This window comes from Salvelinus namaycush, chromosome 20 (genome assembly GCF_016432855.1).
Source record: "Salvelinus namaycush isolate Seneca chromosome 20, SaNama_1.0, whole genome shotgun sequence".
Lineage (NCBI taxonomy): Eukaryota > Metazoa > Chordata > Actinopteri > Salmoniformes > Salmonidae > Salvelinus > Salvelinus namaycush.
This window is the reverse complement of record NC_052326.1, coordinates 52,042,156-52,113,774: the sequence shown is the minus strand read 5'-3', so window position 1 is coordinate 52,113,774 and position 71,619 is coordinate 52,042,156. Positions and strand designations below refer to the sequence as shown.

At 44.1% G+C, this 71,619-nt stretch overlaps 3 protein-coding genes across 3 annotated transcripts in view; 2 read left to right on the top strand and 1 right to left on the bottom strand.

Annotated features, from left to right (window-relative positions):
* The window catches only part of LOC120064666 (protein SSUH2 homolog), a 16,691-nt gene extending 3,315 nt beyond the window's left edge, over positions 1 to 13,376 (bottom strand). Inside the window, exons 1-6 of the mRNA XM_039015290.1 lie at positions 13,261 to 13,376; positions 3,607 to 3,708; positions 3,205 to 3,280; positions 1,230 to 1,359; positions 919 to 979; positions 167 to 288 (exon numbers count right to left, since the gene is read on the bottom strand). Of these exons, the coding sequence (XP_038871218.1) occupies positions 167 to 288; positions 919 to 979; positions 1,230 to 1,359; positions 3,205 to 3,280; positions 3,607 to 3,708; positions 13,261 to 13,285 (516 nt within the window). The 5' untranslated portion in view covers positions 13,286 to 13,376. The remainder of the gene's footprint in view (positions 1 to 166; positions 289 to 918; positions 980 to 1,229; positions 1,360 to 3,204; positions 3,281 to 3,606; positions 3,709 to 13,260) is intronic.
* A 7,719-nt stretch (positions 13,377 to 21,095) lies between these two features.
* LOC120065498 (60S ribosomal protein L32-like) lies at positions 21,096 to 28,448 on the top strand. Its single transcript, XM_039016550.1, has 4 exons — positions 21,096 to 21,167; positions 23,979 to 24,079; positions 24,383 to 24,564; positions 28,256 to 28,448. The coding sequence occupies exons 2-4, from the start codon at positions 23,984 to 23,986 to the stop codon at positions 28,383 to 28,385; spliced, it is 408 nt and encodes a 135-aa protein (XP_038872478.1). The 5' UTR covers positions 21,096 to 21,167; positions 23,979 to 23,983; the 3' UTR covers positions 28,386 to 28,448.
* A 7,048-nt stretch (positions 28,449 to 35,496) lies between these two features.
* sec13 (SEC13 homolog, nuclear pore and COPII coat complex component) lies at positions 35,497 to 44,123 on the top strand. The gene is made up of 9 exons (XM_039016549.1): positions 35,497 to 35,664; positions 36,036 to 36,080; positions 36,343 to 36,458; positions 36,684 to 36,835; positions 37,172 to 37,305; positions 37,528 to 37,661; positions 39,198 to 39,318; positions 43,170 to 43,316; positions 43,571 to 44,123. Exons 1-9 carry the CDS (start codon positions 35,662 to 35,664, stop codon positions 43,679 to 43,681), a joined length of 963 nt encoding a protein of 320 aa, XP_038872477.1. The 5' UTR covers positions 35,497 to 35,661; the 3' UTR covers positions 43,682 to 44,123.
* Positions 44,124 to 71,619: the final 27,496 nt, after the last annotated feature.

The following is a 71,619-nucleotide window of genomic DNA, read 5'->3' as shown; positions in this document are numbered from 1 at the left end:
ATACATCTTACCTTCTCTTGTAGCTTACTTGTTGATCTATTCTTAGACCTAAGTCCGAAAATAAAGTATGACTAATCTGTCCTTTCCTGGCCAATTATAGTCAAACCTGGAATACAGCCACAATAGAAAATAACCATTTGTGATTCAAACACAGACAGACAAACACCTTGTTAGATGATGTGTAAGGGACTTTTATGTTCTCCTCGTGGTTTTGGAACAGGGAGGGACCTGTCACTGGGATTTCCCACGGCCGGGGGGCAGTCTGCGTGTAGAAGTCTGCTGGTTCACCTGTCAGGTACAGGAAACACAAGTTATGGTTAGATCCATAAGGACTGCTGAGATCCTGAATGGATCCATAAGGACTGCTGAGATCCTGAATGGATCCATAAGGACTGCTGAGATCCTGAATGGATCCATAAGGACTGCTGAGATCCTGAATGGATCCATAAGGACTGCTGAGATCCTGAATGGATCCATAAGGACTGCTGAGATCCTGAATGGATCCATAAGGACTGCTGAGATCCTGAATGGATCCATAAGGACTGCTGAGATCCTGAATGGATCCATAAGGACTGCTGAGATCCTGAATGGATCCATAAGGACTGCTGAGATCCTGAATGGGAAAGAATATAAGGACAGATGGTAATGACTATAAGCAGACCTGGGTTCAAATAATATCTGTTTTCTTTCAAATAGTTTTCCCTGCACTTGACTGAGCTTGCCTGGCACAACGGTATCAATGGCATAGTCCCAGAAGTACAAACCCCGCTCATCTGACACTCCCAGGCAACTCAATCAAACGCTCAAAGTATCTGAAAGAACCAAGTTCTGGTAGGGAGCATGATGGGTAGTGTAGTTTACCAAGTTCTGGGGATGAACCAAGAACTGGTAGGGAGCATGATGGGTAGTGTAGTTTACCTTCATAAGGCTTGGTGGCCCACTCTGTAGATCTAGACTCTGTGAATGTCTCCAAACGGTACTGTGGACAGTAAAAACACAATAAGCACATAAGTTTGCGGGGCATCAGTTTATTTTCCCTATTATTGTGTGGGGGGGGGGGGGGGGGGGGGGGTTAGCGATGAGAGCAAAACAGTAGCTCCACCTGACATATTGTCCTCTTTAAGCATGAAAAAGAAACAACACATTGTTTTAATGTACTTAATTCTACAAACATATTAAGTCATTATAATAATACATGTACTGAGAAGAAAAGATGGATGGTCTGTTACCCGATAGGTGTTGAACGCCTGCATGTCAGTGATAACTCCATCCTTGGCGGGGGCATTGTTATAGCAGCAGTAACCAGACGCGTACATTATAAAACGCTCCCGCGCCACATCTTCAGTGATGGAGGGGATGCTAGACAATATGAGAGAAGGTGAGCCTCATCAAGATGACACCCCAGAACAGGGTTGGCTGGTAATGCATTGTTGACACCCTTTCTCTAGCCTGACTGCCTATGTGGTAATGCATTGTTGACACCCTTTGTTTAGCCTGACTGCCTATCTGGTAATGCATTGTTGACACCCTTTCTCTAGCCTGACTGCCTATCTGGTAATGCATTGTTGACACCCTTTCTCTAGCCTGACTGCCTATCTGGTAATGCATTGTTGACACCCTTTGTTTAGCCTGACTGCCTATGTGGTAATGCATTGTTGACACCCTTTGTTTAGCCTGACTGCCTATCTGGTAATGCATTGTTGACACCCTTTCTCTAGCCTGACTGCCTATCTGGTAATGCATTGTTGACACCCTTTCTCTAGCCTGACTGCCTATCTGGTAATGCATTGTTGACACCCTTTGTTTAGCCTGACTGCCTATGTGGTAATGCATTGTTGACACCCTTTGTTTAGCCTGACTGCCTATCTGGTAATGCATTGTTGACACCCTTTCTCTGGCCTGACTGCCTATCTGGTAATGCATTGTTGACACCCTTTGTTTAGCCTGACTGCCTATGTGGTAATGCATTGTTGACACCCTTTGTTTAGCCTGACTGCCTATGTGGTAATGCATTGTTGACACCCTTTGTTTAGCCTGACTGCCTATGTGGTAATGCATTGTTGACACCCTTTGTTTAGCCTGACTGCCTATCTGGTAATGCATTGTTGACACCCTTTCTCTAGCCTGACTGCCTATCTGGTAATGCATTGTTGACACCCTTTGTTTAGCCTGACTGCCTATCTGGTAATGCATTGTTGACACCCTTTGTTTAACCTGACTGCCTATCTGGTAATGCATTGTTGACACCCTTTCTCTAGCCTGACTGCCTATCTGGTAATGCATTGTTGACACCCTTTCTCTAGCCTGACTGCCTATCTGGTAATGCATTGTTGACACCCTTAGTCAATGCAAGACGACACCTCTTGTTGTAGTACCCCAAGTTACTGGTCAAGAATTCTATCTGATTTTCTATTGAAAATCAATCCACCGCCACTTCGTGTCTGGACAGCCCTTAATGGTGCCCTGTCCTCTACAGATTTAATCAATGAACAAAGACATGGTCGTCCAGACTGGTAGGCCATGATGACAGAGCAAAACGCCCAACATTGTCTAAGAGAATGATGTTGGGTCAATTTAGCATTTTCCCCACTAATGTTCAAGGTTAGGATTAGAGAGGGGAAGCTCATTCTAGATCTGTACCTACGGGAAACTTCACTCCCGGGCCTGAGACAATTTTGATCCAAAATGATGTTAGCCTTGTTAAAGCAGAATGATCTCACAAACGAAGAGAGCATAGCATTCCGTCTGGTTGCACAAGGCTAGTGCTATACAGCATGCTCCGGGGTGAAGTTTCCCCTAGGTACAGATTCAGGATCAGCTTCCCCTCCTTTCTAACCTTAACCACTAGTTGGGAAATCACAAAGCATCTAGGGGGCAACGTCACCCTACACCGTGTTGCAAGAAATCCAAAAGGTTAGATTCACACAGGGATCAAACATGTATGAACTCACTCTACCTTACTGTAAGTCGCTTTGGATGAAAGCATCTGCCAAATAGCATACAATACATTACCTCCACATTCAACAAGGAATACATCAATCCATTACTCTGTGTGTGTGTGTGTGTGTGTGTGTGTGTGTGTGTGTGTGTGTGTGTGTGTGTGTGTGTGTGTGTGTGTGTGTGTGTGTGTGTGTGTGTGTGTGTGGCACATCATTCTAAACCTAGTGTCCATGTCATAATGTAATGTTAGTGATGGGTCCATACTTCCAGTCTTGTTGTACGGGTGCAGGCTCTGGATCCCGATTCGGGTGCAAGGGCATCGGTGGGGGGAGATATCCACCTATAGAGACACAAAGGCATTAGGTAGTTCAAACATACTTTCATCAATGATTAAATATGAAAACGGAGCATACTGATACTCTATGATGAATCCTATTGTTTTTCACCTGGTATGAATGATCTCAGGGATCCCACTTGATGACTTCATAAGGGTTTTTTACATTTTGCTCATCTCTAAACAGTCAATAGTCATAACATTATAATACGAGACTGACTTCACTCAAATTCATAATAACACCCCAAATGTTTTCAAGAATCTTAGACATTATAAAATGGCCACGATGATGATGTTGAGTATCTTTAGAGGGTTCTGATAATGACACCTACCTCCTCCGCCAGCTAAAGTGTCCTCGTACCCTGGTACGTTGCCAAACATGCTAGCTGGGGGAACCATGGGGCCTGGGGCGGGCACCGGGGGGGCATAGAGCGCTGAAAGATAGAAAAAACAGCCTTATCCTGTGTTTTGGTAAACATTCCTTCATTCACAACAGTCCATGCATGTATCAGGAGTGAGTCACCAGTACTTGATTGAAAGAAGCTTTAGTTTTAGTTAAGGAGACAAATGTAAAAAACACACATACTGTAACAAAGCACATCAACTGTCATCCTGGGACAACAGTCCCACCAATCCAATGCATTATCAGAAGTTGTCTGTACTTCATTAACTGTAAATATAGTGGAAAGTAGGACTGTCCCCTACAAACAAAAAAAATATTGGTTGACCGAAAGTCGTCTGTTCTTTCGACCAAGTGATTGGTCAAATTTCTTAAGTATATTTCTCCATATAGACACGCTCTATGTGTTTTAATAAAATGAACTATACGCATTCAGCTTACGGTTTGATGAAATAAGACAAATGCCTCAAGAGGGCACCAGAGATCTAGATAACCAGAAGAAAAAAAACTTAACCTGGTCCAATTATTCTCTTCCCACTCCTGCTGGCTTTCGCAGATTCTGCCGTTACTCTCCTGAAGTTGTCGGAAATAGGCTACACGAGGAGTTGGCAACCTTTCTCATGTGGAATGCCTCATGCGGAATGCTACCGATCTATGTGCCAGTTATGGTTTTCATATGCAAATTTCCGTGGAACACGGAGCAGTACTCTGCATGCCTCTGGAAGCTCTGAAATTGCGTCACAAGCTCCATATGGAGCCTCGACAACATTTTCGGATCAAGCATAAATTGGCTTTTAGTCTAGGCTGCAATGGATTAGTTCACTGAGATGGGCACATATATACAGCTCTGGAAAAAATTAACAGACCACTGCAAAACTATCAGTTTCTCTGGTTTTACTATTTATAGGTTTGTGTTTGGGTAAAATGAACATTTTTGTTTTATTCTATAAACTACTGACAACATTTCTCCCAAATTCCAAATACAAATATTGTCATTTAGAGCATTTATTTGCAGAAAATAACTGGTCAAAATAACAAAAAAGATGCAGTGTTGTCAGACCTCAAATAATGCAAAGAAAATAAGTTAATATTCATTTTTAAACAACAAAATACTAATGTTTTAACTTAGGAAGAGTTCAGAAATCAATATTTGGTGGAATAACCCTGATTTTCAATCACAGGTTCCATGCGTCTTGGCATGCTCTCCACCAGTCTTTCACGTTGATGTTGGGTGACTTTATGCCACTCCTGGCGCAGAAATTCAGGCAGCTCGGCTTTGTTTGATGGCTTGTGACCGTCCATCTTCCTCTTGATCACATTCCAGAGGTTTTCAATGGGGTTCAGGTCTGGTACTCCTCCTCCATTGTAAAACAGCCATCTTGGTACTCCTCCCTCCATTGTAAAACATGTTTTGGGAAGCTATTTACATTTATTCTATTACAGACACCTTAATGTATACTTTAAAATTATATTATGTGAGCTGAACATACAAATTTAAAAAATGAAGTATATATATAAACATTTTCCTTAAAGTATATTTTTTGAGAGTACTAATGTCACTGTCCCCACTACAACAACAATATACTTAAATACATGTAATTTTGCCCTTGAAACATTTAATGGAAATACTGTGGAATTCCATTCATTCCTGTGCAGGACTGCTCCTACTGGGGAGTACCAATATGGCCGACCGGTGGCTACAAAGCCTGGCCAAAACATTACATCAGAAATCCAGGGTTTGTATACATCATTGGTTACAAAGGAACACTATTACTTGTAGTTGAAATTCTCCGGTCCAACAGATTCAGCTAAGGAGTCAAAAACATCCACTCTGCACCTTTACTCTACTCACTCGCAGGTGCCTCTGAGAAAACTACTGCCTTCACAATAAAAGTTGCCAGGGTACAAACAATAACAGTGCCTCAATACATTACGCAAAAAATAAAAGTCATATCAAAAGTAAGGCTACAGTACTAATGGACAGAGACAGAGCAACAGTCCCCTACCAGATTTAATCAAGGGAGACCATTAACTGTGTATTGCTTCAGAATGTTACTATGGGGGTTATATGGCCTGTAGTTATGGTCTTTAGATGAAGTTTATCTTCTCCACTGAACCACATTGGAAAATTGATAGAGCATTGTTGACACAGCAATAGTTCCATATGGTAGTCTAGGCTACTGCTCCATGTCCCATAAACTGACCCTAACATTGATACGATGCTACAAATGTAGGATCCTAATTTGATCACCAAATGAAATACAGAAATATATCATTTACATAAGTATTCATACCCCTAAGCAACTTCAGTGTAGATTTGGCCTTGTGTTTTAGGTTATTGTCCTGTTGAAAGGTGGTTTCATTTCCCAGTGTCTGGTGGAAAACAGACTGAACCAGGTTTTCCTCTAGGATTTTGCCTGTGCTTAGCTCCATTCCGTTTCTTTTTTATTCTGAAAAACTCCCCAGTCTAATGATTACACGCATACCCATAACATGATACAGCCACCACTATGCTTGAAAATATGGAGAGTGATACTCAGTAATGTGTTGTATTAGATTTGCCCCAAATATTACACTTTGTATTTAGGACAAAAAGTCAATTGCTTTGCCAATTTTTTTATGCATTATTACTTTAGTGCCTTGTTGCAAACAGGATGCATGTTTTGGAATATTTTTATTCTGTACAGTCTTCCTTATTTTCCCTCTGTCAATTAGGTTAGTATTGTGGAGTTACTACCATTTTTGATGGGAGACTCAGAGGAGTGTAAATGCTTATTTTAGGCTGGATCATGTTGTATGTTTAATTCTGTAATGTATTGATTGTTGCTGCCTTCTTGACCAGGTCTCCCTTGAAAAAGAGACTATTGCTCTCAATGGGCTTTTCCTGGTTAAATAAAAAGAATGATGAAATCCCCGAGCAGTTTCCTTCCTCTCCGGCAACTGAGTTAGGAAGGACGCCTGTATCGTTGTAGTGATTAGGTGTATTGATACACCATCCAAAGTGTAATTAATAACTTCACCATGCTCAAAGAGATATTCAATGTCTCCTTTTTTTCACCAACAGGTGCCCTTCTTTGCGAGGCATTCGAAAACCTCCCTGATATTTGTGTTTGAAATTCACTGCTCGACTGAGGAACCTTACAGATAATTCTATGTGTGGGGTACAGAGATGAGGTCATTCAAAAATCATGCTTAACACTTTTATTGCACACAGAGAGACTCATTGGATGACTTGTTAAGCACATTTTTACTCCTGAACTTATCCAAACGAGCTTCAATGCCATACAACACTCCTTCCGTGGCCTCCAACTGCTCTTAAACGCTAGTAAAATCAAATGCATGCTTTTCAACCGTTCACTGCCCGCACCCGCCCGCCCGACTAGCATCACCACCCTGGACGGTTCCGACCTAGAATATGTGGACAACTATAAATACCTAGGTGTCTGGCTAGACTGTAAACTCTCCTTCCAGACTCACATTAAACATCTCCAATCCAAAATCAAATCGGCTTCCTATTTCGCAACAAAGCCTCCTTCACTCACGCTGCCAAACATACCCTCGTAAAACTGACTATCCTACCAATCCTTGACTTCGGCGATGTCATCTACAAAATAGCTTCCAACACTCTACTCAGCAAACTGGATGCAGTCTATCAGTGCCATCCGTTTTGTCACCAAAGCCCCATATACCACCCACCACTGCGACCTGTATGCTCTAGTCGGCTGGCCCTCGCTACATATTCGTCGCCAGACCCACTGGCTCCAGGTCATCTATAAGTCTATGCTAGTTAAAGCTCCGCCTTATCTCAGTTCATTGGTCACGATAACACCCACCCGTAACACACGTTCCAGCAGGTATATCTCACTGATCATCCCCAAAGCCAACACCGTTTTGGCCGCCTTTCCTTCCAGTTCTCTGCTGCCAATGACTGGAACGAATAGCAAAATAAATAAATAATAATAATTAAAAAATATATTTAAAAAAATATTAAAAAATAGCTGAAGTTGTAAACTTTTATTTCCCTCACCAACTTTAAACATCAACTATCTGAGCAGCTAACCGATCGCTGCAGCTGTACATAGTCCATCTGTAAATAGCCCACCCAATCTACCTACCTCATCCCCATACTGTTTTTATTTTATTTACCTTTCTGCTCTTTTGCACACCAGTATCTCTACTTGCACATCATCATCTGCTCATTTATCACTCTAGTGTTAATCTGCTAAATTGTAATTATTCGCTCCTATGGCCTATTTATTGCCTACCTCCCTAATTGCAAAAATCTCTGAAGTTGGAGACTTTTATCTCCCTCAACAACTTTAAACATCTGCTATCCGAGCAGCTAACCGATCGCTGCAGCTGTACATAGTCCATCGGTATATAGCCCACCCAATTTACCTACCTCACCCCCCATACTGCTTTTATTTATTTACTTTTCTGCTCTTTTGCACACCAGTATCTCTACTTGCACATGATCATCTGATGATTTATCACTCGTGTTAATCTGCTAAATTGTAATTATTCGATTTATTGCCTACCTCATGCCTTTTGCACACATTGTATATAGATTCTCTTTTTTTTCCTACCATGTTATTGACTTGTTTATTGTTTACTCCATGTGTAACTGTGTTGTTGTCTGTTCACACTGCTATTGTCACGACTTCCGCCGAAGTCGGCCCTTCTCCTTGTTCGGGTGGTGTTCGGTGGTCTAGTCACCGGCTTTCTAGTCACCATCGATCCATTTTTCAGTTTCGTTTTGTTTTGTCTGTATTATACACACCTGGTTTCAATTCCCCCATCATGTTCCCTATTTAACCTTCTGGCTTTCATTTCTGTTTTGTCCGTGATTGTTTGTGCGTTACTGGTTGTGGTTTATACGTGTGTGTTTGTGATTATTTCCATTTGTGGAACTTTTGCCTATATTTTGAGTAAAACACTGTGGTTTCGCTCAACACCTGTGTCCTGCGCTTGACTCCGATAATTCTCCGCACACAACCCTGACAGCTATGCTTTATCTTGGCCAGGTCGCAGTTGCAAATGAGAACTTGTTCTCAACTAGCCTACCTGGTTAAATAAAGGTGAAATAAAATAAATAAAAAAAATGCCTTTTGCACACACTGTATATAGACTGTCTTTTTCCTACTGTGTCATTGACTTGTTTATTGTGTTATTGGCTTGTTTATTGTTTACTCCATGTGTAGTTCTGTGTTGTTGTCTGTGTCACAGTGCTATGCTTTATCTTGGCCAGGTCGCAGTTGCAAATGAGAACTTGTTCTCAACTAGCCTACCTGGTTAAACAAAGGTGAAATTCACTCAAGACATTGCAGCTTTGCATTTTTTATTAATTTGTAAAAATGTCGAAAAACATAATTCCACATTGGCATTATGGGGTATTGTGTGTAGGCCAGTGACAGAAAAGATCTCGAATCAACTTTAAATTCAGGCTGTAACACAACAAAATGTGGAAAAAGTCAAGGCGTGTGAATACTTTCTGAAGGCCCTGCATGGTGCATAGATGCTCTGAGTGACCGTAATAAAAACAGCATGCTGGATCATGATCCGTAGGGCCGCAGCTTACGTGTGCAGCTGTCACGGTCATGGAATTTGATATATATTTTCTCAACTGCCAGTGACATGATACTGTTGTGTGGAAGGGGCCGAGGTGCGTGTGGAGACCTGTTTATACGGTCTATGGAGGAGACGAATACCATAGTCCCCAATGATGAAATCTCTTCCCTTTCTCTAACTTCAGAACTTTGGTCTATAGTGTTAGTCACATGCAATAACTCAGACAGCACAGGCCCGATCTTGACCAAACTTGGGTGAATGATGACGCCGTGCCATAGAAATATGTCATTTGCAAAATTGCACTGGTTGGGCGCGAGCTACAGTCATTAACTGACATTTTTGTGAGTCACACCAGATCGGAAGAGGTGAAGCGAGAGGGATAACCGGGCCCAAATGTCTGTCTACTCCAGTAAGTGGAGTTTTTTTCTTTGGCACATGAGTACAGGGGGTGGATTAGCCAAAGATACTGACTACAGCTCTCGACATTCAGGGCCTTCTGCTGGCCCGACAACTGCCGAGCTCACCAGCCCAGTTAATCAAGCTTTCATATGGACTGTATTTTTTCTCCATATCAGACTACATAGCGATGTAGTTATTAGCAAAGAAAGCCTACACTATGCTGGTTTCTTGTTAAGCCATGAACATTATTTACACGAATCACATGTTGGTTAAATAAAAAATGAATATTGCAATGATTATATTCTGTAGTCTAGGCCTATATCATTGTTTAAAACCCAGATGAATTACAGAAGCTGTTCATGAGCTATGTCGTTTAATTACCAGCTGAATTACAACAGTCAGGTGGGCAAGAGCGTGAAACTTATTATTATTGTGCAGAAAGAAATATGCTGTAATAAGCCCAGTCACTGTGCAACATTCCTAAATGCAATCTTGGGAAAATACAACAGTTGTGATGGCAATAATTGAAAAGTGTGTGATCCCAGTTTTTCAGTGAGGTATGATTTATTTTCAGTGATGGAAAAAGTACCCAATTGTCATACTTGAGTAAAAGTGAAGATACCTTAATAGAAATTCACTCAAGTAAAAGTCACCCAGTAAAATACTACTTGAGTAAAAATCTAAAAGTATTTGGTTCTAAATATACTTAAGTATCAAAATAATAATTTCAAATCCCTTGTATTAAGCAAAGCAGTCGGCAACATTTTCTTGTTTTTAAAAATCTATGGATAGCCAGGGGCACACTCCAACATTATTTACAAAAGATACATTTGTGTTTAGGGAGTCTGCCAGATCAGAGGCAGTAGGGATGACCAGGGATGTTCTCTTGATAAGTGCTGAATTGGACCATTTTCCAGTCCTGCTAAACATTCAAAATATATCGCGTACTTTTGGGTGTCAGGGAAAATGTATGGAGTAAAAAGTACATTCTTTTCTTTAGGAATGTAGTGAAGTAAAAGTTGTTAAAAAATATTAATAGTAAAGTAAAGTACAGATACCCCAAAAATCTACTTAAGTAGTACTTTAAAGTTGTTTTACTTAAGTACTTTACACCACTGTTTACTTCTCAACTCAAATTTTTTCGCAATTGGCAGAATTGTACAATCTTGAGTGTCTGGCATGACAAGAAAAACAAAGTAAATGGCAAATTTACCTCAATGTCAAACCCAGGATTGGTACCCAGGCTAACTGCCTTCCATTTTTCAATACATTTATTTTAAATTGTTAGAGCGGCCACTTGAAAATCTGGTCAATTGAATCGATAATCTGTGTTCTGTCGTGGCAGAATCAGATTTAGCTAAGTAACATAGATAGATAAGATGTTATTTTCATCATATGGTGCCCTTTGGAATATAGGGTCGGCAGTGCATTTTCCCCTTCTGTGATAGGGCTTAGTAACTTGGGGCCAGAGAGGGGAGAGGTCAGGCTTGTCTTCATAAGTCAATGTATCTGTAACTATTCTTAAATCATGTGACGGGATGGCGTTATTAATGGGGAACCAGTTAGTTCTCATACAATGTCTGTACGCCAGTCACTCCCTACTTTTCTCATAAGGGGAAGGAGTTTGGCAGTGTTTGGAACCATTGTATTTCCCCTCTGAGGTTGCCCTTATCTTGATCTAGTATATGACCTAAGAGGCTCACTGTCTTTTCTGAGCTTATCCCTGAGGGGGTGTATTTGAGATGGGAGTATCTCAAATGACAATTGATATATGCCATTGGATGAGGTATTGGTTGGTAGACAGTGAAGTACCAAGCATGAGATTTCAACCTTGTCTTGGGAGATCAAACTGAACGATGATTTATAGCTGATGCTGTCTAGCGATAGGATACTCCTCTTTCGGGTAAAGGATTCTTTGTAAGTTGAAAGGGGTGTATCTTTGCTATAAATGAAACTAAGAATTGTTTTGTAAGCACTCAGAGAATTCATTTATAGACACTGAATTGATCTGAGAGTCAAAAAAGGGCTTTGGTGAAGGTTTATATATATAAAAAATGTACTTTATAATATAACTCTGACTTGTGTGTGGTTGGCTCTCTCTCTATTGAGTAATACAGGAAATTACCACAACAGGTCACACAGATTATGATGGTTAATTAAGCAATAAGGCCTGAGGAGGTGTGGTATATGGTCAACAGCTAAGGGCTGTTCTTACTCACGACGAAACGCAGAGTACCTGGACACAGCCCTTAGCCGTGGTATATTGGCCATATACTGTATCACAAACCCCCGAGGTGCCTTATTGCTATTAGAAACTGGTTACCAATGTAATTAGAGCAGTAAAAAGACAAGGTTTTGTAATAGCCGTGGTATAAGGTCTGTTCTAAACTGGGTGGTTTGAGTCCTGAATGCTGATTGGCTGACAGTCGTGGCATATCAGACCGTATACCACGGGTATAACAAAACGTTTATTTTACTGCTCTAATTACCTTGGTAACCAGTTTATAATAGCAACAAGGCGTTGTGCCTAAGAACATACCTTAGCTGTGGTATATCGGCCATATACCAGTGGTGTAAAGTACTTAATAAGTAAAAATACTTTAAAGTATTACTTAAGTAGTTTTTGGGGGTATTTATATTTTTTGACTATATTTCTAAAGAAAATAATGTACTTTTTATTCCATACATTTTCCATGACACCCAAAGATTTTGACAGGAAAATGGTCCAGTTATCAAGAGAACATCCCGGGTCATCCCTACTGCTTATGATCTGGCGGACTCATCGGACACAAATGCTTCATTTCTAAATGAAGTCTGAGTGTTGGTGTGCCTCTGGCAATACGTCAATCAAACAGAACAAGAAAAATGTGCCATCTGGTTTGTTTAAATATGAGGAATTTTAAATGATTTATACTTTTACTTTTGACATTTTAGCAATTCACTTGTACTTTCACTTGAGTCATTTTCTAGTAAGGTATCTTTACTTTTACTTAAGTATGAGAATTGAGTACTTTTTACACCACTGTCAAATACCACACACCCTCGTGCTTATTGCTTAAATATATCACGGCTTTCAGAATTCAGGGCTCGAACCATCCAGTTTATAATCAGTAAAAGTTAATTAAATTAAAATAATCAATGATAAGCAGTAATGGACAGCTACTACCATCATATAACTTGTATTAATTGTTTAATTCTGTGTTAAAGCACTCAACTCACATAATGCAAGTCTACTTTTACTGGAGAAAAAAAAAAAATCACGAAAACCATTATACATATATATATTTTTTTATAATCGATTAAAAAAAACGGAAACAGCCTCAAATAGCACTAGTCTCTCAGCACTATGGAGTACAACACCTGACGTATTTCTAAAAGCATAGACTGGTTGGTTGGGCACATATAAATAAATAAATACATGAATTCAAGGAGGTGTAGAGTCTTCACCGATTTCGCTCTTTCAAGCCTTTGAAATATGACACTTCCTCTAACTCCGGAATTTTGCTCTGCAGTGTGTGCTTTAGTAATAAACAATCCACACGCACCCTACTCACCCAAAGCATTTTTGGGGTTTGTTATAAATAGTACATTTTTAGACAGATGCATTTTAAACACTTACCTTGGCCCTCATGAGGATTGAGCATCGTAAGAAATGAAATTAAATGAACGAGATGATAGAATTGTAGCGGCTCACTCCTCCACTACCGCCAGACTGTCGACTCTCTCTTTACTACCACCAACACCAGAGCTCTTAAAGCTTTTCCTCAACACACTGAAGTGGTGCCAAACGTCATGTCACATTCCGTTGTAGGGAAGGCGGGTCATGGCATTGGCAACGTTCCAAAATTGCTTTTGGACTGAAATTACTGTTGAAATGGATAGCTACTCATGTATAGAAGGGTGTTGAAACGGAAAGGTTACTGTTGAATAGAATAAACCTACCAAAGAATATGTTGAAATTGAAAGCAATACTTTCTTCCAAGAAAAATAAAGCTGTGCTAATCAAAACGGATCAGCAGGACAGGTTGAGACAAGACACAATAATGTCAGACCTGACCTACGGAACATATTTTAAAAGGTCACATGACTGGATAGAATTATTATTGTTTTAAATGATCACGGCACACATTTGGTTCAGTGTTGCCAACTTAGCCACTTTGTCGTAAATAAATACATTTAAAAAAATAGGACAGCCAATAGCTACTTTCCTTACTGAGGAGTTGGCAACACTGATTTGGTTGACTCATAAGACCTTCGCCTCCTGAGTCTGTACGGGAGTTGCAGCGATGGGACAAGACTAACTACCAATTTGATATCACGAAGTTGTGTTATTTCATAGTTTATGTCTTCACTATTATTCTACAATGTAGAAAATTGTTTAAAAAAAATAAAGAAAACCCCTTGAATGAGTAGGTGTGTCCAAACGTTTGACTGGTACTGTATCTAGCTTGGTTGTAGAAGGCTACAGTAGGCTTGTATTGCAGTAATGTTACAGTAGCTAGCTAAGTTACACTTTTACTGAATGACTAGCTAGTTGTGCTTAGAAATTGATAAATGAACATGTCACACATTCATGCAGCTGTGGTGATGTCACTTTTTTTGTGTGGTTATCTAGCTACCTTCTTTAAAGAGTGAAAATACTTCAGCCTTTATCCATACCAGCAGGTCTCCCATGAAAAAGTCATGTTGACTTCAATGGGACAATCATAATTAAATGGAGAGCCACAATTAAAGCTAGTGTTCTGTGTATTCTCACTAGATAGAAAATTTTCCACTGAACTACACACTTCTCTAAGTAGTATTAATACTGTAGTATTAGCAATCACATGAGACACACCTGGTCTCATTCATTTACAGACATTACTTAGATTGAGAATGATTTCCATATCTGTTATGTAACTATGTGTTGTTGTTTTTAAAACACACAGCAAACCAAGAGCTGTCACCATTGTGGGTGGCCCGAGTAGAAAACGGTGGTACGTAATCTCATTCAAATGTAAACTCATTCATAAAACGTGATCACTTCATTTACTGTGTGGATATCTTTAAGTCACGCATAGTTTATGCTAACATTCCATTGCCTTAGGTCCTCCATTTTTCCGAACGTGCAGCCGTCTTACCCTAACAGGAAGGACCAGAGAAAAGTGTCGGCTTAAGGTATGACTTCGTATTGAGTAAAATGAAGATCATAGTTAGTGACTAACATTCATAGTGGAACTTCAACAGGCTTAGTCTACACTCAAGTGGAACAACGGATATGCAATGCATTTGTCAACAACGGTGGTGCCAATTAATGCATATCACAACGGTCGAAGGGTGCGTACATACTTGCTGTCGCGGCCGTTTAAAGGAGTGGACCAAGGCGCAGCGTGATTTGAATCCATTCTTCTATTTATTAAACGAAGAACACTTAACAAAACGTGAAGCCAATGCAGTGCTCACAGGCAACTAAACAAGGACAACTACCCATAAAACCAACTTGTAAAATGGCAACCTAAATAGGCTCCCCAATCAGAGACAACGATAAACAGCTGTCTCTGATTAGGAACCCACTCAAGCCACCATAAACCTACATACCCCTAGACAATTCAAAATCCCCATAGATAACCAAAAAAAACTAGACAAGACAAAAACCCTAGACAATACAAAAACTAAACAAACCACCCCTTGTCAGACCCTGACCTAACCAAATAATAAAGAAAGCACATAAAACTAAAGTCAGGGCGTGACACTTGCAATGTAACCTACACCCGTTGTTAAACTCAAGTGATGACTAAGCCTTTAGATCAGGGCTCTCCAACCCTGTTCCTGGAGAGCTGATGTCCAGTAAGTTTTCACTCTAAACCTGTTCCTGGAGAGCTACCGTCCAGTAAGTTTTCACTCCAACCCTGTTCCTGGAGAGCTACCGTCCAGTAAGTTTTCACTCTAAACCTGTTCCTGGAGAGCTACCGTCCAGTAAGTTTTGACTCCAAACCTGTTCCTGGAGAGCTACCGTCCAGTAAGTTTTCACTCTAAACCTGTTTCTGGAGAGCTACCGTCCAGTAAGTTTTCACTCTAAACCTGTTTCTGGAGAGCTACCGTCCAGTAAGTTTTCACTCTAAACCTGTTTCTGGAGAGCTACCGTCCAGTAAGTTTTCACTCTAAACCTGTTTCTGGAGAGCTACCGTCCATTAAGTGTTCACTCTAAACCTGTTCCTGGAGAGCTACCGTCCAGTAAGTGTTCACTCTAAACCTGTTTCCGGAGAGCTACCGTCCAGTAAGTGTTCACTCTAAACCTGTTTCCGGAGAGCTACCGTCCAGTAAGTGTTCACTCTAAACCTGTTTCTGGAGAGCTACCGTCCAGTAAGTGTTCACTCTAAACCTGTTCCTGGAGAGCTACCGTCCAGTAAGTTTTCACTCTAAACCTGTTTCTGGAGAGCTACCGTCCAGTAAGTTTTCACTCTAAACCTGTTTCTGGAGAGCTACCGTCCAGTAAGTTTTCACTCTAAACCTGTTTCTGGAGAGCTACCGTCCAGTAAGTGTTCACTCTAAACCTGTTTCTGGAGAGCTACCGTCCAGTAAGTTTTCACTCTAAACCTGTTTCTGGAGAGCTACCGTCCAGTAAGTGTTCACTCTAAACCTGTTTCTGGAGAGCTACCGTCCAGTAAGTGTTCACTCTAAACCTGTTTCTGGAGAGCTACCGTCCAGTAAGTTTTCACTCTAAACCTGTTCCTGGAGAGCTACCGTCCAGTAAGTTTTCACTCTAAACCTGTTCCTGGAGAGCTACCGTCCAGTAAGTTTTCACTCTAAACCTGTTCCTGGAGAGCTACCGTCCAGTAAGTGTTCACTCTAAACCTGTTTCTGGAGAGCTACCGTCCAGTAAGTTTTCACTCTAAACCTGTTTCTGGAGAGCTACCGTCTAGTAAGTTTTCACTCTAAACCTGTTCCTGGAGAGCTACCGTCCAGTAAGTTTTCACTCTAAACCTGTTTCTGGAGAGCTACCGTCCAGTATGTTTTCACTCTAAACCTGTTCCTGGAGAGCTACCGTCCAGTAAGTTTTCACTCTAAACCTGTTCCTGGAGAGCTACCGTCCAGTAAGTTTTCACTCTAAACATGTTCCTGGAGAGCTACCGTCCAGTAAGTTTTCACTCTAAACATGTTCCTGGAGAGCTACCGTCCAGTAAGTTTTCACTCCAACCCTAATCCAGCACACCTGATTCTAATAATTACCTGGTTGATAAGCTGAATCAGGTTAGGTACCACTAGGGTTAGAGCGAAAACCTACAGGAGGGTACCTCTCCAGTAACAGGGTTGGAGCGAAAACCTACAGGAGGGTACCTCTCCAGTAACAGGGATGGAGCGAAAACCTACAGGAGGGTACCTCTCCAGTAACAGGGATGGAGAGCCCTGCTCTAGAGGTTGTGTAACTCCACATGATTAAGCCTATGTCAACACAGATCTGAATGTTTCATATCCTTTTACCATATACAGTTGATAGTAGTTAATGCCAAAGCTAATCACTGAATTTCCTACTAAAAGGACTCGGTCAGGTTGACAAACCGCTGTGTAATATAAACACTCACCAGGGGTTGTCATGGTGAAACACTGAGCAGTCGGGAAAAGCTCATATTTTGCATTTAGTGGCTGTACGCAACAAAAAAGAACCAGCACAGCAACATGATTACACAGTTCACTCTCCACCTCTCAGTCACACAGTTCACTCTCCACCTCTCAGTCACACAGTTCACTCTCCACCTCTCAGTCACACAGTTCACTCTCCACCTCTCAGTCACACAGTTCACTCTCCACCTCTCAGTCACACAGTTCACTCTCCACCTCTCAGTCACACAGTTTACTCTCCACCTCTCAGTCACACAGTTCACTCTCCACCTCTCAGTCACACAGTTCACTCTCCACCTCTCAGTCACACAGTTCACTCTCCACCTCTCAGTCACACAGTTCACTCTTCACCTCTCAGTCACACAGTTCACTCTTCACCTCTCAGTCACACAGTTCACTCTTCACCTCTCAGTCACACAGTTCACTCTTCACCTCTCAGTCACACAGTTCACTCTTCACCTCTCAGTCACACAGTTCACTCTTCACCTCTCAGTCACACAGTTCACTCTTCACCTCTCAGTCACACAGTTCACTCTTCACCTCTCAGTCACACAGTTCACTCTTCACCTCTCAGTCACACAGTTCACTCTTCACCTCTCAGTCACACAGTTCACTCATTACCTCTCAGTCACACACTACGCTCACTCACATAGTTTAGCTTTATGCTTATTCAAATTTAAGGTAATCGGACCTCTATTTCAGGAGAGGAATGATAGTGGTTCTCCCTACAGGCTGTCCTGTTCCGTTCCCCTTTAGCACCAGCTCTAACAGTGGTTCTCCCTACAGGCTGTCCTGTTCTGCTCCCCTTTAGCACCAGCTCTAACAGTGGTTCTCCCTACAGGCTGTCCTGTTCCGTTCCCCTTTAGCACCAGCTCTAACAGTGGTTCTCCCTACAGGCTGTCCTGTTCCGTTCCCACTTAGCACCAGCTCTAACAGTGGTTCTCCCTACAGGCTGTCCTGTTCCGTTCCCCTTTAGCACCAGCTCTAACAGTGGTTCTCCCTACAGGCTGTCCTGTTCTGCTCCCCTTTAGCACCAGCTCTAACAGTGGTTCTCCCTACAGGCTGTCCTGTTCCGTTCCCCTTTAGCACCAGCTCTAACAGTGGTTCTCCCTACAGGCTGTCCTGTTCCGTTCCCACTTAGCACCAGCTCTAACAGTGGTTCTCCCTACAGGCTGTCCTGTTCCGTTCCCCTTTAGCACCAGCTCTAACAGTGGTTCTCCCTACAGGCTGTCCTGTTCTGCTCCCCTTTAGCACCAGCTCTAACAGTGGTTCTCCCTACAGGCTGTCCTGTTCCGTTCCCCTTTAGCACCAGCTCTAACAGTGGTTCTCCCTACAGGCTGTCCTGTTCCGTTCCCCTTTAGCACCAGCTCTAACAGTGGTTCTCCCTACAGGCTGTCCTGTTCCGTTCCCCTTTAGCACCAGCTCTAACAGTGGTTCTCCCTACAGGCTGTCCTGTTCCGTTCCCCTTTGGCACCAGCTCTAACAGTGGTTCTCCCTACAGGCTGTCCTGTTCCGTTCCCCTTTAGCACCAGCTCTAACAGTGGTTCTCCCTACAGGCTGTCCTGTTCCGTTCCCCTTTGGCACCAGCTCTAACAGTGGTTCTCCCTACAGGCTGTCCTGTTCCGTTCCCCTTTAGCACCAGCTCTAACAGTGGTTCTCCCTACAGGCTGTCCTGTTCCGTTCCCCTTTGGCACCAGCTCTAACAGTGGTTCTCCCTACAGGCTGTCCTGTTCCGTTCCCCTTTAGCACCAGCTCTAACAGTGGTTCTCCCTACAGGCTGTCCTGTTCCGTTCCCCTTTAGCACCAGCTCTAACAGTGGTTCTCCCTATAGGCTGTCCTGTTCCGTTCCCCTTTAGCACCAGCTCTAACAGTGGTTCTCCCTATAGGCTGTCCTGTTCCGTTCCCCTTTAGCACCAGCTCTAACAGTGGTTCTCCCTACAGGCTGTCCTGTTCCGTTCCCCTTTAGCACCAGCTCTAGCAGTGGTTCTCCCTACAGGCTGTCCTGTTCCGTTCCCCTTTAGCACCAGCTCTAACAGTGGTTCTCCCTACAGGCTGTCCTGTTCTGCTCCCCTTTGGCACCAGCTCTAGCAGTGGTTCTCCCTACAGGCTGTCCTGTTCCGTTCCCCTTTAGCACCAGCTCTAACAGTGGTTCTCCCTACAGGCTGTCCTGTTCTGCTCCCCTTTAGCACCAGCTCTAACAGTGGTTCTCCCTACAGGCTGTCCTGTTCTGCTCCCACTTAGCACCAGCTCTAACAGTGGTTCTCCCTACAGGCTGTCCTGTTCTGCTCCCCTTTAGCACCAGCTCTAGCAGTGGTTCTCCCTACAGGCTGTCCTGTTCTGCTCCCCTTTAGCACCAGCTCCTTCCACAACAAAATAGGTCCCCTGTCACCTGCACTTAAACAACATATAGCCTCGACAATTAAACGATGCCATTTGAGGATTTTTCTGCCGCTGCCTTCTTTCAATGGGAGTTGTAGGCGTGTCGAAGCAGAAAAGGGTAGTGAGGAAGGAGCGAACAGAGGGAAACGTGTGAATACGTTTGTTGTACAAAGGATTGTGCTCCAACACTATCACAAATATGACTTTTTGATTTCATTGAAGTAAACATCAAAGTGATCTTCTTTTTGAGTTGCTTTGATGTTGTCTTTATAAATAAGTTACATGATGTTGTCTTTATGAAAAGGATCCATGCATTTTGATTGTGCTACAACGCTCATAAATATGACTTGATTTCATTCAATTAAACCTCAACGTCAAGCAATATTCTCTTTTATTTTGTATTGTCTTTATATGCATTAAAATGGAAAATGCAATGTCCTCCAAATGCAAGACGTCCTCCAGCGATTTCTGAACTTTTACATTTGAAAAGCGATAAACATTTAAAAATATTTTTTATTAACCTTTATTTAACGAGGCAAGTCAGTTAAGAACAAATTCTTATATACAACGACGGCCTACCAAAAGACAAAAGGCCTCCTGTGGTGGGACGGGGGCCTGGGATAAACTTAAAAAGAGATATATATATAGTACAAAACACACATTACGACAAGAGAGACACCACAACATAAAGAGAGACCTGAAGGCAACAACGTAGCATGACAACACAGAATGGTAGCAACACAACATGGCAGCAGCACAACAACACGGCAGCATGATTTTAAGTACATTTTAAGTAAATCAGCTGTTAAATTAGGTGAAAAGGAGACGAGTGCCGTTTTAAGATAATGCATTTACATGCATTATCATTCACACATCAAACTGTTTGTTAGCACCACTAATGGGCCCTGGTGAAAACTAGTGCACTAGGCAGGGAATAGGGTTCCATTTGGGACGTAAGCAGAGTGTGGGGGGCTGTAGCTGCAGTGCTAGTTGACTAGCTGTGTGTGGATCTGTGGCACTGGAGCTGTCTTATGTATCCGTAGTTCTCCTGTGATGGTGATTTTCACTTTATCACATAACCTATTTTGGTGGTTGCGGATGTGTTATTAGCGATTGTGGGCGGGTCGAACAAACATCTGACCCGCGCGTCACTAGTTTGGAGGTTCGTACCGCAGAACACAAGTAAAGCCATGGAAACCTAGCAAACTCAGATGACCTGGTGCCATCTTGCTTCTGACACCAGTGTAGCAAATAGAAAAAGAGAGTAGACTAATCTGGTCTAAAACCCCTGACTCCTAGTACTTATCGGCTTCCAAAGTCAGCCGTGCTATTGTAACCAGTCAAATTTTGAGTGATTAAAATACATTTTTGTAAGCCTGATTTTGTCTGATTATTTTCTACGTTTTATATGTTCTCCTGGAGTTGTTCTTTTCTAGTCTATCGCTCTGATTCTATTTCATTCTTTCACTTTATTACCCAGAATTCCGTTCCAATCTCCTCCCCTTTTCTCTGGCCTCAACTACCTGTAGGCAGCATACAGCCCTAACGGTAAGTAAGAATGTATATCTGTCATCATCGTTATAAATGTATGACTCTAATCCATTAAAAAACAACGCTATTCATTACATATTCAATCAAACTTTATACATATTTCGTTATTGTTGCTGAACTTTGTAGATATGTGTCACTTTTGTTTCAAGAAAAACGGGCACTGAAATGTCGAATCAAATGGTTACCTAACCTTGTGTTATTCGAATCTGCTCGCTAACAGCTGAGGTCCGTCCAGTTTTGGACACGGTGGTCAGAATGTGAGGCTCATGTATTCCCACTGATCTAACTAGGGAAAAGTTGAAGAACGGGTCGATTCACAGTTTTCGGACAAGATATCTAGTAGTAAACTGTAGTTGAGTGACGTGGCTACACACCACGTTGATACATTGTAGCACAGTAGCGTCCAGTGCATTACTTTTGACAGATTGTGACAAGTAGTACAGTACCGAAGTGGGAACGTTAAACATAAAATGAACACATCTTCAAAAAAATGATGCAGGCACATCAAGCAAGCTGTGCGAAATAGAGCAGCTAGTTAGCGTAGCAAACGACGTAGCAAATACTAGTCAAATCATCTCAAGCAGTGTGTGTTGGCTAGGCTAGCAATCTAGCTACACTAAACGAATATAAACGCAACATGTTTAATGAACTGAAATAAAAGATACCTACAAAAAGCTTATTTCGCTCAATTTGTGTACACAATTGTTTACATCCATGTTAGTGAGCATTTCTCTTTTGCCAAGATATGCCACACCTGTCAATTGGATGGATTATCAAGATGCTGATTAGCATGAGACAATACAAATCAAATCAAGTTTATTTTATATAGCCCTTCGTACATCATCTAATATCTCGAAGTGCTGTACAGAAACCCAGCCTAAAACCCCAAACAGCAAGCAATGCAGGTGTAGAAGCACGGTGGCTAGGAAAAACTCCCTAGAAAGGCCGAAACCTAGAGAGGAACCAGGCTATGAGGGGTGGCCAGTCCTCTTCTGGCTGTGCCGGGTGGAGATTGTAACAGAACATGGCCAAGATGTTCAAAATGTTCATAAGTGACAAGCATGGTCAAATAATAATCAGGAATAAATGTCAGTTGGCTTTTCATAGCCGATCATTAAGAGTTGAAAACAGCAGGTCTGGGACAGGTAGGGGTTCCATAACCGCAGGCAGAACAGTTGAAACTGGAATAGCAGCAAGGCCAGGTGGACTGGGGACAGCAAGGAGTCATCATGCCCGGTAGTTCTGACGTATGGTCCTAGGGCTCAGGTCCTCCGGGAGAGAGAAAGAAAGAGAGAAGGAGAGAATTAGAGAGAGCATACTTAAATTCACACAGGACACTGGATAAGACAGGAGAAGTACTCCAGATATAACCAACTGACCCTAGCCCCCCGACACATAAACTACTGCAGCATAAATACTGGAGGCTGAGACAGGAGGGGTCAGGAGACACTGTGGCCCCATCCGATGATACCCCCGGACAGGGCCAAACAGGAAGGATATAGCCCCACCCACTTTGCCAAAGCACAGCCCCCGCACCACTAGAGGGATATCTTCAACCACCAACTTACAATCCTGAGACAAGGCCGAGTATAGCCCACAAAGATCTCCATCACAGCACAAACCAAGGGGGGGCGCCAACCCAGACAGGAAGATCACGTCAGTAACTCAACCCACTCAAGTGACGCACCCCTCCTAGGGACGGCATGAAAGAGCACCAGTAAGCCAGTGACTCAGCCCCTGTAATAGGGTTAGAGGCAGAGAATCCCAGTGGAGAGAGGGGAACCGGCCAGGCACAGAAAGAATACACAGGTCTGCCTTGTGCTGGGGACATGCATGTTGCATTTATATTTTTGTTCAGTACATATTATTTAGCTGGATGACTTTGCGTCCAAGAGAATAGCCTAATAAGCTCAAATCGGCTGTGTACTTCACATCAACGGAGTTGTGCACTGACTAGTGTGAGTGGACAATAGATCCGATGTCTCTCAAAAAAAAAAATTTAACTACAGATTTCAGCACCCAGAGAATAGCAACAGGACCATTTTTAATAAACTTCATTTTTATATGTCGGAGCTCTAGTCCACCCACACTAGATGCCCACAGTCAACTCCATTGAGGTGAAGTATAAAGTTTAGTTGGCTACCAAGAATCATTCAGTCGTTTCATATAACCAGTAGCTAAACCAACACGCATGACAAGTGGTTGGGGCTCCCGAGTGGCTCAGCGGTCTAAGGCACTGTATCTCAGTGTTAGAGGTGTCATTACAGACTCAGGTTCAATTCAAGGCTGTATCACAACCGGCCGTGATTGGGAGTCCCATAGCGCGGTGCGCAATTGGCCCAGTGTCGTCTGCGTTTTGCAGGGTTAGGCCGGCCATTGTAAATAAGAATTTGTTATTAACTGACTTGCCTAGTTAATAAAAAATAAAACTCAAGGGCTCTACAGTGCTACTATTTTGGTCGCATATGCTCCTACATATTCTGTGCTACCTAGAATTTTATTTGGGAGCACCAGTGCCCCTAGGAAGAACAATCACCCATATACCATTTAGTAGCACAGAAAGAAAATAGGTTCTTCAGGAGATGAGCTCCTTATCCCCTGTATTTTGTAATTGCTGGAAATTCTTATCATTAATACATAGAATATTTTTAATTGCACTCTGAAATTAAATCTAAAATGTCAGTATAGAGCCCTGAACAAGGTGGGTAAAGCTAGTTAATAAAGGGCTGTAAATCCAATGGGAAAGATGATAAGACTGCTTGTTTCTCCAGGCTACTGCTAACAGACTCCTGTTTTCTGTACCTCCAGGCAACATGGCAGCTCTCAGGCCTCTGAAAAGGCCTAAGATTGTCAAGAAGAGGGTGAAGAAGTTCATCAGACATCAGTCAGACCGCTATGTGAAAGTCAAGGTACGGTTCAGACCACAATTACCTGAGTTAGAGTAACGTCTAGTTCAACCCTTTCTACGTGAATGTGTTGAACCAGATTCACATTTATTAGGACGCACGGAAAACAAGTGTTCCTTCTTGGACAAGTTCAGGTGCTCCCTTCATCACAAACATCATCTGATGACGACTCCCTTCCACTAGCTGATCTTTTGACCAATCAGAGCATCTCTTTTGCCCAGAATTGTGCTGTCTGTGTAAACGTACTAGCTGGTTACTGTATTTACAGGATACTGCCTTACTCCTTATCTTACTTCTCCTTTGTAGCAAAACTGGCGTAAACCCCGTGGTATCGACAACAGGGTGCGGCGGCGCTTCAAGGGCCAGATGCTGATGCCCAACATTGGCTACGGCAGCAACAAGAAGACCAAACACATGCTGCCCTCCGGCTTCAGGAAGTTCCTGGTGCACAACATCAAGGAGCTGGAGGTCCTCATGATGAGCAACAAGTAAGATCCCAACCACAGGTGTCTATTTAGTGATGAGCAACAAGCAAGATCCCAACCACAGGTGTCTATTTAGTGATGAGTAACAAGCAAGATCCCAACCACAGGTGTCTATTTAGTGATGAGTAACAAGCAAGATCTCAACCACAGGTGTCTATTTAGTGATGAGTAACAAGCAAGATCCCAACCACAGGTGTCTATTTAGTGATGAGTAACAAGCAAGATCCCAACCACAGGTGTCTATTTAGTGATGAGTAACAAGCAAGATCTCAACCACAGGTGTCTATTTAGTGATGAGTAACAAGCAAGATCCCAACCACAGGTGTCTATTTAGTGATGAGTAACAAGCAAGAGCTCAACCACAGGTGTCTATTTAGTGATGAGTAACAAGCAAGATCTCAACCACAGGTGTCTATTTAGTGATGAGTAACAAGCAAGAGCTCAACCACAGGTGTCTATTTAGTGATGAGTAACAAGCAAGATCCCAACCACAGGTGTCTATTTAGTGATGAGTAACAAGCAAGATCTGAACCACAGGTATCTATTTAGTGATGAGTAACAAGCAAGATCCCAACCACAGGTGTCTATTTAGTGATGAGTAACAAGCAAGATCTCAACCACAGGTGTCTATTTAGTGATGAGTAACAAGCAAGATCCCAACCACAGGTGTCTATTTAGTGATGAGTAACAAGCAAGATCCCAACCACAGGTGTCTATTTAGTGATGAGTAACAAGCAAGATCCCAACCACAGGTGTCTATTTAGTGATGAGTAACAAGCAAGATCTCAACCACAGGTGTCTATTTAGTGATGAGTAACAAGCAAGATCCCAACCACAGGTGTCTATTTAGTGATGAGTAACAAGCAAGATCCCAACCACAGGTGTCTATTTAGTGAGATTTTAGGTTCTGAACAAACAGAGTAAAAACTCAGATGACTAGGGAAAAAAAGCTCAAACCAAGTGTTTTTTTTTTCTTTTTCCACCCCACTGGGTCATACAGCTGCAAAGACAACATACACAACATCACACAAGCACATCTTTATACCTTCTGACTAGGAGGAGTCACCTCCTTGCATGTCTACAATAACCAATCCTTCTCTGGTGTTAGACAGAAACACAGTAGGTTCCTCTTACTGGTATTGTCATGGCCCTGCCTGTCTCTAGGAACCTCATGGCCCTGCCTGTCTCTAGGAACCTCATGGCCCTGCCTGTCTCTAGGAACCTCATGGCCCTGCCTGTCTCTAGGAACCTCATGGCCCTGCCTGTCTCTAGGAACCTCATGGCCCTGCCTGTCTCTAGGAACCTCATGGCCCTGCCTGTCTCTAGGAACCTCATGGCCCTGCCTGTCTCTAGGAACCTCATGGCCCTGCCTGTCTCTAGGAACCTCATGGCCCTGCCTGTCTCTAGGAACCTCATGGCCCTGCCTGTCTCTAGGAACCTCATGGGCCTGGAAGCGAGTATGTATGTGTGAGATGTTCTTCGACGTGGCCCCCCCTTCCAGCAGATTCTTCTCTCCTTCTGTTGACCTTGTCTGGAGTTGAGATCAACATCTCTCATGGTCCTGGTTCTGCAGCCACTGGCCTGCCTCATCAAGAACTGAAACTAGACTCTTGTCCTTTGTTCCTAAGGAGGGAGGCATTCACATTCTACAATAATATAGGGCCATATTTGAACAGAATATGAACTTTCTGCACTTTTTTTTCTCACTCATTAATTTTCCATATCACTTCCCACACATCAAGTTCCTCTTGACCCTTCCTTGACCCCTAATATATACATTACTTATGCATATAAAGAAATCAGTATGGTAACATGAATGAGTATATTTCAAGATAGAATCCAACAGGTGAAATGTTGTGTTGCAGATAGAAATGTAATGAATAGAGCTGACATGATTCCCTATTCTGCATGAGACAGAAATAGCAAGAGTAGAACATACTATCTGAACGCTCTGTAACGTAGAACAGGCCACTGACGGCTGTATCTGGCCTGGTGCTGCGTTCAGATGGCGCAAACTTGAGGAATGTTCAATTAGATGCCTGCTATTTACGGAACAAACATGTCTCCTACGTGTAGAATAAGGAGTCATGTTGGCTTTAGTCATGACTTATTGGTAATGTTTCACAACGTTTTCCTATTGAACACAGCCCAGATGTCAGACTCATGATACAGCATATGGTGCAATGTTATGGTTGACTTGAGTCAATATTGTACGTGAATTAAGTCTTTTTTTGGACGTTAGCTTCATGGTTGCACCATTACTACAGCAAAAAGAGCTTGCTTCTAGCCCAACCACGGCAAAAGATCGGACCAATATTACTGACCTATATTACCGGTGCAACATTTTTATCTTCCTCCAGCGAATCACTGGGAACACATTTTACATGTGCAACATGGTTCTAAAATTACTCGCAGTGTTAACCATTTGCTTACACTTTGTTCAGTCATCTTACCTCATTGGCTAGCTAGCTAACAACCTGGTAACTGTACCAGTATAGCCAAACATTTGGGGCCACAGAAAAGGGATAGCTTCTTCAGGAGACCAACGAATGAATGACATCTCTTTTGCATGTCATCACAGACCTGATATTTTTAAAGAGACAGTGTACCATTTTTTTTCTCAATGTAACGCATCTCAAAAGAAAACTAGTGCTTTTACACAATGTAGAAACCTTTTATTCCACATGACTTTGTAATTTCAATGGCTGGTATTTGTATTAACATTTTAGCTTTTATAATGAACAAAACTTTAGTTTCTAAGACACAACAAGAGTTCATAGGCTGTATCTCAGTAAAAAAATGCAAATGTCATGCGATGCTCCTGACTTTAATCTGGATCCTTGTTTGTGTGTCCTAGCCTGGTGGAACCAGCCTGATCTCTCAATAGCTCATATCCTGAAACAAAATATGAATGTAGCAGTCTGTCTGCTTGACCAGGCTATGTGGGTAAAGTGGTGTCCTGCGTAAAGCGGTGTCCTGCGTGGTTATATAATCCCCTGGAGATATAGTAGCGTCTGACTCCTCCTCTGGGTGGTCTGACTCCTCCTCTGGGTCGTCTGGCTCCGCCTCTGCCCCTATGTCATCATGGCCTGCTGGGTCGTCCATATTCATGCCACGGGTTTGAACAAGGAGGGAGTGCACGGCAGAGGAAGTACCCATTCTACCCCTAGCTCTCCCTGTAGCCAGGAGGTGGAAGTTAACCTGCTACAACGTCATGTCATAAAGGCCATGTTTCAGACCGTCTGAAAAACAGACTTGAACTAGCTTGACTGAACTCTGATCTTTATGGATTCTAAGGCTTTACTTGGTGTGGAATAATGTCATGTTCCACAATAGATGTTTCATTGATGGGATGCATGGCTCTTCAAATTGATTTGTTTGAACGGGTGACATCCAGGATTGGTCAATTCCATTTAATTAATTGAAAATGGAGGATGAGTAAGCGAGAGGGTTCACTGACGTCAAAATCTGTCCATGATAAGCAGACCGCCTTGCCTTCCCGTCTTCTGGACAACGACTCCCATTGTTAGGGAGGAGACGAGACCATCTTATCATTTATATACAGTATCTCTGTTAAAAAGCATTGAAACATAATTTCAGTATACTTCCTGAATGAAAATGTAATTGACCCTAACCCTGATGAGTCGTTTCCCTCTTTTGTCTGTTACTATAACCTTTCCCTTGTTCTCCACAGGACCCATGCTGCAGAGATAGCCCACAATGTGTCATCAAAGAACAGGAAGTTGATCGTGGAGAGGGCAGCTCAGCTTGCTATTAAGATCACCAACCCCAACGCCAGGCTACGCAGCGAGGAACACGAGTGACCTAGACCCACCTATTATCTATTTATTGTTTGTTCAATAAATGATCTATACGTGTAAATAGTATTTGCCATCTTGTTTGCCCGTTCATCAATGTTTTGTGTGGGGGGGGGGGCTTAATGAAAGTCTTAAGTTTCACACACTAGATGGTGCACAGTTAACAAATTAACTAAACATTTGTTTATTTGCAATGTATTTGTTGGGAATACTGTATCAACATCACAGCTCTACAAAATGGTGCTGAATATCACCGGCTTTGAAAAGTCCTTTTTAACAAGTATTACCTGAATGTCAAGAAGGCACGTTTTCAACTCAACGTTGATTTCAAGGTAACTAGTGGCACTAAATATATTTTTCAAAGTCCTTTTAATATCACATGTTTACAACTTTCAAGGCAGAATAGGAATAATTTCTGAGGCAGTGAGTATGGCCTATGACAGCCATGTAAAGGCATCTATCCAAAACTACAACTACCTGGTCACAGAGTAGTAGGACTGTCTTTTTATTTAACCAGGAAAAGTCCATGGATCTGTAGGGTCTGTAGCCTTCCCCAATCGGTGAAAGGGGCCTGAGAGCTTTCAGGCCGTTGTTCCCAGCCTTGGTGACCACCAGCACTTGGAAGAACTCTAGGATGGCGGAGAGAGACCCTCATTGGAGCGACTGGGGAATGAACCAGATGCAACACCCCAGGTAGGACAGTGTTCCCGATCTTGGACAGGGAGGAGGGGCACACCTTAGCCATACAGGTGATGAGTATCACTGCCACCTGGGATATGTGCATATTGCTCTCCTCAATCAAAGCAGGTAGCTTTTTGAGCACGGCATCGATCATGGGTGGCTTTAGGCTGTTGTTCGTCACGATCAAGTTGAGACCGATCGGCATGCTCAGCTTGAGGGCGCGTTGGTTCTTCCCGGGGAAGGAGCCCAGGATGGGGATGCCCTCTGTGAGTAAAGGTCAGAGGTCAATCCTAAGGGGCAATGCGGAGATGAGAGTCATGGTCTTCACCGCTGTCAACCTGGGAAGAGAATAGTAGAGAAGATACTACTATGGTGCCCTTAAGCAAGGCACTTAACCCCCAGAAATAGCTCTCCATCCAGGGAAGCTGCACCGCGTTGGAGGGATGGAGCAGTTTAGGGGTCAAGGTACATCAGCAGAAGATGTTACCTTGGATACTGATGGTCCGCCTCTCTACCCTGCCTACCTGGTGATCTCGTTCTTCAGCAGATTATGTTACCTTGGATACTGATGGTCCGCCTCTCTACCCTGCCTACCTGGTGATCTCGTTCTTCAGCAGATGATGTTACCTTGGATACCGATGGTCCGCCTCTCTACCCTGCCTACCTGGTGATCTCGTTCTTCAGCAGATGATGTTACCTTGGATACCGATGGTCCGCCTCTCTACCCTGCCTACCTGGTGATCTCGTTCTTCAGCAGATTATGTTACCTTGGATACTGATGGTCCGCCTCTCTACCCTGCCTACCTGGTGATCTCGTTCTTCAGCAGATGATGTTACCTTGGATACTGATGGTCCGCCTCTCTACCCTGCCTATCTGGTGATCTCGTTCTTCAGCAGATGTTACCTTGGATACTGATGGTCCGCCTCTCTACCCTGCCTACCTGGTGATCTCGTTCTTCAGCAGATGATGTTACCTTGGATACTGATGGTCCGCCTCTCTACCCTGCCTATCTGGTGATCTCGTTCTTCAGCAGATGTTACCTTGGATACTGATGGTCCGCCTCTCTACCCTGCCTACCTGGTGATCTCGTTCTTCAGCAGATGATGTTACCTTGGATACTGATGGTCCGCCTCTCTACCCTGCCTACCTGGTGATCTCGTTCTTCAGCAGATGATGTTACCTTGGATACTGATGGTCCGCCTCTCTACCCTGCCTACCTGGTGATCTTGTTCTTCAGCCTCTCCAGGAAAATCTAGGTATCCTAGGTGACACATGTGACCCATACAAGAAATGTCCCTCTCCTTCACTTCCTGGTCTTTGTCTGCAGCCTTCAGCCTCTTCGGGGTGCCAGCGAACAAGTCCTTCACGTAGGGCTTGACGTCAAATGTAGAAGCAGGTAGTTTGTCTAGAATAGAAGATAATTGATACTTTATTGTCCATTTGGCTGTAACAGAAATCGGGACAAACACGTTGAGAGGTAAAGGGTCAGACACGGCGCAGCATCCATGGATGGAGAGCTATTTTGGGGGTTAAGTGCCTTGCTCAAGGGCACCATGGTAGTGTCAGTAATGATCTGACACCAGCAGCTATCCAGTTGCCAATTCAGTCCCCACTTTTTCATCACCCGGGAGATGAACCACAACCTTTTTATCCCTGGTCCACCTCTCTAACCTCTGGGCTACTTACCGCCTAATGGGTGTCTGATCTTAACCATCTGCTGAGTGACAAGTAGGGCCTCGGAGGTGATCTTATAGAAGGGGTCCTGCACACACTGCACCGCCGTGGGCAGAATTACCTTCATGAGGCTGGAAGACGTCAGGAGGGTGGATGCACAAGAGGGCATAGAGGGCATTGATCTTCATGTTGGACGAGGTAGACTTCTCTGAGTAAATGATACCTGAAGAGAGGTTAATATGAATGTCAAGTTGACTTCTTGGCATTGTACCAATAGACATCGTAACACTATTTCCTTTTTAACTTACTGTAGGTAACTATCTAGGGACAGGAAATAGTCCTGTACATAGAAGAAATGAACAATTGTTGTAGCCTATCACTACAGTAGGCCCAGAGTTTTTCTAGGAAGAAGAAATAAACAATTTTACCTTTAGTAGACAAGTCAGTTAAGAACAAATTCTTATTTACAATGATGGCCTACCCCAGCCAAACCCGGACGACGCAGTTGAGATACAGCCTGGAACTAAACCAGGGTCTGTAGTGACGCCTCTAGCACTGAGATGCAGGAGCCCCCTGAGTAAAGGGAGGATGAGAGGAGAGTTGAAAGTGGGTGATGGATTTCAAGAACTTGGACGTAGACTAATACAAAAAGGAAAACCTTTGAATAGACAAACACCACCCCACCTAGCTAAGGCTACGATAGACAAACACCACCCCACCTAGCTAAGGCTACGATAGACAAACACCTCTCCACCTAGCTAAGGCTGCGATAGACAAACACCTCTCCACCTAGCTAAGGCTATTATAGACAAACACCTCTCCACCTAGCTAAGGCTACGATAGACAAACACCTCTCCACCTAGCTAAGGCTACGATAGACAAACACCTCTCCACCTAGCTAAGGCTACGATAGACAAACACCTCTCCACCTAGCTAAGGCTACGATAGACAAACACCTCTCCACCTAGCTAAGGCTACGATAGACAAACACCACCCCACCTAGCTAAGGCTACGATAGACAAACACCTCTCCACCTAGCTAAGGCTACGGTAGACAAACACCTCTCCACCTAGCTAAGGCTACGATAGACAAACACCACCCCACCTAGCTAAGGCTACGATAGACAAACACCTCTCCACCTAGCTAAGGCTACGATAGACAAACACCTCTCCACCTAGCTAAGGCTACGATAGACAAACACCTCTCCACCTAGCTAAGGCTACGATAGACAAACACCTCTCCACCTAGCTAAGGCTACGATAGACAAACACCTCTCCACCTAGCTAAGGCTACGATAGACAAACACCTCTCCACCTAGCTACGGCTACGATAGACAAACACCTCTCCACCTAGCTAAGGCTACGATAGACAAACACCTCTCCACCTAGCTAAGGCTACGATAGACAAACACCTCTCCACCTAGCTAAGGCTATGATAGACAAACACCTCTCCACCTAGCTAAGGCTACGATAGACAAACACCACCCCACCTAGCTAAGGCTACAATAGACAAACACCACCCCACCTAGCTCAGGCTACAATAGACAAACACCACCCCACCTAGCTAAGGCTGCGATAGACAAACACCACCCCACCTAGCTAAGGCTACGAGAGACAAACACCTCTCCACCTAGCTAAGGCTACGATAGACAAACACCACCCCACCTAGCTCCGGCTACAATAGACAAACACCACCCCACCTAGCTAAGGCTACGAGAGACAAACACCTCTCCACCTAGCTAAGGCTACGATAGACAAACACCACCCCACCTAGCTCCGGCTACAATAGACAAACACCTCTCCACCTAGCTAAGGCTACGATAGACAAACACCTCTCCACCTAGCTAAGGCTACGATAGACAAACACCACCCCACCTAGCTAAGGCTACGATAGACAAACACCTTTCCACCTAGCTAAGGCTACGATAGACAAACACCTCTCCACCTAGCTAAGGCTACGATAGACAAACACCTCTCCACCTAGCTAAGGCTACGATAGACAAACACCTGTCCACCTAGCTAAGGCTACGATAGACAAACACCTCTCCACCTAGCTAAGGCTACGATAGACAAACACCTCTCCACCTAGCTAAGGCTACGATAGACAAACACCTCTCCACCTAGCTAAGGCTACGATAGACAAACACCTCTCCACCTAGCTAAGGCTACGATAGACAAACACCTCTCCACCTAGCTAAGGCTACGATAGACAAACACCTCTCCACCTAGCTAAGGCTACGATAGACAAACACCTCTCCACCTAGCTATGGCTACGATAGACAAACACCACCCCACCTAGCTAAGGCTACGATAGACAAACACCACCCCACCTAGCTAAGGCTACGATAGACAAACACCTCTCCACCTAGCTAAGGCTACGATAGACAAACACCTCTCCACCTAGCTAAGGCTACGATAGACAATGCTGAGCACTTGTTGGCTGGTTTTCCTTCACTCTGCGGTCCAACTGATCCCAAACCATCTCAATTGGGTTGAGGTCGGGTGATTGTTTCCACCCATTCTGTAGTGTACAGGTCTGAATGCCTAGATTGTGCAATGATGTCATAAAGGCAAAGGGTGGCTACTTTGAAGAATCTCAAATACTAAATATATTTTGATTTGTTTATTAACACTTTTTTGGTTACTACATGATTCCATATGTGTTATTTCATAGTTTTGATATCTTTACTATTATTCTACAATGTAGAAAATTGTAAAAATAAAGAAAAACCTTTGAATGAGTAGGTGTGTCCAAACTTACTGCTTTTGACAGCTACTGTATGTCCGCATCACGCTTTGAAGCAGCTATGAACTATCAGCAGTCAGTCAGGGGGGCCTAGTATTAGTATTGGGAGAATCATTGCCTAAGTCAGTGCTAGTAAGAAAATATATGTTTTGTGTGCGTGTGGGGGGGGGGGGGGGGGTCAGACGTTTTCGTAAGATAATATTAATGCTCTTACCACATAGCTCTTCAGCATGATATCCCAACTGAAATGAAATATGATTAAACTTCCAAGCAGTTTGAATAGCCTAGTATCAGTATTGGGAGAATCATTGCCTAACTGCAACAACTCGCTGTGTCAAACTGAATAATCAACCCAACGCCCACTGTCCTATTAACAGTGATCATACTCATGTCTGTGACATCAAACATATTGCATGTCAGACCTTGTTTATGTATATGTCAGGGTCCATGCACAACATCTGTATTGCACCAGAGGTAGTTAGTTACTGTACATCATTTCCCTCTGTTCCCTGGGCAACAACAGAGAGATTGTGAATCTAAAACATTGACAGTAACATAATAACTATTATTCTATTACATTCTATTATTCTATTCTATTATTCTATTTTTAACTTACTGTATAATCTATAATTCTATTACATTATATTATTCTACGATTCTATTACATTCTATTTTAATATTATGCTATTACATTCTATTATTCTATGACATATTATTCAATTACATTCTAATAGTTTATTACATTCTAATAGTTTATAATTACATTACATTCTATAATTATATTATTCCATTACATTCTATTATTCTATAACATTCTATTATTATATTATGACATTACATTCTATGATTCTATTACATTCTATTATTACATTATGCTATTACATTCTATTATTCTATGACATAGTATTCTATTACATTCTAATAGTCTATTACATTGCATTCTACAATTATATTATTCCATTACATTCTATTATTCTATTACATTCTATTATTATATTATGACATTACATTCTATTATTCAATTACATTCTATTATTATATTATGACATTACATTCTATGATTCTGTTACATTCTATTATAATATTATGCTATTACATTCTATTATTCTATGACATTATTCAATTACATTCTAATAGTTTATTTCATTCTAATAGTTTATAATTACATTACATTCTATAATTATATTATTCCATTACATTCTATTATTCTATAACATTCTATTATTATATTATGACATTACATTCTATGATTCTATTACATTCTATTATTATATTACCAGAATAGGTGAGAAAGGTTCTGGACTACTTTTAAAGCCACTAATAAATTATCATAAAAGTAGGCAAACATACTTAGTGGCTGACAAAGGAAAAAATGACAGTCATTGTTGATACATTATTACTGTCATTCCACACTCAAACTAGCATTGCAAAGCAGTCTGCTTTCTTATCGAAAGTCTTTGTCCGTGATGTCATTTTTACCAATGGATTGGAGATGTTTTATGAGATATTCGACATCTTGACTACCAGTTACAGTCATTAAATATGATAAAAGTTATGGATAAAAACTTCGAAATAGTGGAGCAGAAGTTTCAGCCGGAGAACATGGCAATATTTTTTAAACTAGGCAATTCAGTTCAGAAGAAATCCTTATTTACAATGACAGCCTATCCCGGCCAAACCTGGACCAACTGTGCGCCGTCCTATGGGACTCCCAATCACAGCCAGATGTGATGCAGCCTGGATTTGAACCAGGTACTGCAATGAAGGCTCTTGCACTGAAATGCAGTGTTACTGTGCCACCCGGGAGCCCCTAGTTGGAATATAACTTAGACCAAGAACAAACTTGGAAACGACACTTGCACGGTGCTTTATAAATAAGCACCACTGTGTTATGAGTAAAATTAATTTGTCGTTTCTACTGCCACCAAGTGGAACTAATGCTCACCACATAGGTACTTATTTTTCACAGAACTGTTTGTAAGCGAAATGCTTGTTTCAACCGGAACCTTGGTGCACGCACACGGAAGTTGTTTTTTTCAGTGGTTGTGAAGTTGTTGCCACGTCGGTTCAGAACGTCGTTCTTGATACATCGTAAAACCGAGATACTTTGATAACGGGGTTACACGTCTGGCAGTGCAATTTCTCTGTTTAGGGACAAACTCATTACGATAATCTTCAATCATGGTGAGTAACATCATTTCTGGTATTTCTGACTGCAATTGTTAGCCGGTTAGCAAGGTAACTGATAACGTTAGATAGCTAACGCTAACTTGTCAAGTTGCTAAACTGAACAAGTGTGTTTTTATTAGGTTGTACTAATTGTTTCCTACTTAATAGACTATTACACCTACAGTAATATGTTACAAGATCGTGTAATGCTGTTTTATGCAATAACGGTATCTCTACGATGTGTTAAAGCTTTTATCTAGCTAGTTAACGTTAGCTAGCTAGATTGTGTAGCTAGCAAAGTTAGATTTAGCTAACTAACGCAGCGTTAGCTTTTTAGACTGGCGTTCTATCAAATAATCTCTCACTTCTTGTTTCATGAAATATAGGTTTCCGTCATCAACACGGTGGACACCTCCCACGAGGACATGATCGTAAGTAGTTTCTTATGTGACAGCTACTAGCTAACGTTAACTAGCTACTGTCATTTAGCTAGCTGACTTGAGTTTGAATGGATTGTTATTTTAATGTCCCGTAAATTCAACCAGCTGTAGCAAATTACTATATATCAACTGAATGTACTTTATTTATCCCTGATTTAATCTAATGTTAGTAGCTAGCTCACTCCATTTTGACTAATCTAACGTAATAATTGCAACCTTTGACCTCTTATGACATGCTCTGTTGTGTTTTAAGCATGATGCCCAGATGGATTATTATGGCACCAGACTGGCCACCTGCTCTTCTGACAGGTCTGTCAAGATCTTCGATGTTAAAAACGGTGGACAAATCCTAGTGGCAGATCTGAGAGGGTAAGACGTGACTCTGCTTGATTAGAGCTTTTAAGGTTGACTCATCGAAAGGAAGTTGCCATGAGCAGCACCACAGATATTGCAATGATCGACATGCAACACTTATTTTCCAGCCCACAAAGATTGAACTGCCATGTCCCTGTTTCATCTCCTCTCTCCATTACCTGTGAAGTGCTGTATCCAGACACTCATTTTACTGTCTGCCTCTATCTCCTCTCTCTGCAGCCATGAGGGTCCTGTGTGGCAGGTGGCCTGGGCTCACCCCATGTACGGCAACATCCTGGCCTCATGTTCCTATGACAGGAAGGTGATCATATGGAAGGAAGAGAACGGAACCTGGGATAAGATGTACGAGTACACTGGACACGACTCTTCAGGTAAGAACATTCCCGGTAAATCACTCACAAATTCAATTCATATTTTACGTCATTTCGCAGATGTTCTTATCCAGAGCGACATACAGTACAGTGAGTTCATACAGTTTGGTATGTATGGTTTGAATATTTTCAATGATCTTATTGAAAATGTATAAATGGAGTTCTTTAAACCTGGTGCTTGGGACCCACAGGGTATGCAACATGTTGTTTAGTTTCACTTTCGATCAAAGCCCTATTCAGAACCAGGGAGGAATAACACTGCAATTAAGCATTGTCAAAAGCTCTGTGTTTTTAGTGTATATTAATGAGTACTTCCTGGCTTCCTTGTGTCTTCAGTGAATTCAGTGTGCTGGGGTCCCTATGACTTTGGTCTGATCCTGGCCTGTGGCAGCTCAGATGGAGCCATCTCATTGGTCACCTGCTCTGGGGATCAACAGTGGGACATTAAGAAGATCAGCAATGCACACACAGTGAGTAACTAACTACTGTTTTCACTTTCACTTGTAAACCGACATTAAGTCTTTTCTCTAGGCCTGGGTTAATATGAATAAACCCCACATTAAATTGTCACTGTCTGTTGTGACAGTCCTTCTGTGGTAGCTTGTCATAGTCCTAATTGAGTTCATATGAATTCATGTCCATGGTCTGTACATGTGACTGTGTATTGTAACCTAACCCCTCTGTCCTGTTAGATTGGCTGTAATGCAGTGAGCTGGGCTCCATCTGTGGTGCCAGGTAGTCTGATAGACCAGCCCTCGGGTCAGAAACCCAACTTCATTAAGAGGTTTGTCTCAGGAGGCTGCGACAACCTGGTCAAACTCTGGAAGTAAGTAGCAGACGATTGGAGGGTGTCTTATCTTCTGCATGGCCACTCTGCCATAAAGCTCAGATTGCTGAAGTGCTGTAGAGACTTCTCCCTTCTGGCAGGTCATTGGGTTCTTGGTCACGTCCTTCTCGCCCGGTTGCTCAGTTTGGTTGGACAGCCAGCTCTAGGCACAGTCTGGGTAGTTCTGTATTTTTCCCAATGATGGAGACCACTGTGCTCTTGGAAACTTTCTACACACACAGATTGTTTTATACCCTTCCCCAGATATGTTTTACCCTTCCCCAGATATATGCCTCATCACAATTCTGTCTCTGAGATCTATTGACAGTTCCTTGGACTTCATGGTTTAGTTTCTGCTCTGACATGCACTGTCAACTGTGGGACCTTATATAGGCAGGTGTGTTTCTTTCTAAATTATGTCCACACAATATAATTGGCCACAGGTGGACTCCAATCAAGTTGTAATGACAGCTCAAGGATGATCAAAGGAAATTGGATGCACCTGAGCTCAATTTGAAATGTCATAGCAAAGGGGTATAAATACTTAGTTTCAGTCAAAAGTTTGGACTCCTACTCATTCAAGGTTTTTTAAATATTTTTACTCTTTTCTACAATGTAGACTAATAGTGAAGACATCACAACTATGAAATAACACATATGGAATCATGTAGTAATCAAAAGAGTTATAAATCAAAATGTATTTTAGATTCTTCAAAGTAGCCACCATTTGCCTTGATGCCAGCTTTGCGCACTCTTGGCATTCTCTTAACCAGCTTCACCTGGAATGCTTTTCCAAGAGTCTTGAAGGAGTTCCCACATATGCTGAGCACTTGTTGGCTGCTTTTCCTTCACTCTGCAGTCAAACTCATCCCAAACCAACTCAATTGGGTTGAGGTCGGGTGATCTGATGCAGCACTCCATCACTCTCCTTGGTAAAATAGCCCTTACACAGCCTGGAGGTGTGTGGGGTCATTGTCCTGTTGAAAAACAAATGATAGTCCCACTAAGCGCAAACCAGATGGATGGCGTATCACTACAGAATGCTGTGGTAGCCATTCTCACTTTTTTTGGTTATTACATGATTCAATATGTGTTATTTCATAGTTTTGATGTCTTCACTATTATTCTATAATGTAAAAAATTAAGAAAAATCCTTGAATGAATAGGTGTCCAAACTTTTGACTGGTACTCTATGTAAATTAAGATATTTCTGTATTTCATTTTAAATAAATGTGCAAACATTTCTAAAAACATGTTTTCACTTTGTTATTATGGGGTATTGTGTGTAGATGGGTGAGAAAAAAATCAACATAAGTCAAGGGGTACAGTGAAGGCACTGTATTGTTCCATGAAATCACTCAAAATATTTACAATTGACTTACTTGCAGTAACATATTTTATCTTTGTAATAACAACTTGATATAGTTATAACTGTGTGAACAACTTTATGTAAGGTGTTATCAAATAGGTTCCTATGGCAAGTGAGGAGTTTGAATAAAATGGCTGCCAGACAGGTTTGTATGTCTTCTATCTTAGAGAGGAGGATGGCCAATGGAAGGAGGACCAGAAGCTGGAGGCTCACAGTGATTGGGTCAGAGATGTAGGCTGGGCTCCCTCCATAGGACTACCCACCAGCACCATCGCCAGCTGCTCTCAGGTAACCTACCGTCAGAGGAAAAAACATTGTATGGCTTTTACAGATGTAGGATCTTTATTTGATTACCCTGTTGCAGGTTAACTTTCCTGCAATAAATGTGTAGTGTATTTGAGGTTTAAAATGGCTTTTGAAGTTTAATTTCCACTTGTACATTTCAGACTTCATTTTCTCTTCCCCTACAAAAATATCCATGAATTTGAATCAACATAGTAATTCACATTTCCTGTTGCTGCAGGATTTCTTTCCTCCTTTAGCAAACTGTCTCAAATTAAGATATTTTATTTGGATCCCAATTAGCTGTTGAACAAGCAGCAGTGCGGTCGTTCCACAAAAATGTTATTTTAAGTGTAAATTTTCAACAATATTGAATTTTAAAAGCCTGAAATTCAATGAAGTGCACTTTAATATAGACCACACAGAATTCAATAAATTCATTTTTTTCTGTATGAATGAAGGCTTGTTAAAATGCTAAAATTCAGCATTTTGACATTTCCCTCCTTCAACCCTGTGTCACTTCTAGGAAGATTTCAACACACTTTTATCCAAAAATGTCTCCCAAGTTTCACCATCATTGTAAAGGCCTAGTTATTTTTCTGCTTTGAGTCATTTCTGAAGATCACTATTTATATTAATTATTAATGTGATTAGCAAATGCCTTTATGTTTGTCCCTCGTTTTAATGCCAACCTCGTTATCTTCTTATGGGCAGGTGGGATGGTAGCGTCCCACCTGGCCAACATCCGGTGAAATTGCAGAGCGCGAAATTCAAACTACAGTTTTTTAAATATTTAACTTTAATAAAATCACAAGTGTAATACATCAAAATAAAGTTCTTGTTAATCCAGCCGCTGTGTCAGATTTCAAAAAGGCTTTACGGCAAAAGCATACCATGCGAATTATCTGAGGACAGCGCCCCGCATAAAAACACATGAAAAACATATTTCAACCAGACGGAGAATCATTATTGTCTTTACCGGAGAAAAATACCAAAGAAGGCGCTCTCTTCCACGCGCTTGGAAACACTACCGCCAAAATGGGAGCCACCTAGAAAAATTACAATTTCTGGCTCATTTTTCCAAAAACCAGCCTAAAACTCTTTCTAAAGACGGTTGACATCTAGTGGAAGCCCTAGGAACTGCAATCGGAGGACTTGGCCTTATAATAAAAGTGATAGCCATTGAAAATAGTGGTAGGCTGATTTTTTTTTGTCCTGGGGTTTCGCCTGCCATATCAGTTCTGTTATACTCACATACATAATTTTAACAGTTTTAGAAACTTTAGAGATTTTTCTATCCAAATCTATTATATGCATATCCTAGCTTCTGGGCCTGAGTAACAGGCTGTTTACTTTGGGCACGCTTTTCATCCGGACGTCAAAATACTGCCCCCTACCCAAGAGAGGTTATACAAACAATTTACCCCTTTCAAATAATGGACCATTCCACCAGATTAAATGATTCACAGCGTTGTTTGGGTCCTCTGAACAGTATGGTGGTCTATTTTATAATTGTTTTATCATCTTTGACTAAGGTGGTAAAGCTCAACGTGTCAACCCTGTTCGCTCAGTTAATGTTAGGAAACCTTGAATTTGATTTAACTTTCATCACGTGTGGAACATATGTATAATTCCTAATTTCATGAACACCATGTGGTCCCATGCTCTGCACCACATGAGGAGTAATGGCTGATCTTCACAGATAAAGTTAGTTAGTTGGGCCTCTAACAGGGTTGACAAATAACAGGTTTGTGGTTTTAGGTTTGATATTACGTTGATTTGTACAAGGATATTTTATCAATGAGAAAATGTTAGATTTATCTCAAACATGCTTTTATTTAAGTTAGACAGTTGCACTACGTCCAGAAAGTATTCAGACCCCTTGACTTTCCCCCCGTTTTGTTAAGTTACAGGCTTATTCTAAAATTGATTCTCATCAATCTCCACACACACTACCCCATAATGACAAAGCGAAAACAGGTTTTTAGAATTTTATTTGCAAATGTATTCAAGATAAAAAAAACAAAAACAGAAATAACTTATTTACATAAGTATTCAGACCCATTGCTATGAGACTTGAAATTGAGCTCAGGTGCATCCTGCTTCCATTGATTATCCTTGAGATGTTTCTACAACTTGATTGGAGTCCACCTGTGGTAAATTCAATTGATTGGACTTGATTTGGGAAGGCACACACCTGTCTATATAAGATCCCACAGTAGACGGTGCATGTCAGAGCAAAAACCAAGGTGAGGTCGAAGGAATTGTTCATAGAGCTCCGAGATAGGATTGTATCGGCACAGATCTGGGGAAGGGTACCAAACCATTTCTGCAGCATTGAAGGTCCCCAAGAACACAGTGGCCTCCATTCTTAAATGGAAGAAGTTTGGAACCGCCAAGACTCTTCCTGGAGCTGGCCGCCCGGCCAAACTGAGCAATCAGGGGAGAAGGGCCTTGGTCAGGGAGGTGACCAAGAACCCCATGGTCACTCTGACAGAGCTCCAGAGTTCCTCTGTGCAGATGGGAGAACCTTCCAGAAGGACAAGCATTGTTTCTCAACCATGTGAAACAAGATTCTCTGGTCTGATGAAACCAAGATTGAACTCTTTGGCCTGAATGCCAAGCATCACGTCTGGCAGAAACCCGGCACCGTCCCTACGGTGAAGAATGGTGGTGGCAGCATCATGCTGTGTGGATGTTTTTCAGCTGCAGGGAATGGGAGACTAGTCGGGGTCGAGGGAAAGATGAATGGAGCAAAGTACAGAGAGATCCTTGATGAAAACCTGCTCCAGAGCACTCAGGACCTCAGACTGGGGCGAAGGTTCACCTTCCAATAGGACAACGACCCTAAGCACACAGCTAAGACAACGCAGGAGTGGCTTCGGGGACAAGTCTCGCAATGTCCTTGAGTGGCCCAGCAAGAGCCCAAACTTGAACCTGATCGAACATCTCTGGAGAGACCTGAAAATAGCTGTGCAGCGATGCTCCCCATCCATCCTGACAGAGCTTGAGAGGATCTGCAGAGAAGATTGGGAAACTCCCCAAATACAGGTGTGCCAAGCTTGTAGCGTCATAACCAAGAACACTTGAGGCTCTAATCGTTGCCAAAGGTGCTTCAACAAAGTACTGAGTAACGTATCTGAATACTTATGTAAATGGAATATTATTTCATTATAAATATGCAAAAATGTAAACCTGTTTTTGCTTTGTCATGATGGGGTATTGTGTGTAGATTGAGGGGGGGAAAACTGTTACATTACAGCCGTATTCTAACATATGTGGAAAAAGTCAAGGGGTCTGAATACTTTCCGAATGCATTGTACATAAGTGTCTGTAACGGGGTCGATAGACAGTGTGGTACAATGCAGATAAAATGCTCTTAGTTCATTTTAATGCCTAAGATGGGAAAATGTGTTTTTCCGTAGGCTAAACATATCCGCCATGCAATTGAATGTTTGAAAGAAGAGATGGTTGAAAGTGAATTTCTTAAAAGTTTGCCTGTCCAAAAGGCACCTATTCGTGTAATGAACCAGCTATTGTTCCTGGGGTCCACAAGATCTTACATTGTTTGTGATTTTGGCTCATTTCATATCACCAACAAACTGCTCACAGTCAATTCCATTTTGATTGTTAGAATTACAATAATTCTAAAAGTGTCTGTTTTATTTAACATTGGGATGTTTTCATTTTCATTGACAGTAAAAGGCACTCCTGAATTGAAATGGAACTGTTTATATCATCTTTTTAAAATGTTTTGGCGCAATTTGTCGTTGCCTGGTCTGCCAGTGAGTATTTATGACCTTTACCTCAGAACAAAAACACCTAACACAAAACCTCTCTTGCTTGTCTGCGTGCAGGACGGCAGGGTCTTCATCTGGACGTGTGACGACCCTTCAGGCAACACGTGGACGGCTAAACTCCTCCACAAGTTCAACGACGTGGTGTGGCATGTCAGCTGGTCCGTCACTGGAAACATCCTGGCCGTGTCCGGAGGGGATAACAAGGTCAGTACACACACAGTCAGTGGTGACTCTTTTACTAGGCAGCTGAATAAACTTGATCCTCAGCAATGTATCATTTATACCACTTAGCAGATACTTTATGCAAAGCGTCTGAAAGTACAGCAAGTTTATACATCAGTGCTGTCACAAATGATCCCCTTGGTTACCTGTCCTTCTTGTCCAGATGACGTTGTGGAAGGAGTTGGAAAGACTGCCTGTGTTGTTTTCTGATGTGTATTGTTGTCGGCTGTCTCCAGGTGACGTTGTGGAAGGAGTCAGCAGACGGCCAGTGGGCCTGTATCAGCGACGTCAACAAAGGCCAGGGAGCCGTATCGTCCATCGCAGACGGCGCGACGAACGAGCAGTGATCCAGGCACAGACGGACATTCCACTCCTCCTCCTACCCCCACAGAGAATGAATGGGCTACTACTCCAGAGACACTTCTACCATCTAGCATAGTCCCAGATCTGGGCTAACTACCACCTGTTAAACTCCATAGTGGCCCCTCTCTCTCTTTCTCTTAACAGACTTTAAGACCATATTTTATGATGAAATTTCGCTAAAGACCGATTTGAGGTTTCATCGTTCAGTTTACGATGATCCAGATTGAAATGGTTACCATTGAGTGAAACTACCTTAATTAAAACCTGCTCAAAACATCCATAGATTACATACTTGCTTGTCAAAAATAATGTTCTGTCAAATATGAAACTGTTTTTGTGAAAGATTTTCTTCCAATTGATTGTTAGAAACAAGAATGTTATGTTCATATTTCAAATAATTAAAAAGAACTTCAAGGAAAAGCTGTTTCCCCAAAAGCTCAGCTATTTCTTCTATGATTGATCAGTCAGGGAGGGACAACTCCAGTCCTCAGGATCAGTCAGGGAGGGACAACTCCAGTCCTCAGGATCAGTCAGGGAGGGACAACTCCAGTGCTCAGGATCAGTCAGGGAGGGACAACTCCAGTGCTCAGGATCAGTCAGGGAGGGACAACTCCAGTCCTCAGGATCAGTCAGGGAGGGACAACTCCAGTCCTCAGGATCAGTCAGGGAGGGACAACTCCAGTCCTCAGGATCAGTCAGGGAGAGGGAACTCCAGTCCTCAGGATCAGTCAGGGAGGGGCAACTCCAGTCCTCAGGTGCCTCTTTGGTGATGCTGCTGACACAGACCTGACGCTAATAATCAACAAATCATGGTCTCCAGTTTAGAATAGGATTGGTTTAATCAGGTGTGTTAGCTAGGGCTGGGGAAACGTGACACCAATCAGGCCCGAAGACAGGAGTTGCCCATCCATCCATCCCTGCATCAGATGGTCAGTCAAGGCCAGCAACATCGACCTGTGGGAAAACCTCAAGGTAAACCAAAGAGAGGGAGACATGAAAAACCTGGAGGTTGCGTTCCAAGCAGCAGAAGCAGACACTGGCATGGGGGTGTGATGAGATAGAAAAGACAGTACAGAGTGTTAGGGAGGAAACTTGTCCATGCTCTCTGGGAAGTGCCAAGCCTGTAAGTAGATATGACCACATTTAAGGAAATACTTTATTGAAGGGTACCTAGTAGGCACGCAATGATTGGTTGATGACCAATAGCGCATGTGGTCATGTGAGTGAGAGGTGCGTGGCGGTTGGCAGCCGGGAGAATGGAATTATGTACTACCTACATAAAGACTTTATAACCAATTCAAAACTCACTTTCATTCCTACAGATGTATGTGTTAGTGCTTCCCACACCGGTACTATGTGTTGGTTTAGAATACGGTAGTGTTTCTTTAATGTGGGACACTAGTACCCCTGAGGCCACCTGCAGATGGCCTAGCCACGGCTATCCTGCAAGAACGTGATCCTTTTGTTTTACTTTCCCCAGGACCTTAGAGTGAGTCATGTCTCTGGCACACTAAATCAACGTCAACATCATCACCATTATCGTCCTTTTCTCTGAGAGAAAAGTGATGGAAATGCTACTGAAGTCATCTTTGAAGATAACCTGTTTAGCAGTGCCCTATCATAGCTATAAAGGCCTATAAGTGTGTGTACGAGTGCGTGTCTCACGGTTTGTGTGTGTGGATTCTGCCTCTACGCACTACTGATGCCAGTGAGATGTCAAACCGAATAGCCTACCGGCAGCGACTCTGTTCCGGAGTGTTCCCGTTCCGAGGCATGCAGGCAGCAGCGCGAATCATACACTTTGCCAAACACATTAGTGACCGAGAGAGCGTAACCTTTGAGTCATGCTCTCAGTCTCTCTGCTTCCCAAGCGGTGTGTGTTTGTGCAACGAGTAACGGACTACCTCTCCAAAATCTACCAACGTCCAACGGTCGAAAAAAAACGTTTTCTAACACTTCCCGGGACTCACTTGCACTTGTTTTTTCATTGAAGTGCCGCAGAGGGAATTAATAGGACGCTTATTGCATCGCACACTGCTGTCTATAGGCTAAACGGAAGAGAAGTACCCGTTTATGAGCATTCTCCTCCTCAACATCGTTTGTTTGCCTTACTACAACAGACCGCTGTCATCTTTACCGACATGCCGGGTTGGAGAAGAAACCTGACTTTATGTCTGCAGAGAATGCACGAAGAAGGTAAGACAAAGGTTTTATTATCTAAAGAAAACATTATGTTTCACTTGAGGTAATGTTCAGTGTGTGAGTGTGACATTTCCTTGATCCTCTCCATCCTAGACATTATACACAATATCTAAGTGGAATCAGGGGCTGTGTTGTTTGATGTCGAATCTGGTTGACATAAAGCTTGACGTCAAGAGCCACTTCTCAGTTTCTTGACACAGAGCTAAGCGCTGCTTTAAGCACGTGTCATTATGATTTTCTTCCGCGCTACAGTTGTGTTTGTCACAGGCAGGCCGATGCCTGGACCGTGTTTATTGATTAGGATTTGTATTGATTATGACAGCTTCTGTAGCCTAGCCTTGGGTTCACAGATTGTGTAGTTCCGTTGTCAGGTGTGGGTCATGTTTGTGTGGTGTGTGTGTCCGTTTGACTTTGCAGAATAAATGACTCTGTTAGGATGTGTAACGTGTCATTATCCACAACCTGGTCTCATAGACTAGATGTAACATACTAAACATAAATCCGGGATACTCAAATTTGTATATGTTAAGTTTGGTGTGGTTACATGAGACAGACTGTTACTTAAAGGTAAAAACGAAAGGAGTGTGGTTGGTCCTGAAGCTCTACCGACCCAATGTTTGTATGTTCGAATCTCATCATTGAAAACTTTAGCATTTTAACTAATTAGCAACATTTCAACTACTTACACATTTTCAAAACCTTGCTACTACTTAACATGTTAACTAGCTAACCTTAAAACCCTTTAACGTAACTCCTAACCTAAGTGTTCGCCACCTAGCCACATAGCTAACGTTAGCCACAACACATTGTAATTCATAACATATTGTACGTTTTGAAAATTCATAACATATATTTACAATTTTTAGCAAGTTAGTAACAAGTCATATGGATTTACATACAGAATAATACGAAATGCTCTGAGACCAGGTTGTTATGCATGGTCCTGATTTTGGTCCACCACTTCATTTGAGATAAGTGTTTGAGGAACATCTGGTTACAGTAGAGATACAAGTGCCTAATCGTATGGATTATTGGTGAAACCTTTAGCATCACTGTTGCATGTATGTGCCACAGATTTGTTGCCTCTGGACTTTGCTACATTGGTGTCGGAGGTGGGATTTTGAGCACGAGCACTGTGTGTGTGTCAAAGTAAATCAGAATGGTTGGTGAGGAACAGATCCTAAACATAGTTAAATAAAGGTTAAATACATTTGATTTGATTTTATATCAGTCAGTAGTCATCGAGGTGCTGTTGAGATTGAATGGTTGGAGTGGTTGGTTTCTGTCTCTGTGTAGAGAATGATATTGTGAGAAAAGTAGAGTGTTTTATTCGTTATCAAATAAGTGGAGATATCCCATAAATCAGCAGAATTGGATCAAATAGGTCTTTCATTTTTAAGAGGGTGAGTGTGGGTGTCCATGTGCTTGTGTGTGTGAGAGAGAGAGAGAATGTGTGTGTGTGTGTGTGTGTGAGGGAGAGAGAGAGAATATGAGTGTGTGTGTGTTTTAAGTGTACTTTCTAATCAGAGCAGAGAGGGGGACTGTCTGAAGGTGTCCCGATCTTATCTTTAGGCCAGAGGAGCACACATTATCTCTCTCTCTCTCTGTGTGTCTGTCTGTCTGTCTGTCCTGGAGGATTTTCAGCGTAGAGCTTGACCAGAGAGCAGCTTTTCTTCCTGTCTGTTATCAGAGATGAATGGTCTTAAAGGAGAGGTGTACTTCATTGGAGTGTGAAGCAAACTCTATTAACCCGGAGTTATCTTGTCTGGCTCCTAACTGGCATACTATTCCCTAGAAAGTGCACTACTTTTGAACAGAGCCCAATAGGTCCTGGTCAAAAGTAGGGCACTATAAAGGGAAGTGTGTGCCATTTTAAAAGAGCTGATATGTTTCTTCATGTCTCATGATTCTGGTGGTTTCTTTTCAGTTTTGGACGGATGGATGTGTTTCTGTTTTCTTCCACTGAGCCAGAACCATCTTGGTAAACCTGGGTGGTGCGCCTGGCTATAAAAATGAGCAAACAGACTTAAACTTGTTTGCGAAATGCGCCAAAAGTTGGTACTCTTATCTTATCCTACTCTTTCCCTGCCTGTCGCCTTTACCTCTCTAACAATACCGCTACAAACTGATGTTAAGGTCAGCGCAGATCTTCATGGCAGATTATTCCTCCAAGCACTTCTCCTTCCAGTGATGTCGATGCAGAACACGTAATATTCTTCTAGAAGCTCATGGGAAATGTTATTTGATGTTAAATATCACCATAGGAAGATATATCTCTACATCAACAGTGTTTATTATGCTGTTAATCTGTTAATCTAGGTGATAATTAGCATAATAAAGATGTTAGAAACATGACTGCGGTACTGCTACATCTTACAGGTCCAATAGCATTGGATTGGCCAATAGAGATCAGAACAATCTCTCTCTCTCTCTCTCGCTCTATTCTCTCTCTCTCTCTCTCGCTCTCTCTCTCTCGCTCTTTCTCTCTCTCGCTCTATTCTCTCTCTCTCGCTCTATTCTCTCTCTCTCGCTCTATTCTCTCTCTCTCTCGCTCTTTTCTCTCTCTCGCTCTCTCTCTCGCTCTTTCTCTCTCTCGCTCTATTCTCTCGCTCTATTCTCTCGCTCTATTCTCTCTCTCGCTCTCTCTCTCGCTCTCTCTCTCTCTCTCTCTCGCTCTCTCTCGCTCTCTCTCTCTCTCTCTCTCTCTCTCTCAATTCAATTCAAGGGCTTTATTGGCATGGGAAACATATGTTAACATTGCCAAAGCAAGTGAAGTAGATAATAAACAATCTCTGTCTTTGTTTGATCTTAATGATTACTTTCTAAATATTACCAATGTATTTCCTGACCTACAGCTGAAATAAACCTGAATAAGAGCAGCATCACTTTTCCTGTTATATTGTAGTCATGACTCATGGGATCTATAAACCTGAATAAGAGCAGTATTACTACTCCTGTTGTGTAGTATTAGTGTAGTAGCATTGGTAATGTAGTAGTGGTAGTGGGATATACCACAATGTAGTATTAGTGTGGTAGCATTGGTAATGTAGTAGTGGTAGTGGGATATACCACAATGTAGTATTAGTGTAGTAGCATTGGTAATGTAGTAGTGGTAGTGGGATATACCACAATGTAGTATTAGTGTAGTAGCATTGGTAATGTAGTAGTGGTAGTGGGATATACCACAATGACTGAAGCTAGACAACTATCCCAGCTAGACATTAGATACGATGACACCAGAAAAATCCAAGGTTTCACCTTTAGTGGCAGACATTTTGGAGATACAGCTTGATGTTAGACATTTGCTGTCTCTTTGGCTGTCTCATTGGCTCTCTCACCGGCTGTCTCACCAGCTGATCAAATCGTTCATCTGTCCAAATTACAACAGAAGTACCTGCTATTCTCTCTTACCTACTTAACAACCAAAATGTCAAGTGTCCCAGCTAGGTTGTAAAGCCAAGGTTGCATCCCAAATAGCACCCTATCCCACATAGGGCTCTGTTCAAAAGTAGTGTACTATATTAGGGGATAAGGATGCCAATTGGGACATCTCTAGTCAAAAGTACTGCACTATATTAGGGGATAAGGGTGCCATTTGGGACGTCTCTAGTCAAAAGTAGTGCACTATATTAGGGGATAAGGGTACCATTTGGGACTGAACCCAAGAGTCAGTCAAGTGTTTTAATGTGAAAATAAAGCTGTTACCCATTTCACTTTTGTTTATCAAGCTCTCTACATATGCTACTTAATGCCATTAGAAATCTCTGGATGAACATGTTGTGTGAATGGACGAATAATTATTAGGCTAATCATGTTCATAAACTCATGAGTGTATGCTGTTGTAATTATTGGGGTACATTCAGCCCTACATGGAACATTAACATAATTGCGCTGTCTTGTCAACACAGTTTTAGGTTTTATGACAGTGTTGAGTTTAGGAGGTGTATTCGGTGCCATTTAAGATGAGGAAGGACAATGATTCTTATTTCTATTACAGCATATTGGATGACTGTCATTCATATTCATTCACCCAGTTTAATGTAACAGTGATTGGTTTAGGCTACTACATAATACTAACGTTTTCTCTATGACCGTCATGCGGTTGATACAACCATGCCTGTGAATGAAAGTGTCACGTTCCTGACCTGTTTTCCTTTGTTATGTATTTGTTTTAGTTGGTCAGGGCGTGAGTTGGGTGGGTTGGTCTAGGTTTGTTTTTCTATGTTGGGATTTTGTGTTCGGCCTGGTATGATTCTCAATCAGAGACAGGTGTGTATCGTTGTCCCTGATTGAGAGTCATACTAAGGCAGCCAGGGTTTCACTGGTGTTTTGTGGGTGTTTGTTTCCTGTGTCAGTGTTTGGGCCACACAGGACTGTTTTCAGGTTAGTCACGTTTGTAGAGTTTCGTAATTTGTAGTGTTTGTTGTTTGTCCATTAAAACATGAATACCTACCACTCCGCATCTTGGTCCGATCCATGCTCCTCCTCGTCTGAGGAGGAGAACGACTACGACAACCTTAACAGAAACACCCACCAAAACAGGATCAAGCGGAGTGGAGAAGGAAGGCAGGAACAACAGCAATGGGGAAAAGAGGAATGGACTTGGGAGGAGATCCTAGACGGTAAAGGACCCTGGGCAGAGCCAGTGGAGTGTCGCCGCCCCAAAGCGGAGCTGGAGGCAGCGAAAGCGGAGAGGAGGTTGTATGAGGCTAAAGCAAGGCAGAGCGGCTGGAAGCCCGAGAGGCTCACCCAAAAATTTCTTGGGGGGGGGCTAAAGGGGAGTGTGGCGAAGCCGGGTTGGTTACCTGAGCCAACTCCCCGGGCTTACCGTGGAGTGAGAGGGCGTCGTACTGGTCAGACACCGTGTTATGCGGTAAAGCGCACGGTGTCCCCAGTACGCGTGCTTAGCCCAGTGCGGGCTATTCCACCTTGCCGCACTGGGAGGGCTAGGTTGGGCATCGAGCCGGATGTCATGAAGCCGGCCCAACGTATCTGGCCTCCAGTACGTCTCCTCGGGCCGGCGTACATGGCACCAGCCTTACAGGTGGTGTCCCCGGTTCGCCTGCATAGCCCAGTGCGGGTTATTCCACCTCGCAGCACTGGCAGGGCTACGGGGACCATTCAACCTGGTAAGGTTGGGGAGGCTCGGTGCTCAAGAGCGCGTGTCCTCCTTCACGGTCCGGTATATCCGGCGCCACCTTCCCACCCCAGCTCAGTACCACCAGTGCCTACTCCACGCACCAGGCTTCCAGTGCGTTTCCAGAGCCCTGTTCCTCCTCCACGCACTCTCCCTATGGTGCGTGTCTCCAGCTCAGTGCCTCCAGTTCCGGTACCACGCACCAGGCCTACTGTGCGCCTCAGCAGGTCAGAGTCGGCCGTCTGCCCAACGCCGCCCGCACTGCTCGTCTGTCCAGCGCCGTCTGAGCTGCCTGCCTGCCCAGCGCCGTCTGAACTGCCTGCACTGCTCGTCTGCCCAGCGCCGTCTGAGCTGCCTGCACTGCCTGCCTGCCCAGCGCCGTCTGAACTGCCTGCCTGCCCAGCACCATCTGAGCCATCCGTCTGCCCAGCGCCGTCTGAGCCATCCGTCTGCCCAGCGCCGTCTGAGCCATCCGTCTGCCCAGCGCCGTCTGAGCCATCCGTCTGCCCAGCGCCATCTGAGCCATCCGTCTGCCCAGCGCCATCTGAGCCATCCGTCTGCCACGAGCCTTCAGAGCCGCCCGTCTGTCCCGAGCCATTAGAGCCGTCCGTCAGTCAGGAGCCGCTAGAGCCGTCCGTCAGTCAGGAGTTGCCAGAGACGCCAGCCAGTCAGGAGCTGCCAGAGACGCCAGCCAGTCAGGAGCTGCCAGAGACGCCAGCCAGTCAGGAGCTGCCAGAGACGCCAGCCAGTCAGGAGCTGCCAGAGACGCCAGCCAGTCAGGAGCTGCCAGAGACGCCAGCCAGTCAGGAGCTGCCAGAGACGCCAGCCAGTCAGGAGCTGCCAGAGACGCCAGCCAGTCAGGAGCTGCCAGAGCTGCCCTACAGTCATGAGCTGCCCTACAGTCATGAGCTGCCCTACAGTCATGAGCCGCCCTACAGTCATGAGCCGCCCTACAGTCATGAGCCGCCCTACAGTCATGAGCCGCCCTACAGTCATGAGCCGCCCTACAGTCATGAGCCGCCCTACAGTCATGAGCTGCCCTACAGTCATGAGCTGCCCTACAGTCATGAGCTGCCCTACAGTCATGAGCTGCCACTCAGTCCGGAGCTGCCACTCAGTCCGGAGCTGCCACTCAGTCCGGAGCTGCCCCTTATCCTGGTGCTGCCCCTTATCTTGGTGCTGCCCCTTATCCTGGTGCTGCCCCTTATCCTGGTGCTGCCCCTTATCCTGGTGCTGCCCCTCAGTCAACTGCTACCCCTCAGTCTGTTACTGCCTTTTGGAATAGCGGGATTGACATGGAGGGTGAATATTGGGAGGAGGCCACGGAAGCGGGGGTTGACTATGGTGGGGTGGGGACCACGACCAGCGCCAGAGCCGCCACCGTGGACAGACGCCCACCCAGACCCTCCCCTAGACTTTGTGCTGGTGCGCCCGGAGTTCGCACATTAAGGGGGGGGTTCTGTCACGTTCCTGACCTGTTTTCCTTTGTTATGTATTTGTTTTAGTTGGTCAGGGCGTGAGTTGGGTGGGTTGGTCTAGGTTTGTTTTTCTATGTTGGGATTTTGTGTTCGGCCTGGTATGATTCTCAATCAGAGACAGGTGTGTATCGTTGTCCCTGATTGAGAGTCATACTAAGGCAGCCAGGGTTTCACTGGTGTTTTGTGGGTGTTTGTTTCCTGTGTCAGTGTTTGGGCCACACAGGACTGTTTTCAGGTTAGTCACGTTTGTAGAGTTTCGTAATTTGTAGTGTTTGTTGTTTGTCCATTAAAACATGAATACCTACCACTCCGCATCTTGGTCCGATCCATGCTCCTCCTCGTCTGAGGAGGAGAACGACTACGACAACCTTAACAGAAACACCCACCAAAACAGGATCAAGCGGAGTGGAGAAGGAAGGCAGGAACAACAGCAATGGGGAAAAGAGGAATGGACTTGGGAGGAGATCCTAGACGGTAAAGGACCCTGGGCAGAGCCAGTGGAGTGTCGCCGCCCCAAAGCGGAGCTGGAGGCAGCGAAAGCGGAGAGGAGGTTGTATGAGGCTAAAGCAAGGCAGAGCGGCTGGAAGCCCGAGAGGCTCACCCAAAAATTTCTTGGGGGGGGGCTAAAGGGGAGTGTGGCGAAGCCGGGTTGGTTACCTGAGCCAACTCCCCGGGCTTACCGTGGAGTGAGAGGGCGTCGTACTGGTCAGACACCGTGTTATGCGGTAAAGCGCACGGTGTCCCCAGTACGCGTGCTTAGCCCAGTGCGGGCTATTCCACCTTGCCGCACTGGGAGGGCTAGGTTGGGCATCGAGCCAGATGTCATGAAGCCGGCCCAACGTATCTGGCCTCCAGTACGTCTCCTCGGGCCGGCGTACATGGCACCAGCCTTACAGGTGGTGTCCCCGGTTCGCCTGCATAGCCCAGTGCGGGTTATTCCACCTCGCAGCACTGGCAGGGCTACGGGGACCATTCAACCTGGTAAGGTTGGGGAGGCTCGGTGCTCAAGAGCGCGTGTCCTCCTTCACGGTCCGGTATATCCGGCGCCACCTTCCCACCCCAGCTCAGTACCACCAGTGCCTACTCCACGCACCAGGCTTCCAGTGCGTTTCCAGAGCCCTGTTCCTCCTCCACGCACTCTCCCTATGGTGCGTGTCTCTAGCTCAGTGCCTCCAGTTCCGGTACCACGCACCAGGCCTACTGTGCGCCTCAGCAGGTCAGAGTCGGCCGTCTGCCCAACGCCGCCCGCACTGCTCGTCTGTCCAGCGCCGTCTGAGCTGCCTGCCTGCCCAGCGCCGTCTGAACTGCCTGCACTGCTCGTCTGCCCAGCGCCGTCTGAGCTGCCTGCACTGCCTGCCTGCCCAGCGCCGTCTGAACTGCCTGCCTGCCCAGCACCATCTGAGCCATCCGTCTGCCCAGCGCCGTCTGAGCCATCCGTCTGCCCAGCGCCGTCTGAGCCATCCGTCTGCCCAGCGCCGTCTGAGCCATCCGTCTGCCCAGCGCCGTCTGAGCCATCCGTCTGCCCAGCGCCATCTGAGCCATCCGTCTGCCCAGCGCCATCTGAGCCATCCGTCTGCCACGAGCCTTCAGAGCCGCCCGTCTGTCCCGAGCCATTAGAGCCGTCCGTCAGTCAGGAGCCGCTAGAGCCGTCCGTCAGTCAGGAGTTGCCAGAGACGCCAGCCAGTCAGGAGCTGCCAGAGACGCCAGCCAGTCAGGAGCTGCCAGAGACGCCAGCCAGTCAGGAGCTGCCAGAGACGCCAGCCAGTCAGGAGCTGCCAGAGACGCCAGCCAGTCAGGAGCTGCCAGAGACGCCAGCCAGTCAGGAGCTGCCAGAGACGCCAGCCAGTCAGGAGCTGCCAGAGCTGCCCTACAGTCATGAGCTGCCCTACAGTCATGAGCTGCCCTACAGTCATGAGCTGCCCTACAGTCATGAGCTGCCCTACAGTCATGAGCCGCCCTACAGTCATGAGCCGCCCTACAGTCATGAGCCGCCCTACAGTCATGAGCCGCCCTACAGTCATGAGCCGCCCTACAGTCATGAGCCGCCCTACAGTCATGAGCCGCCCTACAGTCATGAGCCGCCCTACAGTCATGAGCTGCCCTACAGTCATGAGCTGCCACTCAGTCCGGAGCTGCCACTCAGTCCGGAGCTGCCACTCAGTCCGGAGCTGCCCCTTATCCTGGTGCTGCCCCTTATCTTGGTGCTGCCCCTTATCCTGGTGCTGCCCCTTATCCTGGTGCTGCCCCTTATCCTGGTGCTGCCCCTCAGTCAACTGCTACCCCTCAGTCTGTTACTGCCTTTTGGAATAGCGGGATTGACATGGAGGGTGAATATTGGGAGGAGGCCACGGAAGCGGGGGTTGACTATGGTGGGGTGGGGACCACGACCAGCGCCAGAGCCGCCACCGTGGACAGACGCCCACCCAGACCCTCCCCTAGACTTTGTGCTGGTGCGCCCGGAGTTCGCACATTAAGGGGGGGGTTCTGTCACGTTCCTGACCTGTTTTCCTTTGTTATGTATTTGTTTTAGTTGGTCAGGGCGTGAGTTGGGTGGGTTGGTCTAGGTTTGTTTTTCTATGTTGGGATTTTGTGTTCGGCCTGGTATGATTCTCAATCAGAGACAGGTGTGTATCGTTGTCCCTGATTGAGAGTCATACTAAGGCAGCCAGGGTTTCACTGGTGTTTTGTGGGTGTTTGTTTCCTGTGTCAGTGTTTGGGCCACACAGGACTGTTTTCAGGTTAGTCACGTTTGTAGAGTTTCGTAATTTGTAGTGTTTGTTGTTTGTCCATTAAAACATGAATACCTACCACTCCGCATCTTGGTCCGATCCATGCTCCTCCTCGTCTGAGGAGGAGAACGACTACGACAACCTTAACAGAAAGCTTACAACGTGCACAGGTCGAGAGAGACATGTGGGTAATCAAGTTAAAAGACAGTGACACATTCAATACCGCCTTGCACACTCTTGCCTGCATCTACCTCGTCTAGGGTGTAATCGTTAGTGCAACCGGTGCAAACGATGGTTTCTATTGGACAAATTCAGGTATGTATTTCTCCGTTCCGTTTACTTCTGTTACATTTTTTTTAGTTTTTCAACAGAATCGGTGGAATGATCACACGTAAATACAGTTCACTTTCATAGCAGCCACATACAAACAGCATGCTCTGATAATTCCTTCTCGCATCTATGCGTTTTCCTCCTCTGACCTTTTGCTTGTGGACTTCAGTGCACAACACATCAGCTGTCTGTGAGCAGGCAAAAAAAACTTTCCAAGCCAAACCTTAATATCATAACCGCTAACCGTTACACACAGCCTACATTTGTCACCTTATTAGCTAACGTCATACAGTTGAAGTCGGAAGTTTACATACACTTAGGTTGGAGTCATTAAAACTCATTTTTCAACCACTCCACAAATTTCTTGTTAACAAACTACAGTTTTGGCAAGTCGGTTAGGACATCTACGTTGTGTATGACACAAGTCATTTTTCCAACAATTGTTTACAGACAGATTATTTCACTTATAATTCACTGTATCACAATTCCAGTGGGTCAGAAGTTTACATACACTAAGTTGACTGTGCCTTTAAACAGCTTGGATAATTCCAGAAAATGATATCATGGCTTTAGAAGCTTCTGATAGGCTAATTTACATAATTTGAGTCAATTGGAGGTGTACTTGTGGATGTATTTCAAGGCCTACATTCAAACTCAGTGCTTCTTTGCTTGACATCATGGGAAAGTCAAAAGAAATCAACTGCACATGAGGACAAAGATCGTACTTTTTGGAGAAATGTCCTCTGGTCTAATGAAACAAAAATATTACTGTTTGGCAATAATGACCATCGTTATGTTTGGAGGAAAAAGGGGGAGGCTTATAACCCGAAGAACACCATTCCAACCGTGAAGCACAGGGGGTGGCAGCATCATGTTGTGGGGGTGCTTTGCTGCAGGAGGGACTGGTGCACTTCACAAAATAGATGGCATCATAAGGGAGGAAAATTATGTGGATATATTGAAGCAACATCTCAAGACATCAGTCAGGAAGTTAAAGCTTGGTCGCAAATGGGTCTTCCAAATGGACAATGACCCCAAGCATACTTCCAAAGTTTGGGCAAAATGGCATAAGGACAACAAAGTCAAGGTATTGGAGTGGCCATCACAAAGCCCTGACCTCAATCCCATAGAACATTTGTGGGCAGAACTGAAAAAGTGTGTGCGAGCAAGGAGGCCTACAAACCTGACTCAGTTACATCAGTTCTGTCAGGATGAATGGGCCAAATTTCACTTAACTTATTGTGGAAGGCTACCCGAAACGTTTGACCCAAGTTAAACAATTTAAAGGCAATGCTACCAAATACTAACGGAGTGTATGTAAACTTCAGACCCACCGGGAACGTGATGAAAGAAATAAAAGCTGAAAGTCATTCTCTCTACTATTATTCTAACATTTCACATTCTTAAAATAAAGTGGTGATCCTAACTGACCTAAGACAGGGAATTTTTAGAAGGATTAAATGTCAGGAATTGTGAAAAACTGAGTTTAAATGTATTTGGTTAATGTGTATGTAAACTTCCAACTTCAACTGTAGCTAGTCAATATAGCTACTAGAACTAACACGTTAGTGAACCCGCTACAATCATGCAGTACAGTGTAAATTCAGCAAGCAGTTTAGCAGTTACACTGGTGGGCCCCGGTGGCATTAAATTAATAAAACCAAAACCTTACCTTGACTTAGAAGAGTTCCAGTGTTGGATACACAGGATGGTCCTCCCCTTCCTCCTCTGAGGAGCCTCCACTGGTAGGTGTAGTAGGTATATTTCATCCTCTGTGTCTAGTCTGTCTCCATACTCATGGTTATGATATTGAGCTTTCCAAACCAACAGTTTATTGTTGCAGATGGTGTGTGTGTGTGTGTGTGTGTGTGTGTGTGTTTCTGTGTGTGTGTGTGTTATTTTTGCCCAGACTACCCTGAGGGCATTGCAGCCCCCCGAAGTGAGTCTGTACTATAAAACCACAGCTTGGGATTGTCATGTCTCACTGATCACAATTGGCCACACCTGCTGTTTACGAAGCATGTGACAAATAACATTAGATTTTTTTTAATGTAAGATCGCTAATAACATGTATTTTATAAATACACAGTTGTTTTCTTCTCCATTCTTTCTTGTGTGCATATAAAAGAGGTTATATATATATATACAGTATATCACAAAAGTTAGTACACCCCTCACATTTTTGTAAATATTTAAGTATATCTTTTCTTGTGACAACACTGAGAAATGACACTCTGCTACAATGTAAAGTAGTGAGTGTACAGCTTGTATAACAGTGTACATTTGCTGTCCCCTCAAAATAAATCAACACACAGCCATTAATGTCTAAACTGCTGGCAACAAAAGTGAGTACACCCCTAAGTGAAAATGTCCAAATTGGGCCCAATTAGTCATTTTCCCTCCCCGGTGTCATGTGACTCGTTAGTGTTACAAGGTCTCAGGAGTGAATGGGGAGCAGGTGTGTTAAATTTGGTGTCATCGCTCTCACACTCCCTCATACTGACTGGTCACTGGAAGTTCAACATGGCACCTCATGGCAAAGAACTCTCTGAGGATCTGAAAAAGAATAGTTGCTCTACATAAAGATGGCCTGGCCTATAAGAAGATTGCCAAGACCCTGAAACTGAGCTGCAGCACGGTGGCCAAGACCATACAGCGGTTTAACTGGACAGGTTCCACTCAGAACAGGCCTCGCCATGGTCGACCAAAGAAGTTGAGTGCACGTGCTCAGCGTCATATCCAGAGGTTGTCTTTGGGAAATAGACGTATGAGTGCTGCCAGCATTGCTGCAGAGGTTGAAGGGGTGGGGGGTCAGCATGTCAGTGCTCAGACCATACGCCGTACACTGCATCAAATTGGTCTGCATGGCTGTCGTCCCAGAAGGAAGTCTCTTCTAAAGATGATGCACAAGAAAGCCCACAAACAGTTTGCTGAAGAGAAGCAGACTAAGTCCATGTAGATCACTCATTAGAGGGTCAGTGTTAGTCCATGTAGATCACTCATTAGAAGGTTAGTGTTAGTCCATGTAGATCACTCATTAGAGGGTTAGTGTTAGTCCATGTAGATCACTCATTAGAGGGTTAGTCCATGTAGACCACTCATTAGAGGGTTAGTCCATGTAGACCACTCATTAGAGGGTTATAAAATTACTGGAGGACTCAGAGCAGCACGAGTTCTCTCTCTCAAAATTCAAGCTGCTTTATTGGCATGAAAAACATTGTGTCAATATTGCCAAAGCAACAATGTATACAATATACATTGTAATAAAAAATAAAAAAATAAAACTATAACTAACTTATAACTAAATAACGGTCATCTTCACCATTACATCGGTACTACAACTACTATCATCATTACCACCACTACCACCACCACCATCATTAAACTGCTATCATTACCATTACCACCCATACCACTACTATTTGGAATGATAAACAACAATAATAATAGTAATAACAATAACAGTAATAACAATAACAGTCATAATAAGTAAGTTACTGCTTACTATGCAGATGTTATTATTCAGTGTCCCTCAGGCTATGGCAGGCAAATACATATTTGGCTGCAAGAGGAGCCATTGCTCCTTCGCCCATGAGTATTTTTAGTTTTTCTTCTGGGTTTAATAAGTTAAAATTTGGAATAAATGTAGTCATTTCTGTGAATAATGAATCTCTTGGTGAGGAATATTTATCACAGTAAAGGAGAAAGTGCATCTCTGTTTCTACCTCCCCTGTCGTGCAGTGACCACATACACGCTCCTCTTTGGGTAGCCATGTCTTTTTATGTCTGACGGTTTCTATTGCCAATCGGTGGTCACTCAGCCTGTACTTGGTAAGGATCTGTCTCTGCTTCGTATCTCTGACAGAGTAGAGATATCCAGCCAATTCATATTCTCTGTTTAGGGTCAGATAGCAATTTAGTCGGCTTTGGGATTTTGTTTCATTTTTCCAATGTTGTATATATGAGTCCTTTGATTGGTTCATGATTTTGTTTATTGGAATTCTTTCTTTTGAAGCAGTGCTGGTGTCAGCTTGGTTGGTTAGGTCCAACACCAGCTGACTGAGAGGGCTCGTTTCTGGGCTCAGCTCTTGGGTTTGAAGTGCTTTAAATTGCAGACTCGAATTTGGACTTGAATTTAGATGTAGCCAAAATTTTAATGATCTTTTCTGTATTTTCATTATTACTGGAAAGCGGCCCAATTCTGCCCTACATGGATTAGTTGGTGTATTTCTCTGGACTTGTAGGATTTTCCGACAGAATTCTGCATGTAGGGCTTCAATTGGATGTTTGTCCCACATTTTAAAGTCCAGTTTATTGAGTGGCCCCCAAACCTCACTTCCATAAAGAGCTATTGGTAGGATTACACTGTCAAATATTTTGGTCCAAATTCTAATTGGGATGTTGATTTTGAATAATTTCATTTTTATTGCATTTATTGCATACATTTTTATTGCATGCTCTGCGGGCTTTTTCTTTGAGTGCATTCACTGCCCTATTAACTAAATTTACTATTAAATCTCTCTCTCTCTCTCTCAATTCAATTCAATTCAATTGACTTTATTGACATGGCAAGTTCATTATTACTTACATTGTCAAAGTATACATATCGAAAAATAAAAATCAAATATATATGTATATATATACAAAATATATATATATTTATATATAAATAAATGGTGGGACCAACAGTAATAATAATAGTAGTAGTGGACATGGGATTACCATTAACAACAACTACAACAACAATATTAATCAGAACAACAATACATTAAATCAATGGTAGTAGACCAGTGTCAACATGACTGAGAAGACACATGACCTGGTATGAAAGACAAAACAAAACAAAGCTAAATGGGAAATATTATCAACATTACTTTGCATTTTTCACTGGCTGTCCCTCAGGTTGTGGCAGGAGGACACATATTTGGCTGCCAAAACTGCACATTTTGGCTTTTCACCCAATAAATATTTGATTTTTTCTTCATCTTTTATAGTTTCAAATTCTTTGTATTGAGTTATAATTTTGGGAAAGAAATATGCTCTTAGGTCTGAGTATTTGTCACAGTGTAGTAGGAAATGCACCTCTGTCTCTACCTCTCCCCTGGAGCAGAGTGAGCACAGCCTGTCCTCTCTGGGCAGCCAGGTTTGTCTGTGACGACCGGTCTCTATAGCCAGACTGTGCTCACTGAGTCTGTACCTAGTCAATGTTTTCCTCAGTTTTCTATCAGTCACAGTGGTCAGATAGTCTGCCACCATGCACTGTCTGTTTGGAGCCAAATAGCATTGAAGTTTACTTTGATTTTTTGTGGTGTCTTTCCAATAGGTTATATATTTTTATTTTTGTTTTGTGATGATTTGGTTGGGCCAGATTTTCTGAGGGCTGTCCCGAGGCTCTATGGGGTTGGTTTGGGTTGGTGAACTGAGCCTCAGAACCAGCTGGCTGAGGGGTTTCATCTCTTTTCTCTGGTTTCATCTCTTGACATTGTAGAGCTGTGTGATGGAATGTTTTAGGGTCACTTGTTTTTAGATGGTTGTAAAATTTGATGGCTCTTTTTTCTATTCGAATGAGGAGGGGGTATTGGCCCAATTCTGCCCTACATGCGTTATTTGGAGTTTTTCTTTGTACTTGCAATACAGTCTTGCAAAACTCTGCATGCAATATTTCAGTTGGATGTTTGTCCCATTTAGTAAATTCATTATTAGAGAGTGGACCCCATACTTCACTGCCATATAGAGCAATTGGTTCTATAACTGATTGAAACATTTTGAGCCAGATTCTAATTGGAATTTCAATTCTGATGTTCCTTTTAATGGCATAGAATGCTCTTCTTGCTTTGTCTCTTAGCTCATTCACAGCCATGTGAAAGCTACCTGTGTTGCTGATATTTAGTCCTAGATATGTGTAGTTTTTGGTGTGTTCTAATAGAACTGTGTCCAAATAGAATGTATATTTGTCATCCTTATTTCCCGACCTTTTTTGGAATATCATTATATTTGTTTTTTTTAGGTTAACGGTCAGAGCCCAGGTCTGACAGAACCTGTGAAGACTGTATATTTGATCATTTCATTTAAAATACCATCAGCACCACAGGCCTTTTTGGGTTGGAGATTGCATAGTTTTTCCAATAATTCTTCTTCTGTAATTGGGGTATCCACAGGATTCTGATAGTCTTTGACTGCTAATTCAAGGATTTGTAATTTTTCTTGTATATCTTTTTGTTCTGGGCTCTTTGTTATATTGCTGTAGAGGTTTGCAAAGTGATTTCTCCACATATCCCCATTTTGGATAGCCAATTCCTCATGATGAGGTTTGTTTAATTTATTCCAATTCTCCCAGAAGTGGTTTGATTCTATGGATTCATATGGATTCTATGGATTCCAACCAGCTGATTTCTAATGTGCTGTTCCTTGTTTGTTCTTAGGGTGCGTTTGTATTGCTTCAGTGTTTCCCCATATTGAAGGCGTATATTTTTGTTGTCTGGTTCTCTGTGTTTTTGATTAGATATATTTCTCAATGACTTTCTTAGATTTTTGCAATCATTATCAAACCATTTTTCATTATCTGTTATTTTTGGTTTGCTCTTATGCTTCTTTAGATTAGCCAAGGAGGCTAATTTGTCAAATATAAAGTTTATGTTCCCAACGGCCAAATTTACACCTTCATTGCTGAAGGAGAATGTTAAGGCTAAAAAGTTGTCCAGGAGAGATTGTATTTTTTGGCTACTAATTGCTTTTTGGTAGATGTCTGTACTGTTTGCACTTCATCTATAGGCTTGTTTAGTACCATGTAATTTATTGGGCCATGATGCTTCATGGTTGGGTTCTGCTCTTCTCAGATACACTGTGATTTTACTGTGGTCTGAGAGAGGTGGTAGTGGGCTGACTGTGAAGGCTCTGAGAGACTCTGGGTTTAGGTCGGTGAGGAAGTAGTCTACAGTGCTGCTGCCAAGGGATGAGCTGTAGGTGTACCTACCAAAACAGTCCCCTCTCAGCCTGCCATTGACTATGTACAGACCCAGTGTTTGGCAGAGCCTCAGGAGCTGTACTCCGTTTTTGTTTTTCACTTTGTCATAGTTGTTTCTGTGGGGGTATGTGGGGAGGGAAAGGTTATTGCTTCCTGGTAGGTGTTTATCCCCATGACTGTTAATAGTGTCTTGTTCTTCTGCTATTCTAGCATTCAGGTCTCCACAGACCAGTACGTTGCCTTGGGCCTGAAAGTGACTAATTTCCCCCTCTAGAATGGAGAAACTCTCTTCGTTGAAGTAGGGTGACTCTGAGGGGAGAATGTATGTGGCACAGAGGAAGACGTTTCTATCTGTCAAGATAGCCTCCTTGTTGATTTTTAACCAGATAAAGAATTCTCCTGTTTTGATCAATTCGATTGAATTAATTAGTTCAGATTTATACCATATTAACATTCCCCCTGAGTCTCTGCCCTGTTTGATTCCTTTTAATTTAGTGGATGGTATGATTATCTCCCTATAACCTAGTGGACAGCCAGTGGAAACATCACCTCTGCACCATGTTTCCTGTAGTACTACAATATCAACATCATCAATTTCTTTCAGGAAGTCTGGGTTTCTGCTCTTTAGCCCAAAAGCAGAGGACTTCAATCCTTGTATATTCCAACATGCAACGTAAAAAGACTTCATAACTTTTCTTTTCTTTTTCTTTTCTTTACCTTTCAAAATGAGACAAACATTCACAATCCAAGAAGAACCATTAAAACAGGATTTTTCAATTAAAGTAAACTCTTATTTTGCAAATGTGATTTGTTTATCATTTAAGATAGAATTTGTGTCATGCCACTTGGGTGGATGTAGTGTGAGGATGGTGGTGTTCTTGTGCTCATCTTACCATGACCCCCGGCCTATCACATGTGAGCATAGTAGACTCAGCATTTGTTTAATGTCACTCATTTGGTTGGTGGGGGCTGGGCCAGTTGCTCCTCTCACAGCCTGTGCGTAGCTCTGTCTGCTGGGCTGTGGCTCCTTCAGGTGTGGATCTGCGGTGGGGGACAGGGGGGTGGGAGGCCTCGTCTGGGTGGCTCTGAAGCTGGGCTGGGGTGGTCTGTGCTGCGCTGGCTGTAGTGGGCATTGAGGTTGGTGGTGCTGTGGTCGTGGCTGGGGGGTCCAGGGTGCTGGTCCGGGATGTTGTCTCGGTGATCTCGGCGGGGTGGAGATTGCTCCGCTGCTCCTGGGTGGAGAGGTCGGGCTGCGGTTTAAAGCGACGTCCTTGAGAGTCTTGGCAAGGATGGGGACTGTCTCCCTGTACAGGTGAACATGGTCATAGAGACAGTCCAGATCGAGGGTGGGATGGTGGGCCAGGTGTACATTGGGTCGCAGGGCACAGTCCCGGGATAGGCTGGCATTTATTCTTTGGATTATGGCAGGGTGGAAGTCCCTCCTCTGTAGAAGGGTTGACACTATGATTCTTGAGTTGGGGAAGATTGCGGAGGCCTTCTCAATCACTCCCCGTAGTGAAGTCGCCACCCTCTCCTGCTGAGCACGCAGGTCGTTGCTTCCGGTATGTATGATTATGTGGCTTGGCGACCCGAGATGGGCCTTATCAAGCAGCTCCATGGCACTCTGCGTTGTTGGGCACCACACCTTTCTCGTTTTGTGTCTAGGGAAAAGTTTCTTCTCCTGGACATACTTCCCATTTGAGTCCATTAACAGGACGATGTCAGCCAGTGTTTCTTCTGGACTGGGGGGGGGCAGAGTGGGGGCTGGTGGGTGTTGGAGCTGGGGTGTGGCTGGTCTGTGTCGGTGCCACTGTCAGTGGGAGGCTGTTCTGTGGGTTGGGGAGGAGGGGTGCAGCAGGCAGGGCTGGGGAAGTCTGGCTGGTTGAGCTGGGCTCCTCTGCTGTGTGAGGGCAGGTCATAGGGTGGTGATCTATCTGCTCCTGCAGCCTGTCCTCTGCTCTCTTTCTCTCCTGCAGCTCCTCTCTTAGTGCGGTCAGCTCCTTATTGCTGCTCTGCCTGTCTTTTTGGAGCTCTCTCACCTCCTTTGTTAGATCAGCCAGCTCTCTCTTGAGTCCGTCTCTCTCTTGCTGAACCTCTTTCAGCTGTGTTGCAAGGCTGCTGTCCTGCTCTGTCCTCACCTTGGTTAGGAGCTCCTCTAAGGTGTGGTTGTCTGGTTGCTGCTTGCTCACGCTCTCCCTGAGCAGGACCACCTCCCCCTCCAGTTTGGTGAACTCATCCCTCATGGCAGCCATGGTGGTGAGGAGGGCCTGAGCCTGCTCTGCACTGAGGGGGTCGCTCTCCTCCTGTGGCGTGTCCTCCACTATGGTGGGAAGAGAGGTGCTGGATGTGCCTTTTTGGGTGGGGAGGGTAGGGGTGAGGGTGGTGCCGGTGGAGTTTGTCTTGTGGGAGGGTATGTCACTGGTGGTGTTCTTCTCTCTCTCCGCTCTCTCCTTAATGGTCTGAAAGTCTGTTTCAAACAGCCTAATGTTTCCTTGCACCATGACAGTCCCAGTCTTGTAGAGGTTGATTGTTATCATGGTGCTGTCAGGGTCGTCTGTCTCTTTGATTTTCAGCTTCCACCCATTACAGATTCCCTCTTTCTTTATGCATGGGTAGTGAGAGCAGACTGCTGAGTGCCATGCATTTGGCTGGTCAGTGAGAAAGATGAGATTACTCACGTCACCGTTTTTGTAGAGGTCTGCAAAAAGGGTTTCTGGCCTCTCCTCTAGTAGTTTCTGTTTGAAAGCTTTCCTCATTGTGTCATTTTTGGCCTTTTTTGGGTAGAGAATGGATTCTGCGCTGAGGGGGAGTGGGGACATGGTGTCTGTGCGCTCTGCTACTACCGCTGCTGCTGCGCTGTTCTGCTGCCCCGTTGCCATGGCAACCGATTTGTTCGTCTGCTGTTCGCGCTACTTTAGTTCAAAAAACAGCAAAAAGAGTGAAAAATCCTCACACAAAAAACTGAAGATATGTTTACAGTTAGTCCGTGCTCCTTTTTGGTTTTCTCACTCAGTTTGGTCGTTTGACGTAGTTGTATTAACTGCCCTTGCTAGGTTTGTTCTAGCTCGTTTCTTCTGGCTAGCTTGTTAGTCTGCTGGCTAGGTCTTTGTTGTGTAGCTAGCTAGCTAGACTCAAAACGTCTTAACTTGAGGCGCAAAGTTACTTTTTTTTCTATTCTGAATGTATAGAGTTGTTGTTCATCACTTCTTGTCTGGAATTCTTCTTCGATTAGAGTGTTTATCTCATTCTAAAAAAAAAAAAAAAATATATATATATATCAGGAGCTCATGTTGAGCATGACTCTCTCTCTCTCTTTCTCTCTCTCAATTCAAAGGGCTTTATTGGCTTGGGAAACATGTTATCATTGCCAAAACAAGTGAAATAGGTCATAAACAACAACACATTTACAGTAAATATAACACTCACAAAAGTTCCAAAAGAATTTGCACATTTTCAAGTGTCATATTATGGCTATATACAGTGTTGTCATGATGTGCAAATAGTTAAAGTACAAAAGGGAAAATAAATAAACATAAATATGATTTGTATTTACAATCGTTTTTGTTCTTCACTGGTTGCCCTCGTGGCAACAGGTCGCAAATCTTGCTGCTGTGATGCCACACTGTGGTATTTCACCCAATAGATATGGGAGTTTATCAAAATTGGATTTGTTTCGAATTCTTTGTGGATCTGTGTAATCTGAGGGAAATATGTGTCTCTAATATGGTCATACATTTGGTTCCTTTTGATGGCGTAGAAGGCCTTTCTTGCCTTGTCTGTCAGATCGCTCACAGCCTTGTTGAAGTTATCTGTGCGGCTGATGTTTAGGACAAGGTATGTGTCGTTTTGTGTGTGCTCTAGGGCAGTGGTTCCCAAACTTTCTATAGTCCCGTACCCCTCCAAACATTCAACCTCCAGCTGCGTACCCCCTCTATCAGGGTCAGCGCACTCTCAAATGTTGTTTTTTGCCATCATTGTAAGCCTGCCACACACACTATATGATACATTTATTGAACATAAGAATGAGTGTGAGTTTTTGTCACAACCCGGCTCGTGGGAAGTGACAAAGAGCTCTTATAGGACCAGGGCACAAATAATAATATAATAATAATAATTTTGCTCTTTATTTAGCTTTAACAAATTCTTATTTACAATGATGGCCTAGGAACAGTGGGTTAACTACCTTTTTCTGGGGCAGAACGACAGATTTTTACCTTGTCAGCTCGGGGATTCGATCTACCAACCTTTCGGTTACTGGCCCAACGTTCAAACCACTATGCTACCTGCCGATACTCTAAGTGTAGCCCAATCCAGAAATCTGGCAGGGGCTTCTGATTAAATTTAATTTTCACAGAACCGGTTGTTGCAATTTCGATGAGGCTCTCTTGTTCAGATATCGTAAGTGGATGGGAGGCAGGGCATGAAAGGGATAATGAATCCAGTTGTTTGTGTCGTCCGTTTCAGGAAAGTACCTGCGTAATTGCGCACCCACCTCACTCGGGTGCTTGGCTATATCACATTTGACATTGTCCTTATGCTTGACTTCATTTGCACACAAAAAATCATACCATGATGGAAAGACCTGTGTGTTGTCCTTGTTAATGCAGACAGAGAAGAGCTCCAACTTCTTAATCATAGCCTCAATTTTCTCCCACACATTGAATATAGTTGCAGAGAGTCCCTGTAATCCTAGATTCAGATCATTCAGGTGAGAAAAAACATCACCCAGATAGGCCAGTTGTTTGAGAAACTTGTCATTATTCAAGCGGTCAGACAAGTGAAAATTATGGTCAGTAAAGAAAACTTTAAGCTTGTCTCTCAATAATAAACAAAACGTGTCAATACTTTGCCCCTTGATAACCAGTGCACTTCTTTCTGTATGTTGTAAAAGCGTTACATGGTCGCTGCTCATATCATTGCATAGTGCAGAAAATGCACAAGAGTTCAGGCCTTGCTTTAACAAAGTTAACAATTTTCACTGTAGTGTCCAAAACGTCTTTCAAACTGTCAGGCGTTCCTTTGGCAGCTTCTCAGTAGATGCTGCAGTGTACCCAAATGGTTTCGGGAGCAACTGCTTGAACACGCGTTACCACTCCACTATGTCTCCCTGTCATTGATTTTGCTCCATCAGTACAGATACCAACACATCTTGATTACCAAAGTCCATTTGATGTCACAAAGCTGTCCAGTACTTAAAAAAATATCTGCTGTAGAGGATGTCTTCCTTAATTGACCCCTCATAAACGTAACGGACATATACCAGGAGCTGTGCCAGGCCCAACACTTCTGTTGACACATCCAGCTGTAACGCATAGAATTCACTGGCTTGTATGCAAAGCAGTAATTGTTTCAAAACATCTCCTGCAATGTCACTGATGCGTCATGAAACAGTGTTGTTTGATGAAGGAATTGTCTGTATAGTTTTTTTGGCCTTTTCCCCAGCATTGTCCCAGCCATATCCGCGGCAGCCGGAAGAATGAAGTCCTCCACAATAGTATGGGGCTTGCCTGTCCTAGCCACTCGGTCGCTCACCATATAAGACGCTTCTAGCCCCTTCTTATTAATGGTATCTGTTGCTTTTATGCATGTCTTAGTACTCGAAAGGTGTCTTAATTCTCGCTCAAAAAACTCCTGTGGCATATTTTGCAAATTGGCATGTTTTGTTTCTAAATGTCTGCGCAAGAGGGAAGGTTTCATCGAGTTGTGAGATAGTGCTTTTGCACATATAACACACTGTGGCTGAGGAAAGGCACCTCCCAATATAAGTGAACCCCAAATCAATGTAGTTCTCATCATATTTGCCCCTCTTCGATGGTCCAATGTCCCTGTCTGTTGTTCGGTGCTTTTCCAGGTGAGGGGGCAGTAGTTCTTCGGCTGCATCAGATTGACAGTTTTCGAGCAGTACTACCAGTAGAGCTGGTATGTGTCTCTATGGGCCTTACTTTTTTTAACCATTTATCAATTTTCGAGCAAACGGAATGAGCAGCAGCTACGTTTCGCTCCATACGGACCGTTAGTGGAATTCCCGCGAGAGAGTAACGGTTAATGTGATTGGATGTTAAATATTTGACATTGTGTTGTTATTTCGCTGAACACCAGATGGTTAAAAAAAAATAATAATTGGGCAGTGAAACGAGGCTACTCAGGTGAGAAAAAAAACCTCACCCAAATGTATAGTCCCGTTGGAAAATATAAATGGACTGATTGAAAATGTGAAGAATAAAAAAAAAAACATTTTTAAAATGAGAATCACATTTTTATTTGGCGTACCCCCGACGGCATTGTGCGTACCCCAGTTTGGGAATTCGTACTCTAGGGAAACGGTGTCTAGATGGAATTGGTATTTGTAGTCCTGGCAACGGGACCTTTTTGGAACACCATTATTTTTGTCTTACTGAGATTTACTGTCAGGGCCCAGGTCTGACGGAATCTGTGCAGAAGATCGAGGTGCTGCTGTAGGCCCTCCTTGGTTGGGACAGATCTATGTGCTGCTGTAGGCCCTCCTTGGTTTGGGACAGATCGAGGTGCTGCTGTAGGCCCTCCTTGGCTGGCGACAGATCGAGGTGCTGCTGTAGACCCTCCTTGGCTGGCGACAGATCGAGGTGCTGCTGTAGGCCCTCCTTGGCTGGCGACAGATCGAGGTGCTGCTGTAGACCCTCCTTGGCTGGCGACAGATCGAGGTGCTGCTGTAGGCCCTCCTTGGCTGGCGACAGATCGAGGTGCTGCTGTAGGCCCTCCTTGGTTGGGGACAGATCGAGGTGCTGCTGTAGGCCCTCCTTGGTTGGGACAGATCTAGGTGCTGCTGTAGAACCTCCTTGGTTGGGGACAGATCTAGGTGCTGCTGTAGGCCCTCCTTGGTTGGGGACAGATCTAGGTGCTGCTGTAGGCCCTCCTTGGTTTGGGACAGATCTAGGTGCTGCTGTAGAACCTCCTTGGTTGGGGACAGATCTAGGTGCTGCTGTAGGCCCTCCTTGGTTGGGGACAGATCTAAGTGCTGCTGTAGGCCCTCCTTGGTTGGGGACAGATCTAGGTGCTGCTGTAGGCCCTCCTTGGTTGGGACAGATCTAGGTGCTGCTGTAGACCCTTCTTGGTTGGGGACAGATCGAGGTGCTGCTGTAGGCCCTCCTTGGTTGGGGACAGATCGAGGTGCTGCTGTAGGCCCTCCTTGGTTGGGGACAGATCGAGGTGCTGCTGTAGGCCCTCCTTGGTTGGGGACAGATCGAGGTGCTGCTGTAGGCCCTCCTTGGTTTGGGACAGATCTAGGTGCTGCTGTAGGCCCTCCTTGGTTGGGGACAGATCTAGGTGCTGCTGTAGACCCTCCTTGGTTGGGGACAGATCTAGGTGCTGCTGTAGGCCCTCCTTGGTTGGGGACAGATATAGGTGCTGCTGTAGGCCCCCCTTGGTTGGGGACAGATCTAGGTGCTGCTGTAGGCCCTCCTTGGTTGGGGACAGATCTAGGTGCTGCTGTAGGCCCTCCTTGGTTTGGGACAGATCTAGGTGCTGCTGTAGAACCTCCTTGGTTTGGGACAGATGTAGGTGCTGCTGTAGGCCCTCCTTGGTTGGGACAGATCTAGGTGTTGCTGTAGGCCCTCCTTGGTTGGGGACAGATCTAGGTGCTGCTGTAGGCCCTCCTTGGTTGGGGACAGATGTAGGTGCTGCTGTAGGCCCTCCTTGGTTGGGGACAGATCGAGGTGCTGCTGTAGGCCCTCCTTGGTTGGGGACAGATCTAGGTGTTGCTGTAGGCCCTCCTTGGTTGGGGACAGATCTAGGTGCTGCTGTAGACCCTCCTTGGTTGGGGACAGATCTAGGTGCTGCTGTAGACCCTCCTTGGTTGGGGACAGATCTAGGTGCTGCTGTAGGCCCTCCTTGGTTGGGGACAGATGTAGGTGCTGCTGTAGGCCCTCCTTGGTTGGGGACAGATCGAGGTGCTGCTGTAGGCCCTCCTTGGTTGGGGACAGATCTAGGTGCTGCTGTAGGCCCTCCTTGGTTTGGGACAGATCTAGGTGCTGCTGTAGGCCCTCCTTGGTTTGGGACAGATCAAGGTGCTGCTGTAGGCCCTCCTTGGCTGGCGACAGATCGAGGTGCTGCTGTAGGCCCTCCTTGGTTGGGGACAGATCGAGGTGCTGCTGTAGGCCCTCCTTGGTTGGGACAGATCTAGGTGCTGCTGTAGGCCCTCCTTGGTTGGGACAGATGTAGGTGCTGCTGTAGGCCCTCCTTGGTTGGGGACAGATCTAGGTGCTGCTGTAGGCCCTCCTTGGTTTGGGACAGATCTAGGTGCTGCTATAGAACCTCCTTGGTTGGGGACAGATCTAGGTGCTGCTGTAGGCCCTCCTTGGTTGGGGACAGATCTAGGTGCTGCTGTAGGCCCTCCTTGGTTGGGACAGATCTAGGTGCTGCTGTAGGCCCTCCTTGGTTGGGGACAGATCTAGGTGCTGCTGTAGGCCCTCCTTGGTTGGGGACAGATCGAGGTGCTGCTGTAGGCCCTCCTTGGTTGGGGACAGATCTAGGTGCTGCTGTAGGCCCTCCTTGGTTGGGGACAGATCGAGGTGCTGCTGTAGGCCCTCCTTGGTTGGGGACAGATCGAGGTGCTGCTGTAGGCCCTCCTTGGTTGGGGACAGATCTAGGTGCTGCTGTAGGCCCTCCTTGGTTGGGGACAGATCGAGGTGCTGCTGTAGGCCCTCCTTGGTTGGGGACAGATCGAGGTGCTGCTGTAGGCCCTCCTTGGTTGGGGACAGATCTAGGTGCTGCTGTAGGCCCTCCTTGGTTGGGGACAGATCTAGGTGCTGCTGTAGACCCTCCTTGGTTTGGGACAGATGTAGGTGCTGCTGTAGGCCCTCCTTGGTTGGGACAGATGTAGGTGCTGCTGTAGGCCCTCCTTGGTTGGGGACAGATCTAGGTGCTGCTGTAGGCCCTCCTTGGTTGGGGACAGATCTAGGTGCTGCTGTAGGCCCTCCTAGGTTGGGACAGATCTAGGTGCTGCTGTAGGCCCTCCTTGGCTGGCGACAGAAGCACCAAATCATCAGCCAACAGTAGACATTTGACTTCAGCTTCTAGTAGGGTGAGGTCGGGTGCTGCAGACTGT

Excerpts from the sequence above, each read along its gene's own strand:
- LOC120065498 (XM_039016550.1), top strand. The coding sequence starts at position 23,984 with ATGGCAGCTCTCAGGCCTCTGAAAAGGCCTAAGATTGTCAAGAAGAGG. Across the intron at positions 24,080-24,382 it reads ACCGCTATGTGAAAGTCAAG|CAAAACTGGCGTAAACCCCG; the intron begins GTACGGTTCAGA and ends TCTCCTTTGTAG. Across the intron at positions 24,565-28,255 it reads GTCCTCATGATGAGCAACAA|GACCCATGCTGCAGAGATAG; the intron begins GTAAGATCCCAA and ends TGTTCTCCACAG.
- sec13 (XM_039016549.1), top strand. Across the intron at positions 36,081-36,342 it reads CCTCCCACGAGGACATGATC|CATGATGCCCAGATGGATTA; the intron begins GTAAGTAGTTTC and ends TTGTGTTTTAAG. Across the intron at positions 37,306-37,527 it reads AGATCAGCAATGCACACACA|ATTGGCTGTAATGCAGTGAG; the intron begins GTGAGTAACTAA and ends CTGTCCTGTTAG.